Below are 72,089 nucleotides of genomic sequence, written 5' to 3'. Positions count from 1 at the left end.
TACCAAAGTCTGGGCAAATACACATCATCCACACCCACACCTGACCTTTGAGAATCCTTGATTTTGTTCAACTCTTTTTTAAACACTGTTCTCAAATTGGCAATTTTGGATTTAACATATTTAACACCTGCATGTGCATTTACAGCAATGCATAGCTCTGCCGGCTTGATATAGGCCTCATGTTTCTTTTGGCGGTCGGAGTACTCCTTTGATTTGCTTTTCCATAGACATGGCATTTCCTTATACATGTCTATAAATAGTGGAAGGAATTCAGGTGAAGCAAATTTATCAGTCATCACCTCTGAAAGACAAAAAAGTAATGTATAAAAGTTTCATTGAAGTGTTATAGAATAGGACATGATGCAAGCACAAAATACACAACAAAATACACAATAGCTTACCAGCTGTTCTCGACAAATCCTCGCACGAATAATATGGCCAACGATTTTTCTGTTCACGGTCCTCGTTGTAAGCTTCTTTCTTACGATTTTTATCTGGCACAAACACGTACGCTCTTCAGCTGACCGCACTGTTCGTTCGTTCGTTGTTTTGCTACTGAGCATGCGTGGTTGCGTCGCTCCACCCCGTTTTTCAGCAGTGCCGTCCGGTGTGGATGTGGGTGTTCCCTGCTGCAAAGTGCGCCACAACAATTTCCACGATGCAGCACTCGTTCTTACCCAGCAGGAGGGATATAGAGGAGACCAGGAAGGAACACAGAAGTGATCATAAGAGGAGAATTAAGGCAACGCCAATGAGCAGAGGTGAAATGGTAGAGCTAGTGCGTATTTTGGAAAAAAATTACTATGATGTAAAATTCAGCAACTATACTAGGCCCAACTTGAGGAAAGACAAGATCCTGGATAAGGTCATTAATGCTATTTCCCAGAAGCATGGCATTGAACGTTCAAAAGATCAGCTGCGCAAAAGGTGGTCAGATCTAAAACACAGGGAGCAGGACCAACTTTCAAGAATACACAAGATAATCAGAAAACGTAAGAGACATATGTAGAAGGCATGCTTTATGCATCACATGCACTGCATTGGACCATTAATATATGAGATTTTAATGGGTGTATATAATTGTTTTTATTTATTGTATTGTTGTTTGAGCCTTAAAAACAATATATATATATATATATATATATATATATATATATATATATATATATTTTTTTTTTTTTTTTTTAGGTAACATAGCCAAGAGGCAAGCACGCTTCCACAGTAAGATGTCACGTTTGTCAGCATCTGAGGAGTCTACAGCTGTGCTAAATATGAAGGAATTGACAAAAGAAGACATTACTGTTAAGCCCCGTACACACGTAGCGATTGTCAAATATTCGGCCGCCGAACGATCGGCCGATTGTCGGCTTGTTAGTATGATGCTTCCAACAACCGACAGCGACTTTTCGGCCGAACAGAATCGGGTGTGCAGGCATTAAAATTTTTGTTGGCCGACACCAGAACGGCCGATTGTTCGCCAGTCAGTACAGAATTCGGCCGACAAACAGCCGATTAGCAAGACTGGGCATGTTCAGAAAAGAAAAAACACACGGAAAGTTAACCATCACATGACATCACTTCTGCAGTCGGCTGTTGTTGGCCGACAAAATTCATGTACAGTCTTTTGCAGTTTTCAGCCGACAGGACAGCACCGGACAAAAGACGGCCGATCGTTCGGGCGACATTCGGGACGTGTGTACGGGGCTTTAGTTCAACCCGATACAGAGACACATAGAAATGCAGGTGAATAATGTAGAAATATTCTCCTTGAATGTTTTATTAAAATTGATTCTGGTGTCTGGGTGTGGTTGATATGATCCTTTGTGTAATGTTTTCATCTACAACGGTGCACTACTGCCCACAGTGACATCATAGCCATAAAGTTTATGCAGAAAAAGGCATTTTGGTACTGTCCTCTTTCAATATCACAGCTAACCATTCTAATGAGTATACCTGACTGTTTGAGATTTTTGTATATTATTATGTGTTTATAGTCTTGTGCATGCAATGTCATGTATCTTGTTTTTTCTAGGACGGAATAATAAAAATATGCCTACAACTTTGATTGAAAATGAAGAAATGCAGTATTCTACAGATAAATCCATATGTCACTCATCAGTGCACGTTGCACAATTTGTTTCAAGCATTCAAAAAGATTGTGATATTCTGGAGGACAATATGTTTGTCACACATGGAGGGATAGGTAAGTTGAGATGCATTGTGACTTGATAGATGTATTAACCACTTAAGCCCCGGAAGATTTTACCCCCTTCCTGACCAGGGGGTTTTTTGCGATATTTTACTGCGTGACTTTAACGGACAATTGTGCGGTCGTGCGACGCTGTACCTAAATTAATTTGACGTCCTTTTTTTCCCTACAAAGAGAGCTTTCTTTTGGTGGTATTTGATCACCTGTGCAATTTTTTGATCATGCGCTATAAACAAAAAAAGAGCGTCAATTTTGCAAAAATAACAATATTTTCACATTTTTTTATATGAAATTCCCCAAAAAAAAAATGTAAAAATCAAATTTTTTTAACATTTTCGGCCAATTTGTTTTATGCTACATATGTTTGGTAAAAAAAAAAAATCGCAAAAAGCGTATTTTGATTGGTTTTCGCAAAAGTTATCGCGTTTACTAACAAAGGGAAAGATTTTTGTCATTTTTGGTGTTTTTTTTTTTTTAATGAGTAAAGGCGGCGATCTGCGATTTTTTTTGCGGGACTGCGACATTGCGGCGGACAGATCGGACCCTTGACTGACATTTTTTACACTTTTGGGGTTACCAGTGACATTACTGCAGTAATCAGTGCTATACATATGCACGGTTACTGTAAAAATGACACTGGCAGGGAAGGGGTTAACTGTATTGGAGAGGGAGGGGTTAAGTGTGTCCTAGGGGCATGCTTCTAACTGTGATTGAACATGTCTACTAGTGTAAAAACAGAGATCAATGGTTCTACATAGTAGAACCGTCTGATCTCCATTTTTACACAGGGGAGAATGACAGGCGGCTTGTTTACATAAGCCGCCCGCCTTTCTCCCTCTCTACCGACGATCGTAGTGTGAGCGGCGGACATCGGGTCCGCCGGTCACACGCGCGGACTCCTCAGTGAACGAGCCGGTCGCCCGCTATTGGCTCACAAGCCGGTCACAGGCTAGTGACGTATATATACGTCACTTTGCCTGGCCGGGGCTGACCGCCGCAGTATATCTACTTGCAGCGGTCGGCAAGCGGTTAATGCTTGCATTTTTGTATTTAATAATTATTTGATTGCATTGATAGAGTATGTGCTGTGTTGTGTGTCAAGTTTTTTCATTATTTACATTATTTTCAAATAGACACAAAACATATCCCGGATGAGCATAAAAATTTAAACCAGGAAGACAACGACAACAATGACAGATTATGTGCGGATGATGACCTTCCTATTGTACTAGAATTCAATGACGATGTTACAGAACATGAAGCCTACTTCAATGATTCCAGAGATGGGACTGGTTCCGAAGAGACATCAAGAGATGCTGTGTCAAGTACTTGTATGTAGTTTACTTAAACTATTAAAGAATGTACAACATCAAATATATCATATCAAATAAGTAACTAATTAATTTTTCCTTTATTAGGTCAGCTGTTGGATAGTGCTACTGCAGCGAAGATTACTGTTGAGCTGCTGAAATGTTGCGCATCAATGGAGGACATGCAAAGTTCACTCACAGCTATGCAACAAAGACTGAAGGACTGTTGATATGAGCATTTGTGAGGTCAGGCACTGATGTTGGACAAGAAGGCCTGGCTCACAGTCTCCGCTCTAATCACAAAGGTGTTCTATCGGGTTCAGGTTAGGACTCTGTGCAGGCCAGTCAAAGTTCCTCCACCCCAAACTTACTCATCCATGTCTTTATGGACCTTGCTTTATGCACTAACCAAAATCATTTGGTGAAGGGGGGATTGTGGTGTGGGGTTGTTTTTCAGGGGTTAGACTTAACCCCTTAGTTCCAGTGAAGGGAACTTTTAAGGCGTCAGCATACCTAGACATTTTGGAGAATTTCATGCTCTCAACTGGGGCCCCTTCCTATTCCAACATGCCTGCGCACCAGTGCACAAAGCAAGGTCCATAAAAGACATGGATGAGCGAGTTTGGGGTGGAGGAACTTGACTGGCCTCCACAGAGTCCTAACCTCAACCCTATAGAATATCGTTGGGATTAATTAGAGAGGAGACTGTGAGCCTTCTCGTCCTAACATCAGTGCCTGACCTCACAAATGCGCTTCTGGAAGAATGGTCAAACATTCTCATAGACACACTCCTAAACCTTGTTAACAGGCTTCCCAGAAGAGTTGAAGCTGTTATAGCTGCAAAGGGCGGACCAACTCAATATTAAACCCTATGGACTAAGACTGGGATGCCATTAAAGTTCATGTGCGTGTAAAGGCAGGCGTCCCAATACTTTTCACAATATAGTGTACTGTATGTAAATATATTCACAAAAAAGACCTCTAGGCAGAGCCTCTCTATAGTAGGTTCCACTGGAAAAACCAACTGCAAGCCTGCTGTTACTGGTCTCATTCACCACAAAACAACAAATTGCATGGCTTCCAGTAAGGACTGGTGTGGAACAGGTGAAGTTCTTGTGATGTAAATACTTGGAAACAGCTAGGTCACCTGAGAGAATGCTGCAGTCAGGGACATATCCTTCAAGGGTAACTGTAATGATTTAGGGGCACATTTATTTTATTAATTTTTATACATTCTTTTTATCAATTATTTTTTACTGAATCTGTTCAATATATGATACTACATATGATTCTACAGCACTATGGATTTGCTTTCAAATAGTTGTTAACCTACTTATACAACTTTATATCATTCTCAGCGTAGCCTGATTGCTAATGCTCCTGTCTCTGTGTTTTATAAAAAAAAATGCCACCTTTACCTTCTTTCAGAGCAGCTCCCGGCGATCACGTGACCAGCCGGATCTCTCCTCTCCTCGTCTGACAGATGCAGGGGTCGGGGCCGAGATTCCCTTGCTGACATCAAGGCGGGGTGAGGAGGAGAGGAGAGAGCCGGCCAGTCACGTGATCGCCGGGAGCGGCTCTAAAATATATGGTAAAGGCAGCATTTTTATTTATAAAACACAGAGACAGGAGCATTAGTATTCAGGGTACACAGGGGATTATAGAGGACAAGAAAAGTTTTAAATGCAGCAGGTGGGGAGGGGGCTGTCTCTGACACAGAAGCAGACAGGCAAGGAGGGAGAGGGGAGAGGAGGAAAGATAATAACTGCGGATGACGGAGGCATGTACACTGAACCATGGTGTCAGGGCTCAGCAGCCAGGATACACTATGGTCAGTGTACAGGGGGAGGGTAGAAACTGGCAGGATCAGCCAGGTTTTTCAGGCGATACAGGGGAACAAATTACACAGCACAAGCACTGTTCTGCATAACATGCTTTAAAGGAACAGGATTTTTTTAGGGGGGGTGGGAGCAGGTCCCTAGTTTTAACAGGTAGCTGCTCCCACTTTAACCTCCTAGGCCATCTGAACTGACCCCCCCCCCCAAGTCCCTTTCCCCCGCCCGCAACCCTCTGGGGCACAATACAGGTCCCAGGAGCCTGCGGGACCATCCACAAAGTGCAGAGCGAGCAGCTCAGGCATGCTCAGTGGGAAGCCAGCCAGGAGTCCCAGCCAGCTTCCCTTAGTAAACATGCTGGGGACCTGAAAACAAAGCCTGGGTGAGGATGGCGCTGGATACTTGAACAGTTAAAAGTGCGCTTTTTTTATTTTTTTTTTTTATTTGAACCATGCATGGCTGGCCTTAGTCATAGCATAGTTATGACTAAGGCTGTTGGCCTAAAAATGTAAGCAGTTTTCATCTGTTATCACTTTGTAGCAAATAAAGATTTAACATGGAGATTTCGAGTTGCTAGCTTCCTATATCTTATCTGCATTTGATGTACATGATTAAAAGGAGACTGAAAGCCTGAGCCCCAATATCAGCAGGACTCCAGATTTTGATTTATTAGGTCCCTGACTGATGTGGTCACTGCTACCCTTTTTTTTCTAATCAATATGCATCTGTCACTAAACCCAGTTCTTTCCCACCCTGTCTGTAGGGAAACAGTGGCAGGAGGAGCTTCTAGACCTCCACTACTGGTCACGTGTTAAAAAAAAATAAAAACCAGAGGTAGGTACCTGGTAACTCATTTTCTAAGAAGTCTTCCATGGCAGCATCTGAGAAATAGGCTCCTCCCACCTGAAACAGGAAACACATTAGTCCATCATTATAAAAACTTTAGTCATACCTTCTGCCTCAGTAAAACCAAAGCACAGAAGGAACCATCAGTAGCTAATGAATCCTCAAAAACCCTTTTCATATTGTTTAGGACGGGAACGAGTGTTGCCCTGAAAGACTTTCTAGAAAAAAAGTTACCAGGTACCTAACTCTGTTTTCTCTAATCGTCTTCCAGGGAAGCATCTGAGAGGATGTAGCAAGCAATACTTACTAGGGAGGGGATAAAGTTTGGAGCACTTTGCGACCAAACATCTGGTCCTGCCTAGACAGCTGGCCAATGCGGTAATGCTTGGCAAAGGTATTGAAGCTTGACCATGTCGCTGCCCTGCAGATCTGCTCCGGTGATGCCCCGGCTCTATCAGCGGTTGATGATGCTCAAGCCCTGGTCGAATGGGCCGGGACTCCGCTCAGCGGGGCAAAATTTAAAGCCTGGTAGGCTGTCTGAATAGCAAACTTTATCCATCCGGCTATCATATTTTTCGAGGCCTGCTTTCCTTTGTTGATGCCTGCATGGAGAACGAATAGCGAGGTTGTTTTTCGCCAACCTTTAGTTCTCCCAAGGTAAGCTATCAGGATTTTACTAACATCCAGCTTTTTGTAGGTAACCCTTTTCCTGCTGCCCATTAAATTTGGAAGGGAGGGAATAACCACCTTCTGAGTTCTGTGGAAAGTTGAACAGACTTTTGGTAGGAAAGTTGGGTCCCTAATGAGGATCATTTTAATTGTCAGAATTAAACCGTATGGTTCTATCATGGATAGAGCCTAATTCTTCTTGCTGACACAAGTGTCACCAAGAGTACGGTTTTTAATGTAAGGTACTTATCCGAACATTCCTCTAGTGGATCAAAGGGTGCAGAGAGGAATCCTTTCAGTACCGTGGAGAGGTCACATGACGGAGTTTTACTGAATTTTATGGGTCTGGATTTCTTCAGAGAGAAGAAACCTCTTAATAAATATATCTTCCGCAAGCCTGTCGATTTGGGAAGACAGGGCTGCCCCACTTTCACCTTCAGCATGTTATGGGAGATCCCTCTATCCGCTCCCTCTTGTAGGAAATCCAGGATTGCAGGAATAGCTCCCTTGTTGGAGATCCCCCTTTTCTTGTACCAGAAAACAAACTTTTTCCCTTTGGGTATCTCCTTCTAGTAGTAGCCCTTGCAGCTGTGTTAGCAAGACTAACACTGGCACTCACTGCAATAATTTTAAATCACTACTGCAGTGACTGCAGTAGTGATTTAAAATGATTGTCTAGCTTTTTTTTTCTAGCACTTTTGGACTGACTGCAGAGCAACGCAGCACAGTCAGTGCAAAACTGCTAGAAAAAAAAGCTAGACAAAAGCTAGACAGTGGATTGGAGTGGACTCAGTGGACTGGACAGACACTACTACTACACTTCAATACTTCCAGTTAAGTAGAGCAATATTATAGTGCAGAAAGCATAACATTTCAGCATGTTCCCCAGTTAAACTGCTTCTTTTCTTTTCATAAATTGCTGCCACTATACTGAAAACAGGTTCACTTGGTACCGAGTAAGGAGGAGCAGAAAGGTATCTTCTAGCATGAGAAGCAAGTCTTTTGTAGCGTGCCTCAATTTCTTTCCACCACTGAAGAGGATCACTTCTTCTGTCAATTACTGGTTTCTTCAAATAGAGATGAAGTTCATCATCCAGGCTCATTATTGCAGATTCTGAAGAATCCTCTGCATGAGGCCTCAATAAAATGCTGAACATGGCATTTATTTGACCACAATGATTTTTCTCTTCTGTTCGTTGTCTTTTTGGACATATTTCTCCTGCATCCTGCTCTTCCACATCAGAAACCTTCTCTTCTTGACTTTTCTTTTCGTCAGGAACCTTCTGCACCTTCTGTTGAATATCTACTGTCAGCCATTGTTTTGCCTTGGCCAATACATCATCAGAAGAGAAAGGATGGTTCTTGTATCGAGGATCCAAAAGACATGCAAGAACAGCATTTTTATTCTCCTCATGCTTCTCAAAACGTTTGGCGAGGCTGTCCCTCATGGCCTGCCTACATGCTTTAATGCCACGTGTGTTGGGTCCTTCATTCTGTTGAAGAAGCATCTTCAGCACTCTCACACATGGGATGACAGAGGACACAGATGAGTCGTAATGGCCTTTGCAACATGTGTAGCGTTGAGTTCCATCGTGTTGGAACAGCCTGTATCAAGTTGTTTTTGGGAAGGCCAAGGTCTTCCTGAATGCACCTCAGTCGCTGCTTGGCAAGAATAGAATGGTGGAAATGGCCTGTGCACTTCTTCAGCATGCTAATAATGTCAAGAAAAGCTTTCTGGTTTGACAGACCATCATTTACCACAAGTTGGAGGGTGTGTGCCATGCAACTGAGGTCTGACATTTCAGCAAGTCTCATACCTTTAACCATGGTTGCTCCGCTGTCTCGCAGCACAAGCATCACTCGGTCTTTAGTGATTCCCCATTCTTCTAGCATGCCTAGAAACATTTCTCTAATGTATTCCCCAGTGTGGGATCCTTGCATCACTTTTGTATTCAACACCAAATGCCTTCTTGTCCATCCACTGTCAATGAAGTGGCCTGTAAGACTCATTAGTGATTCAGCTTGTCCTGACAAGCAGTCAGTTGTGAATGAGAGTGAGTTGCCAGCATTCTTTGGTTGCAGCATCGCCTTTACTTTCTCAATGACCTTTTGGTTAATCTTTTCCAGCATTTCAGTTCCATGCAATTTGTCACTCTTCGGGGTGTACCTTGGCTCAAGTATGGACATCAACTGCTTAAATTCAGAGTCAGACACTATTGTAAATGACTGGTTATTAGTGACCATCATCTCTGTGATTACTCTGTCCAAAAGTTGTGATCTTCCATCTGATTTTAACCACCTGTTTTTTTCTGAAACATATCTGTTATTGTTGCCTGGAATAGTGATGTTTCACCTTGTGATTCATTTTGTTTTTTCTGTGCTGCATGATACAATTCAACATGATGAACTCTTAGATGGGCCCAAAGATTAGACATATTTTTGTTTTTTGCAGTTTTTGATCCCATGCTTACATTATTTTTGCAAGTATAGGTATAGGTCTGTGGGTGTGTGGGACTGGGTGGCTGGCTGGCACCGGGCAGCTGTGGGTGGGTGGCCATGGCAGCTGTGTAACACAACGTGCACTGTGTCTGTGACTGGTCACTGAACTGTAATTTGATAAGAACTTAGAAGAAATCACTCACTGTTCCGACTGTGAACGCCATGCAGAGACTCCGGCCGGTGTAAAACACACTATGTGCGCACATGTGAGACTCCAAACAAGGCTGAGGGAGGCGGCCTAAGAAGGCCGCAGAAGCTGTCCCAGACTCCCAGTGCACGGAGGCGCGTGGCGCAACATACGCAATGATGTCACGACAATTCCAGTAACCGCCGGGGCCGATTTTGATATATTGGGGAAAGTGCATATCGGCCCCGGATATATCGGAGTTGCCGATAGTCGGTCGATCCCTAGAATAAATGAATGGTTTTTCTGCTTGTTTGCCCGGCAGGCAACATTGATTGCTAGGGCAAAAAAAAAAAAGAAAAATCTGGAACATGCATTGACACATGGCAACAAGCCAATCCTCTCCTGATCCTCTGACTGCTCCCAATTGATCATTCAGGCCTAGGTTGCACCTGGTGCTTTGGATGGCAGAGGTATAGTGAGGAGAAAGGGGTCTGTTATCATTGTGCAAGGCTTCGTCAGACAAAGCATGATACATACAGCTGAGGTGCAGGTGCTGGCTGGTGGAGTCAGGGGAGTGAAAAGCTCCTCGAGACTGACCCGACCTATCGCTTCCCTCAGCTCTGAGCTGAGCCATGCTTCTGCCCGGAGAAGAGGGAGGTGGATGGAGCCAATTTTAGGCATGGAGGAGGAATTTGAAATCCTCCTCCGCTCTGAACGTTGGGATGCCTGGGACCTCGCTCTCCTGCTGTCACGTAATGATGCTGAAATCACTGGTTGCTAGACACCAGGCGATACTAGCAACTAGTGTGGCGGCAGCAGCAGGCCAGGCAGAGGAGGCCCAGCGGTGAGGAGGATCATATTTGACTAGGGGCTAATAGTAATGTACTATGAACACAGGGCTTTTTGGGTGCCCACTCGGGGCTATAGCCCCGGTCAAAATGCCCCCCCACCCCATTCCACTGGTCCTAGGAAAGTATAGGGACCTCATACTGCTTCCTGCCCTAGCTCCATCCCTGCCCCCAGCAGCCCCTGTGCAGGTTGGTGGACACACCTGCATAGTCGTTTCACTAGAATCCTGTAGTCTTTCTTGATAAAGATACGTCCCTCTGTGCTGGCATTTGAAAAAACTCAGTTTTCTTTTTTGAATTTTGCGCCGCCGCCCGGAAGTGACGTCAGTGAAAGTTATCCGCTCTGTCGCCGACTTCCGCCCTCCCCCAAGATGGCTGCGGACCGGAAGTGACACAAAGTCCTGCCGCCATCTCGCTCCTCCACGAGACAGCAGCTGGGGAAATCAAGGCCGACCTAGGCGGGCACTTCAGGGAAAGAAGGCCTGGGAGGTGCCGTGCGGCACCCCCCCCCCCCCACTACTTGCGCACCACCTGCCAAGGCAGTGCTGGGGCTAGCAGGAACCAGCCCAGAAGAACCTCCAGAAGTATCCAGCAGGGGGGGGGATGACACTTCGCCATCTTTACAGCTGAGGGAATAGTTGCATACCCCTCAGTGGGGGTAAAACTTCAGGCGAGGGCTAGCATTGCCCCATTGTGCTACCCCTGACCTTCCTACCCAAGGCTCTGTGAGCTGAATGGGAGGCTGGTCAGGGAGCCTCCTGCAGCATAGAAAGGAGACTGGAAAAATAAACAGGTGTAGCTCCTAGTGGATTCAGAGGAGACACAATCAAACTGAGGCAGAAGGTATGACTGACGTTTTTATAATGGTGGACTATTGTGTTTCCTGTTTCAGGTGGGAGAAGCCTATCTCTCAGATGCTGCCCTGGAAGATGATTAGAGAAAAACCAACTTTGGGTATTCAGAAATAATAATATCAAACTGTTTTAAATTGTAGTACAAATATATATTAGAAATCAAATCTGTATTATTTTTTGGCAAGAACATGGTGTGGATGGATTTTTGCCAGTCACAGGCTGTGTCACACGCCTCTAGCTTGTGTCTTAGAATACTTGGCAGGTGAAGACTCCATCATATAAGATGTAAAATTCCACCTCCATAGTGTATATGCTGTTATTACAACAGAAAGAACGCCTGTGACTCATAAGAAATTCCTCTGAAATGAATACAGCGATCCACATTTCATGGCTTCTTCTGATAAATCCCAACGATGGACAAATAAAGCTCACCATGAGCCAAAGATGATTTCCAATAGTGCATTATTTTTATTTAAAAAATATAAAATCCAAACCAGCAAATAGTAAAAGGCTCACATGGAAAGGCGCTGCTGACCCTGGATCATGTTGCGGCGTGACTTCAGTACTAGAAACTCCATCTCAACGCATTTCATTTATTGAGACGGTATCAAGGGGTCCGCTAGTGTCGACGTCCGTCATATTCATGTAGCCTAGTCTCATTCACCCCATAACAGGTGCATGGTAATGCAAACAGAGGCTGGAATATAGCCCTTTGGCCATATTTGAAAAGACCAAAAGTAGAAATATTAAAAAAAAAAACAAATTCTTTTCTGACATAAAAAAAGATAAAAAGGGGCATGTTAATCAGTTAGGCAGGCCTGCTCCTATTAGCAATAAATAATGTTGACAAATTAAAACTACATAATCGTATCACGATTTGCAAAAAGATCTGTGAGAGAGCATTTAACCACTTACCGACCGCCCGCCGCATTTTTACGTCGGTCCTTTGACGCTAAATATTGGGGTTATGGCAGCAGATAGTTGCCTTAACCCCGGTATTTTTAAAAACGGCGGGCAATCAGCTTTCAGATAAGGTTGGTCCCTCTCAGCAGCGGATTCGCCGCGGGATCACCCTTGCAGTGCGGCGGAACAGGTGTCCGACCTCCTGCCATGTCCTGGCCGTTTTCCCCGCTTACCGGACCTTCCGGCAGTGGGGAAAACGATCCGGTCCCGGATCCTCTGAGACAGGAAGTCGAGTGAGGGCAAGTTGGCCTTCACTCAACTCTATAGTGTTGGAGGAGCGGAGCGACGTCGGTCGTTGCCTAGCAACCAGTTTAAAGGGCCAATTTTTTTTCAACGCTTTTTTTTTTTTGTGTACTTGTGAAGTCTGAGGTCACCCCCAATCTTACAATAAAGAGGTCCTGTCATGCCTATTTCTATTACAATTTCTTGTAATAGAAATTAAAATAAACACTTTTTTTTTTTTAAACTGTGTAAAATTAAAAAATAATAAATAAAATAAATAGGAAAAAAATTAAAGCGCCCTGTCCCCGTTAGCTTGCGCGCAGAAGCGAACGCATACGGAAGTCCCGCCCACATATGTAAACGGTGTTCAAACCACATGTGAGGTATCGCCATGATCGTTAGAGCGAGAGCAATAATCAAGCCCTAGACCTCCTCTGTAACTCTAAAGCTGGATACACACTATACAAGTTTTGTTGTTAGATTTCCTTTAGATTTACCTTCAACTATGTAGTGCAAGGGCCTGCCTGATTACATACAAATTGAAAGTATTTAGGTTTGACCTCATATTATATGGTTTTGGTAAGTCTAAAGGAAAAAATCCAAAGAAAATTGTATAGTGTGTATCCAGCTTAAGCTGGTAACCTGTAGAAATTTTTGAAGTGTCGCCTATGGGGATTTTTAAGTACCAAAGTTTCTCGCCATTCCGCGAGCGTGTGCAATTTTGAAGCATGACATGTTGGTTATCTATTTACTTTGCGTAACATTATCTTTCACATTATGGAAAAAAATTGGGCTAACTTTACTGTTTTCTTATTTTTTTATTAAAAAAGTGAATTTTTTCCAAAAAAAATAAAAAAATTGTGTTTGGAAGACCGTTGCGCAAATACGGTGTGATAAAAAATATTGCAACGATCTCTATTTTATTCTCTAGGGTCTCTGCTAAAAAAAAAAAATATATATATATATATATATATATATATATATATATATATAATGTTTGGGGGTTCTAAGTATTTTTCTAGCAAAAAAAAATGATTTTAGCTTGTTAACACCAAGTGTCAAAAATAGGCCCAGTCTTAAAGTGTTTAAAGCAAGGCATATATAACTCTTAACTGTATAAGAAAAAAAAAAAACAATTAAAAACTACAGGTTCAGGGGACACCTAGGACTAATGAAAATCCATAGACAAACTCCGAAACCTGCATACTGTTAACAACAAGCAGGGATTTGAGGCTGATAGCCAAGCAAAATGAGTCATAAACAGATAGAGGGCAATTTACATTAGGGGGACCCCTACTATCAAAAATGAATGCAAAAAAAGTATGTCTAGCTAGGATTTCCGGATCTTTTACATGATTAGGGGGGGGGGGGGGGGGATGACGAACAGCAGGATCAACCAGGTTTTTTTTTTTTTTTTTTTTGCAGAATACAGAAAACAAATCCCATAGTGATTATGAACAGCATTTCACCATCAACATACACCATTTATTGATAGTTTTTAATGATGTGGGTTTAGTGAGACTTTAACCAATTATACCAAGCAAGTGCTAATAATCATCACTTCATATGTAGGTTGAAACACATTCATTAGGTGAAACAGAAACAGCTGTGTGGAAGGCTTAAAATTGGATGAGGAACAACCAAACTCTGCCACTAAGGTGAGGTTGTGGAAGACAGTTTCATGTCACAGGTCATACATCCATGGCAAGACTGAGCACAGCAACAAGACACAAGGAAGTTATACTGCATCAGTAAGGTCTCTCCCAGGCAAAGATTTCAAAGCAGGCTGGGGTTTCAAGATGTGCTGTTCAAGCTTGTTTGAATGGGCACAAAGAAACCAGCAACGTTTAGCACTGTTGTGCAGTGGTCAGCCAAGGAACCTTAAGGTACAACTAAAAGCAAAACTTTTTTTTGTGTTGAAGAGTGGAGAGGGACTACAACGCCTGCCAGTTTTTATTGCTTTCTGTGCCCCCATTAGGGAGATTCACACTCTCTTTGTCCCGTTTACTATTATCAAAAGTGAAAGTAAAAGAAAATACCATTTTTTTTTCCCAGAAAAGTGAGAGAGGGAAAATCTTCCAATGGGGACACTAGCTCTGGTGACCTGGGGGTTCCCCCAAGGGATTCCCCTAATTTGAAGAGATTTACTCTCACTTTCTGTTATGGCTATGAGACAGGAATGAAGGTCAATTTCCATAATGGTACATAGATGGCAAAAAATAAGCTGACCGTTATCATATTAGTTCTACTTTCATGTAGCAAATGAAAGACACATCATGTTTATTTCCCTTCAACATTGAAAAATCTCCAGCAATGCCATCAGCACAGAACTGGTGGAAACCAGTGGGACCCAGGTACACCTATCTAAGTCTGGCCAGAAGTGGTCTTTATGGAGAAATTGCAGCCAAAAAGCCATACCTCCAACATGGAAACAAGGCTGAGTGACTTAACTATGCACAAAAATAAAAAAAAAACAGAACCCTAAGGAGCAGAAAAATAGCAGAAGGTGCTCTGGACTGATGAGTCTGGCTGCAGTTTTTTCACAGAAGGGCTGGAGAGCGGTACAATGATGAGTGTCTGCAGGTCACAGTGAAGCATGGTGGAGGTTTCTTGCAAGTTTGGGGTTGCATTTCTGCAAATGGAGTTGGGGATTTGGTCAGCATCAATGGGGTCCTTAATGCGGAAAATTACAGGCATGATGGGAGGGAAAGAATAAAGTCCAATATAAGACCGCCGGCCAAGCGGAGTGATTAACTTTCAATGTGGAGGTGTGCTCGGATGATCCCTCTTCAACATTAACATCAGCATCTGCACTACCGTGGAAGTTGGGAGATTTCTGTAATGGCAGATCATGCAGTCCCACTTCCTTAAGAGCTGCAGGCCATCCTCCAAAGAAGAAATGGCAAAGGTGGTATTATCCTTAGTAATTAACAGTTTGGTTGGATACACCCACTTAAAGGCAATACGATGGTTATGCAGGGGTGGCCAGTTTCCTGCGCTGCTGATTTTGCACTGATTGTTGGAGATTATCTCTGTTCCTGGCAACTCTAAGCAGTCCTTCCTTAGTATGGTAATAGTGCAGCCTCACAATGGTGTCTCTAGGGAGATGTGCTGTCAGGTAGTTAGGCTTAGGCAGCCTGTGTATACGGTCGATAAGGAAATCCTCTAAGGGGGCTTCCGGCAGAATTTCTTTAGGGATATATGTAAAATGAGATTTCAGCTCCTGAGGTCTGACACTTTCAGGGATTCCCCTAATTTTAACGTTATGTCTTCTCGACTTATCCTCCAAATCTGCCAGCTTTGTTTTCAACCAGTGAATGTCATCTTTCCTATCATTATGGGCGTCCACTAAGTCATTAAAGGTATTTGCGAACGCTCCCATCTTGCCTTCTATGTGGGACACTCTTGTTGTTCACATCTGTCAGTTCAGACTTAAATTGCTGGGTCAATGCGAGAATATCTGAGTGCAGAGTGCTGCGCAGAGAAACCAGCATGTCCTTAGTGTATTGTCTATCATCAGCTGGTTGGATGTGGGAAAATCTGTCAGTGAGGTCTGGAGCTCCCTAGTGTCATTCAAGGAGGAATTGGGACTGTTCACCTCATATCCCAGAGTATGTGTCTCCTGGATCCTCTGCTTTGTCTTCACTGGACTGGCTGATGCGGATGATGTGTGTGAAGAGCCTCCTTTTCCGTGGGTAGGACTGTACTGGCTGAGGTGAAGTGCCGCAGGGCTCTGTCCAGGGGGACCATCATGTGAGTGCAGAGGAGAGGCGCCATCTTGGCTGCGCACATGCCATGGCTGCAAGAAATCAGCTAGCTTGCCCGGCTGGACCCGGTCCTTTCTCTTCCCCATCTTGTGCTTTGAGGTCTCTCGCAGCTAGTGTGTGCAATTTGGGAGTGAAACGAGGCTCCGTTGTTGTATGCAGTGCTCCCATGGGTCTCAGCGGTTCAGAGCAGCTCACTCAAGCAGCCATCTTTGCCGCTGATTGGCCACACCCCTGCCTTTTTTTTTTTTTTAATTACTACAGAGCAGGCCCAGGGATTGGGAGTCATCTCTCTGCCCCCGCCCCCAAGGCCACTGATAAGGCAGTAGAGCCAGCCCTCCTTTACTGGGCCCCATCAGTTTCAAAGGGGGGCCCAGGCCATCTGCTGTCTGGGCCCCTTTTCCCAGCAGTGCTGCCAGCTTCTCTTCCTCTCTCTCCCTCCCGCTACACTGAAGGGGGATTGGTTCTAGCACATGCGCTCCTTCCATCTGCCGTCTGGGCCCCCTGTGTGCCCCTTTACTTCACATGTGCCAGCTTCTCCTCCTCTCCCTCCGGCTGCACTGAAGGGGGATTGGTTCTAGCACATGTGTTCCGCTCCTTCTATCTGCTGTCTGGGCCCATGTGTGCCCCTTTACCTCACATGTGCCAGCTTCTCCTCCTCTCCCTCCGGCTGCACTGAAGGGGGATTGGTTCCAGCACATGCGCTCCTTCCATCTGGGCCCCCTGTGTGCCCCTTTCCCTCAAAGCACTGTGGGTTTCCCTCCTCTCCTGCTGAAAGATGCTTCCCTGAATGAACAGTGATTGGTACCAATCACTCCTGTGTCCATTCATTACTGAAGCATAGTAAATGGTTTACTGAATGAGCAGTGTTTTTTATTCATTCATCTGTGCAGTTGAGGCTGTAGGGAAAAGGACTGATTTATGTCCTCATTCACTTTCAGCAGGGGGGGGTATCAGAGTATGGGCACCGCATATGTCAGCCTGCCGCAGATTTTGATTGGTTGCAGACAGCAGGGCACTTTTGCACCCCAGGTGGCCAGAAATTCCAGGATTTGATGTATGTGGGCCAAAGGGCCTTTATTACAGGAAAGTGACCCAGGAGAAATCCCCTTCACCCCGAATTCCCCGTCTATTCATCACTGCTAAGGGTTAATTATTGGCGCGCAGACAAGAACTCGGGGACTTTCCAGAACTCCTCCCTGATTATACAAACCAGGGACTTTCCAAGGCGTACTTTTTCCGCTTCGTTTACATTCTCTTATCGCAGCATCACATTTCACCACGCTTCACACGCCAACACTACGACCATACAATAATAATAATAATGGCGAAATAATTCTAATGAACATTTCTATTGCAACAAAAATCCACATCCCCCCTTTCAGTTGAGCTCTCCCGTGCCTCTCCTATTGGCTGACGAACAGATGAGGAATTGTGGGAGCTTCAGCTAGGCGAGCGCCATGTCGCAGTCCTGGTAAGTATGCGAGCGGGAGATACCACCGTGATAGCCGCAGAAGGGAGGGGTAGTCCGCAGCATGAGAAGAGTCTTCGTCTCCTTGACAGAGCGGCATCTGTACCATAAACGGCGGGAGAACTGTGATATAAAAGAGGCAATAGACATTAAACTACGCAGTGGGAGGGGGAACTCCAATATGAATACACGTCACAAGGGGGAGGGGCCAGATTTGTTGATTTTTGAACGTCCATATAAATTTACAGGGCTGGCCATATATATATACAGTATATAAACTCCTCTCACTCCGTCTATTCTTGCTGGACAGTGCAGGCGGCGATGCTGGAGGATTCCATGAGCAGGGGGTGTGGACGGGGACAGACCAAAGGGTAGGTAACCGGGGGGGTGCGCAATCTGATCGGACAGACCATTAATCCAGGGTCCTATACCATCTACTTTAAGATGGCCATATACCACGTGATCTGTATATCTCCACACATCCAATAATCTGTACGATTTTCTTTGAGCTGACTATACATTCAGATTGTATCTCCTCTGAGATGGACATACACAATACAATCTGATTGTACAGTCTCCTGTAAGATGGCCATTTACTGTTCAATCTCCTGTAAGATGGCCATTTACTATACAATCAGGTGTACAATCTTCCAGATAGCCATTTACATTACACTCTGGTTGTACAATCTCCTGTAAGATGGCCATTTACTAAACAAACTGGCTGTACAATCTCATGTAAGATGGCCATGCAGTGTACAATCTCCTGTAAGATGCACATACTCTGGTTGTACAATCTCCTGTAAGATGGCCATTTACTATACAATTGGGTGCACCATTTTTCCAAGGGGCAATTTACTTTACACTCTGGTTGTAGAGTAGAGTGTTGTCTTACAGCCTCCTGTAAGATGGCCATTTTACTATACAGTCTTGTGTAAGATGGCCATACACTATACAATCTGGCTGTGCATACCAGTGATGGGGAACCTTGGCACCCCAGATGTTTTGGAACTACATTTCCCATGATGCTCAACTACACTGCAGAGTGCATGAGCATCATGGTAAATGTAGTTCCAAAACATCTGGGGGTGTCAGGGTTCGCTATCACTGCACTATACAATCTCCTGTAAAATGGCCATTTACTAAACAATCTGGTTGTACAATCTCATTTAAGCTCATCACATATAAATATAGAAGAATGACTGCAGAAAATAAATCCAAGTACTGTAGTCAATTGAGTCTGCCCCACTTTAAATAATCCAAATACAAATAATTTTTTATATATATATATATATATATATATATATATATATATAAAATTTCCTTTGAGTACAGATCTATATTTCTCCCACCAGACATGGTTATATATTTTTCTGTACGGTTTCCTGGCTCCATACTTCTGCTGAGTGTAATCCTAACATCCTGTTACACTCTGTGCCATTTCCTTTTAGTTTTACCAAGAACTGTGTAATAGGAAGGAAAACCTATTCCATCCATTGTCTGCCTCCTGCCAGACGGGGTCTTGTTCTATGTAGCTGATTGTGGATCTAAAGCTGGATACACACTATACAACTTTTCGTTGTTAGATTTCCTTTAGATTTACCTTCAACTATGTAGTGCAAGGGCCTGCCAGATTGCATACACATTGAAAGTGTTTAGGCCTGACCTCATATTATATGGTTTTGGTAAGTCTAAATGAAAAAAATCTAAAGACAATTGTATAGTGTGTATCCAGCTTTAAGCAGATCGAGCAGTCAGATTACATGGTGTATGATCGGTCTAAGGGAGATTGTGCAGTGCCATACACTCTGTACCATTTCATCTCCTCTAGCTTTACCAACACTTTGGGGTTGATTTACTAAGGCTCCATGCACACTAGCTTTTTGTTTTTGCTAAAAAAATGCTGGATAACAACCCCTGGGAATAGCTTTTTGTAAATGAAAGACAAGCTCCAAAACAGGGAATATGTATATCCTAAATGGATATTAAAGCAAAGGTATCCACGTCCCAAAATTCATAGAAAAAATAAGAACAGAGAGGGGCAGGGGGACTTTTAAAGGGGATACCGTCATCAGACCAATAATCAGAGTGTGTGTGTGTGTGTGTATGTGTATATATATATATGTGTATATATATATATATATATATATATATATATATATTAGTAAAAACAGTTTTATTGAAAGAAACCATAATAATATATAAAAATGGCTGTATTGAGAAACATAAGTATTGTATATTGCAAATAATATAGGTAGCATGCATAGAAAACCAAAAGGTAGCCTAGGTTTGATGTGTGTAATGAACATTGATGCCCATACACTAGCCCAACATGTTTCGCGGGTCACCGCTTCTTCAGGGACATATACACAGAATAAGGGACATCACAAATGCTACCAAAACAAAAATGAGAAAGAAAAAACATAATGAATAAAATGAGATATAATCATACAAAACATAGTACATTTTGACATGTATGTAATCATTTGAGATGTAGGGGTCACAAGGAGAGGCACACATTAAGGCCATATCACCCACCTGCAGCTAGACCAAGAGGACAGACCAAGGGTCGTAACTAGAGTAGATTCCCCCCGGGCGGACATGGGAGCGGTCCAAGCCCAAATAGCTTTTTGTAGAAACGTTAGCATTTTTGCACAAAAAAAAAAAAGGGGGGGGGAGCGTGATTCATAGCGTTCAGGAACGTTTCTGATGAAGAAACACTCAAAATAATCTACAAAAAACATTTTTTTTCCTGCTCCTAGACGCTGAAGCTTAAAGTAGTGTGCATGGACACGCAGGATAACACTGTTTAGCTTCTAGGAGCAGGAGGAATGCTAATAACAGCTTCAAGGACATTCAAGGGGAGTGGATACCTGTCAATGAGTAGCCACTCCCACTTTCATGTAAGGGTGCCACTGCGTGACATTTGCGGCCCCTCCTCCTTGGCAGCGGGACCAATCAGAAAGCACAGCGCGACTCGTGCATGCGCAGTAGGAAACAAGCAGTGTTTCACTTCCAGTTTCCTCTAGTAAGGATGCCGGCACTGGGTTTCATTCCCTGTTTCCCTTAGTAAGGATGCCGGCTTCGGGGGCCTACATTGGGAGCTTTCTGGACAGGGGAATGTCCTTTTAGTAATTCAGTATTTGTAGCTGCTGACATTTAATTTTCTTTAATACAGGCTGGAACTCCTCTTTAGCCACTTCTGGACCGGAAGATTTTCCTCCTTAATGACCAGGCCATATTTTGCGATTCGGCACTGCGTTACTATAATGGACAATTGCGCGGTCGTGCGACTCTGTACCCAAATAAATTTGTCCTTTTTTCCCCACAAACAGAGCTTCTTTTGGTGGTATTTGATCACCTCTGCAAGATTTATTTATTTTTTTTTTTTTGCGCTATAAACAAAAAAGGGCGACAATTCTGAAAAAAGCAATATTTTTCACTTTCTGCTATATGACATTCTCAAAAAAAAAAAATTTAAAAATTAAAATATTTTTAACATTTTAGGCCAATTTGTTTTCTGTTACATATTTTTGGTAAAACAATTGCAATAAGCGTATTTTGATTTTTTTTTTTTTGCGCAAAAGTTATTGCATCTACTAACTACGGGAAAGATGTCATATATTTTTTTTTTTTTTTTACTAGTATGGTCAGCAATTTTTTTTTTTTTTTTTTTTTTGCGGGACTGCAACATTGCGGCGGACATATCGGACCCCTAACTGACATTCTTGACAGTTTTGGGGTTACCAGTGACATTACTACAGTAATCAGTGCTATAAATATACACTGTTACTGTAATAATGACACTGGCAGGGAAGGGGTTAACACTGTGGGTGATCAAGGGGTTAAATGTGTACCTAGGGGAGTGTTTCTAACTGTGGGGGGTATGGCTTGTGGAATGACCATAGAGACCTGTGACCCTATTTAGAAGGATCACAGGCACTCTGTGATCATTCCAGGGAGAATGGTCAGCTGTGTTTACAACCGACCATTCTTCTCTCTCAGCAGGGAACAATCGCCGGTGTCAGGCGGCAATCAGAGCCGCCTGACCCATGCATCGGCTTCCCCGCTAACTAGCGGGAGCACACCGGCGCGCGCTCGCCCTCTAGCTACAGGTGCGCAACTGACCTAGCCCTATGTCGGTTTGCCAGGGAGAGCCACACTGCCACAGTAAATAGGCAGCGTGTGGTCGGCAACCGGCTAAAAGACGCTAGTGTGCATGGAGCCTAAAACTAGCGAGTGCAAAATCTGGTGCAGCTGTGCATGGTAGCCAATCCACTTTTGACTTCAGCTTGTTCAATTAAACTTTGACAAAAAAAAAAACCTGGAAGCTGATTGGCTATCATGCAGAGCTGCACTCTCCAGGTTTATTAAATCTCCCCCCCCCCCCCCCCCCCCCAATGTAATGGGAGGACACACCTAAACACATCCAGCAAGCTCCTGTAGTACAGAGCTGTCAGCAGATCTGAAGGAGATTGTACAAAGTGATATTGCCTTTTTTTTTTTCACTTGAACCCCCCTTCTAGATTGTAAGCTCTAACGAGCAGGGCCCTCTGATTCCTCCTGTATTGAATTGTAGTGTAACTGTATTGTCTTCCCTCACATTGTAAAGCGCTGCGCAAACTGTTGGCGCTATATAAATCCTGTATAATAATAACAACGTGTCTGAGCAGCTGGTAACATAAAGTGGTGCATGCATGCTGGGTGTGGGAACATATAAAGTTGTGCATGCATGCTGGGTGTGGGAACATATAAAGTTGTGCATGCATGCTGGGTGTGGTATCTTTTTACTGGTGAATAACCTGGGTGTGTGTATTATATTAGAAAGGAGGGGTTCTTCACAGGAGATCTCTCTCCCATTTGACCTTTAATCTCTTCTACAGGACATAGAGGGTTAAAGGAGGAGTTTAAATACCAGAAAGCACAGAGGGGGGGAGGTGGCGGTGAGAGCTGAGCTGTGCACTGCAGATGTGGGCTGGAAAGATCTGGTACAGTGACTGCATTCCGCCTCGGTCAGTGACACCCTCCTATGTTGTTTTTTTTTACTTTGCTGCTGAAAGTGGTGTATGTATGTTATGTATACAGTGTGTGGAATTTACTAAGCCTGGAGCAGCTGTGCAGAACAATCAAATTCTCTTCTATATATATTTTATTTTCAAAGATTTAGGCTCCGTTCACATGTGAGCGTATGGTATGGATCGTGGGCAGAACCGCCCGCGATCCGGAGATTTATTGCAAATCGCGGGACGCCTAGCGTTGCCTGTTGATTTGCAATAGCCCCCCAAACGCCGAGCGATGTTGCCGCGATTTCCTCCTGCCGAATCGCGGCAACATCGTGCAAACAAAATCGCGGGGCGCAATACGCTCCAAAGAAGCTCTTGTACTTCTTTGCAGCGTATTGCGTCCTGCGATTTTGTTTGCGCGATGTTGCCGCGATTCGGCAGGTGGAAATCACGGCAACATCGCTCGGCGTTTGGGGGGCTATTGCAAATCAACGGGCAACGCTAGGCGTCCCGCGATTTGCAATAAATCTCCGGATTGCAGGCGGAACCGCGGCGGTTCTGCCCGCGATCCATACGCTCACATGTGAACGGAGCCTAACTGAACAAGCTAAATATAGAAGCTGATTGTTTACTGTGAACAGCTGCTGCATTTTTAATAACCCCTCCTCCCCATGTAGAACACTGTGTGTAGTAACTGAACCTTGCGCTACATACGGGATTGCACAAACCAAGGGGCGTCTAACCTCTTCCTGCTGCTGTGAGCCAATCCCAGCAGGTGGGATCAGGACACCCCCTCCCTGCTTCCTAGTGCGAACACCCACCTAGAGGGTGGCAAGAAGGGGTTAAAGATGGGCTGATAGAAAGTAGCATAATACATAATGTGTAATAATACAAATATTTAATTTTGATACAAACAATATTTTTTATTTTTAATCTATAAATAATACTGATCATAATGTTGTTTTTTTTTACAATAATTAATATTTTTGTTTAGGAATTATAATTTTTTAATTATTGATATAATCATAAGGGTTGTGAATTATTCATTTTTAAAATTATATATCGGTGGCCTCCCCACAGCCTGAATGAGAAACTCCCTTTGTAGGCAATCAGTCTTGTTATGCCTAGAATCTTGGATGTAGTGTATGCCCCCACCACCACAGTTACAAGCAACCCCCCCCTCTTCAAGACCTATGCATGCTTAGTGTGCTCTCCCTCCCCCTGATGCAGCAGCTACCTTTTGATCCAATAACGCCTGTTTGTAAGTCTTGGGCCTCATTCACATGGCCAAACTGGTCATGGTGTGGCAAGTATCCTGCAGAAAACTGCAGGTGGGAGCTGAGGTGTGTGCAGACAGCTGCGATCTGTAAGTGTGCACAGAGCGATGACAGGCTGACAGCGGGCACAGCTGGTGTTGAGAAATAATCACACAAGAAGACTGAGGATAGGGATAGATATGAACCCTGGACACAAGCAGCTTCCATCCAGGGGTGATTCTGTCCCTAATCTCAGGTAATCATTTGCAGAGGAAGGGTTAAGAACGTAGATCCAATATGGCCATATTGGATCCATTATGTCACTCTGCAGGGTGGGGAATACCCAGCCCACAGCTCATTGGCCAGCACTGATTTCTGGGTTTGGCTGAACCCAAGCTTATCCCTACTCCTGGAAGCCTCTGGAGATATCAATATTGCATATTCCCCAGACTCATTAGCTTCCTTACAGTGGCCAAAGGAGGAAGGGCCTGGCATCACTACATCAGGGGGCCAACTGGGATAGGACAGCCAGGTCCTGATATAAGGAAGAAAGATCCACTGCCATCAGTGCCATGTAGTGGATTACAACGGAACAATGCTGGGTTTATGAGTAGGTGTGGATCATAGTTGTAGAAAAGACTGTAATATTTGGGGTCTCGAATATTAAGGGAAGTCTGTGTTTCTGTTGGTTTCCTCTGATCTCTGTGGCTGAGGACGGAAATGGTTGCAGCAGCTTGTTTCATGCAGTACACATCCACAGCCAGTATTCTGAGATGAGTGTACATGTTCTAGCTGCATTATGCAGATCTTTGTAACAATATGTTTGTTTTACTCCCATCAGGTTTGTCAGGGAACATAATGTTCAGAAAAATTAAAGCAGAACTGCACTACATCCGAGCACCACTGACTATAAATGTTATTTAATTCACTTTTAATATTCAAAGCAAACTCCCCCATCCATCCATATCTACATGCTTTATTTTGTTGCTTTAGTATTTCTGGCCATGGCATCTTGAGTAAGGGCAGAAGATTTATATTTACTTTTTATATCTAACATGCAAGTATCAGAGGAGGATTTAGGCACGGCATGGATCCAAAAATGGGATACCTAATGTTTCCAAAAATGTATACCATGGTACACCTCCTGATTATCACACAAAGGGCAGAGACTATACTTCCTAATGGGTAAGAGGAACTTGTGAAATATATGCAGGTCAAGCCAATGGTCCCTCCAGCGATAGCCAGAGCGGGCAGCACCTTGCAAAAAGCCGGCCAAAAATTAATCCTCCATGATAGACAAGATGAAAGTCCTCACACTCAAGCGCACTGTCCCCCCCCTCTGCCGTAGCCAGAGGGGGACAATATAACATATCCATCTCCATACTTGATATCTCATTACCTTAAATATCCCCCCACCTCCATCTGGTCTGGGCCATAAGCACACGCTGACCTGCTGCTGTAGTGTAAATACTAAGTTTTGATGTGTATGGAATTTTTTCCTTGTATCCTACAACAAATGTCTCACCACATGACTCCTTGACTAGCTCACATAACGATACTCTCCGGAAGAAGCTCCGTAGCGCGAAACATGTAGAGAACGCTATCATGAATAGAGATTGCTATCATGACTAAAGCCTCGTACACATGTACCGATTGTCGGCCGAACGATCGGCCGTCTTTTGTCCAGTGCTGTCGTGTTGGTTGAAAAGTGCTCAAGACTGCACACGAATTTTGTCGGCCAACAACAACCAACTTCAGAAATGTCATGTGATTAACTTTCCGTGTGTTTTTTTTCTTCTCTGAGCATGCCCAGTCTTGCTCATCTGGCTTTTGTCGGTCGAAATCTGTACTGACTGATGAACAATCGGCCATTCTGGTGTTGGCCAACAAAAATTTTATAGCCTGCACACCAGATTCTGTTCGGCCGAAAAGTCGCAGTCGGTTGTCGGAAGCATCATACTAACAAGCCTACAATCGGCCGATCGGAAGTTGGCCGAATATTTACGGCCGACAATCGGTACGTGTGTACGGGGCTTAAGTGAACCCACCGCCACCGTTGGAATCCATTGTTTAACCAGTTTACTTATCATTTGGTTACTCCGCATATTCAATTGTGTGGTAGGGTGGGTTTTCACACACATTGGTTGTTAGACCATTATTTTAAAGTATGCTTTGTATATGCTTGTATTCTAAATATTTTTTAATATTTTCTAATAAAAATAATTATTTTATGACGTTGTCCCAACTACCCATGCTTTCTCTAGTTTCCCACTTATAATTAGGATAAGGCACAGATATATTTGAGTTTCCACAGTGTCATCCTGTGGTGACATGAATATCCCGATAAGATGCAAATGTAATGTATAGGTCATGTGATCGCTCCATGGATATGATGGTTTAGACATGGAGATATCATTGAACACTATTTACGTTCATTAGCATATTCCATGTTTGTCATTAGCATATTCCATGTTTGTAACAATGACTTGTAAAAAAATCTGAACAAATATGTTGACCGTTTTGGTAACTATCTTATACTGGTACACTAAAAGTCGAATGTTTGTTGATGATTATTAAATATAACTTTGCATAAGTTGTAAAAAAAAAAAACTGTAGATGTGGAGAATGTCTTCTGACTCATCATTTTTTTTTCTCTCTTCTCTTTTTTTAGATTGTGAGACCTCACAGCTCCTCTTATGAGTTTTTTTAAATAATTTTTTTTTCTTTTTTCGTTTTGGCTACTCGCTTATCATGCAAGGCTAATCACCCCAAGAGGGGAAGTCTTTCTCTAGGAGGTAGTTTTTTTGCAGCCATTGTTTTTGTGTAAGGTAAAATGTGCAGCCAGATATCATCTATGGAGTCATCCCGCTCAATGCCTAAAATCTGTACTAAAACACACAATGATGTGTGGATAAATTTAGAATTTTCCCTGCTAAATCTGTATGGAAGTCCTTTACACCAAGCTGATTACATTCCCCCAGGATAGTTTTTAGATGCAGAATCATTTTTACTGCTTTGTGGTTTTGAGTTTTTATTTTAGCCACTTAGATTCAAGCCCCGTGTTACTGTGCCAGCGAGCAATGAGCGGCTGGAGAACACATGCATGCATTCACAACGGCAAAGGCCAGAAGTGTTGGGTGAAGCTGTTGCTGGTATGGCCATTTGTGCCATTACTCTCTGAAAGTGTCATCCTCAATAATGCTTTGCCGAGGTGATGTGATCCTAAATAAAGCTTTTAATTGTAGGGCAATAGAACACCACAAGAATAACAGCAGAAAGGTAGCAATTTGACAACTGAATTGCTCAGTGTCACAAAGTTTTTGTCTTCATGTAGGCATCATGTAACATCATATTTTCTTGGCATTAGACTGAATCTGTGAAACCGTTTTTCAGTAAGGGCTTTAGTACAGGGCTACCTCCTAGAGAGAGACTTCCCCGTCTTTTTTTTTAAGCTCCTATAATGGAAGAATTAAATAACAGTGCCTATTTGGCAAACCTGCTGAAATCATCTGGCCCATCTGTGGGCATGATTACCTTAGAATTTTCATGTGAACTTTACCGCATGTCAACCTTTTCTAAATTCCCCGCCAATACGCCTGTTTCCGAGCGAAGCCTTGCTAAAGCTGGTTTTTACTACACTGGTGTGGATGACAAAGTCCGATGCTTCACCTGTGGCCTAATGCTGGATAACTGGAAAAGGGGAGACAGTGCATTTGAAAAACACAAGAGGCTATATCCAAGCTGCAGCTTCATCCAGAACGCAACTCCCGTCAATCTTGGAGCATCCTTGTATTCTGCTTTCTCCCCTCCAACTTCTCTAAGCAGTCAGTCTTCGTCTTCTGAAGAAGGTGTTATAAGTAATTGCTACACAAGTATTCCTCATGATTCGGTTACATCAAGGGCCGTGGAAGACTTGTCTCACCTTAGGAACAATGACAGCTCTGGCATGTACACAGAAGAAGCCAGGCTTCGCACTTTCACTAACTGGCCTGTCACCTTTCTTAGTCCTAGTGATCTTGCTAAAGCTGGGTTCTACTACATAGGTCCCGGAGATAAAGTTGCCTGCTTCGCCTGTGAAGGGAAGTTGAATAACTGGGAACCTAACGATAATGCCTTAACAGAACACCGCAGACACTTCCCAGATTGTTCTTTTGTGAGCACTAGTGCCAAACTATCATTGAGGTCCAATGTTTCTAACGTCTGCATGCAAACCACATCGTCTCGGCTGAAGACGTTCTTAAATTGGCCCTCCAGGATCCCAGTGACACCCAAAAAACTAGCAGAAGCTGGCTTTTACTATGTTGGTAAGTGTAGTATGTGTACTTTGGTAAAATGGCTTAATAAAAAAAGTTGAAGAATAAATAAAACTTCTTATAGAGCTGGTTAAAATCTATAATCAGAACTGACCCCTTTAGCCCTTGGGTTGAAGAATTTTTTTTATGTTTTTTATATATATATATATATATATAATGTATATATTCTGCCTGCCCCTTTGCTCATGCGCAGAGGTGTCACAGGCCTTAGTCCTGTAGCACATCTCTGCATGCCTTGGGCATCTGTGCCATGGTCCCTGCTCACTCCTTTTGATGCACTTCTTTTGTACAGATCCATGCAAAGCTCTAGATGTGTTGTGCATAATTTTTTTTTTTTATTAAAGTAGAGTTTCACCCATTTTCGTAACTTTAGATCTATGTAATCCCCTTTAAAACGACTTTTACCAATGGAAACTTTTTTTTTTTTTTTTGCTAGTAAATACCTTAATTTCTGCTTTATTCCTCCTCTCCTCACTTCTGGGTCCGATCGGCGATGACGTCATTCGGCGATTCGCAGTGTGTGCTGGGATGTATTCCATTCCAGAAATCTCGCAGTATCACCCAGGAGCTGAGCTGTACTGAGCCGTGCCTGCCCCGCCTCCTCTCAGTGAGTTGTACTGTATGCCTTGTATTCAGGATGTGCTCTGCCCCGCCTCCGCCCCGCCTCCTCTCAGTGAGCTCAGTGAGGATATAATGCTTTCAGTCCTCGCTCACTGGGAGGAGGCGGGGAAGAGAACGGCCTGAATACAATGCATACAGTACAACTCACTGAGAGGAGGCGGGGCAGGTCACGGCCTGAATACACACAGTACAGCTCAGCTCCTGGGTGATACTGCGAGATTTCTGGAATGGAATACATCCCAGCACACACTGCGAATCGCCGAATGACGTCATCGCCGATCGGACCCGGAAGTGAGGAGAGAAGGAATAAAGCAGAAATTAAGGTATTTACTAGCAAAAAAAAAAAAGTTTCCATTGGTGAAAGTCGTTTTAAAGGGGATTACATACATCTATGTAATCCAACCTATTAAAAATGGGTGGAACTCCACTTTAAATCTAGAGATCTGTAAATTGGCCTCTAAAGAAGAGGAGAAATGCAGTTAGGCACAATTCCTCTAGTAGCTAACTTTTTTGAGATATCGGACACATGGAGTGTATTGGTTTTTATGGAGTTCGGTGACTCGTAGGAACTGAGCACTTTGCAGTTGCTCTAGAGCAGTGATGGTGAATCTTGGCACCCCAGATGTTTTGGAACTAAATTTCCCATGATGCTCATGCACTCTGCAGTGTAGTTGAGCTTCATGGGAAATGTAGTTACAAAACCTCTTTGATGCCAAGGTTCGCCATCACTGCTCTAGAAGCTTAATAAATAAGGGGAAGCTCTGCAGACTTCCATCATCCAATCATGTGCAAGCAAAAATGCAGTGTGTTTGGTGGTTGTTGTGTTTTAAATTTTCCTTGCATGTGATTGGGTAGGCTTTACCTCATTTAGTAAGCACTGGAACAACTGCACTTCCAAAGGTTACAGTCTATTGGCCTTTAGTAAATCAACCCTATAGACTTTCATTGTGAGAAGGAGCAGTAAAGTACAACTGTTGGCAACTTTTTACTGCACAGTTATTCAAAAATAAAAATGTGTTTTTTTTTTTTTTCTTTCTTAATTAATCTGCTTGTTTTATTGCAGGACGGAATGATGATGTAAAGTGCTTCTGCTGTGATGGTGGTTTGAGGTGTTGGGAGTCCGGGGATGACCCCTGGGTTGAACATGCAAAATGGTTTCCAAGGTACAATGATATTTTGTGTTTATGTACCATTGAGGCAAAAAGAGAACCGTTGGTTAAACCTGTAACCAAAACTGTAATTTTTTTGTGGAAACTGGAAATGTGTACATTTTTTACATGCTTCTGCCAGTCCATTGTTCAAATCTGCAGGCTCCTTATTCTCTTACCTTTTGCCATTACCACTTGTCCTAATGTTATGTTACTGCTTTCATTTGTCGACAAAGCTGTGATAGGAGCAGCAAGAACAGAACGTTGACTAGGGAAATATCATAATCTGGTCGAAATTTTATATAGAATATTACACCCATCTACCCAGTAGGAAATGTATTAGTTCTCATCAATGATATCCATAGGCAAGTCTCACCAGGCACGCCAAATGCTGATCTCTGGGGCCCATCCACACTCCATAGGAAGGCAGTGCCAGAAAAAGGATATACGCACACTGATAATGCCATACAGTCATATTGATGTTTGGAGGCCCTCACTGATGCGTTTCACTCATACGGGCCTTTGAAGTGGATCCAGAGCTAGCATTGAGATAATGGAAGGTAGGAGGGAAAGCCGCTCAGGTGTATGCTCCAAAACCCGGTGCAGGTCAGATCCGCCGTCCAGGAGTATGAAAAATCCAAAATGTGAGACTGCACTCAGGGTGTTTTTGATTAAATCAATGGTTTCTTTATTCCTCAGAGATGGACAGACAGTGTACAAAACAGACGTGTCAGGTTGACACGTTTCACGACATTGTTAGTCGCTTACTCATAACCACACAGGTTATGAGTAAGCGACTAACAATGTCGTGAAATGCGTCAACCTGACACGTCTGTTTTGTACACTGTCTGTCCATCTCTGAGGAATAAAGAAACCATTGATTTCATCAAAAACACCCTGAGTGCAGTCTCACATTTTGGATTTTCCAGAGCAAGCATTGCCATCTCCAACAACCATGGCCAACAGTGTGAAGTTGCTAACCTCTCCTACACTACTAGTTCCCTGGTGTCATACGGCTCCTTTTGCTTCATTAGCCAGTATGAATCCATATAGGTTACCGGTATACCCGGTTTATGCCCTGCATACTTTTCAAGAAAAAAAAAAGTTAATTGTGCTTGGAATCTAGGAAGCTTACATGATGCTATTCTACATGTGCAAAGTGCTGCTTTTTATTACCAGAGATTTTACTTGTTCTGGTTGGACCCATGGACTAAATATCATCTTAGCTACTTTTAACTTCAAGCCAGGGCTGAGTTGCTGGCATTCAGACACACATGGATGCCTGGATGGGGGATAATGGTGGCACCTGTATTTCTCAGATTTACTTTAGGTCAGGGTTATTACTTGTTGCATGATTTGTGAACACACTACTTTTATTTTTCTTGTATCATTGCTTATATTTCTACTTTTTTCTTTTTAGGTGTGAATATCTATTGCACATTAAAGGTCAGAGTTTTGTCCAAAACATTCAAGAGCGGTATCCACATCTTCTAGATCAGGTAGGTTGCTGAGGAATGTTCTATGTTAATGGAAATCACATTTGTCTTTCTAGTTGGGGAAAAATTGGAACCTCTGTGTTTTTTAAAATAAAAAAAAAAAAAATCTTGTTGAGAGGACAACCGTATCCCTAATAAGGGATAGAAAATGTGTTGTGTCCACATTTGGATATTAAAGTAAATTCTGTCTACACCTATAGACCAGTATAATTTACTTCTGCCTGTAATGGCTAACTTCTTTTTATTTTCTAGTTGCTGTCCAATTCAGAATCTCAAAATAATGAAGCCCAGTATCCACCAAGTAAGTATATTTTAATAGAGAAAAAAAAAAAATGCGTAATTTGTGTAAAGAGTCCCATTGGCAGAGTTCAGGGACTGGCAGACTTAGACCCTCATTAAAGCAGATCATACACCTGGCACATTTTAGGCTTCGGTAAGCCCGGCTTACAATAAATGCGGGTTTGAAATTGTGCGATTTCAAGGTTACCGGTCAGTGCTATTTTCATGTGCGACTTTATGCACAGATGTCAATCCAAAAGTCAGACAAAACCCCCGAAAATAATGCAGGAAGCTTTTTCAAATTGGTCCACCGATTTGAAAGGTTCCATAGGCACTAAGGTGCGACTTGTCGTGAGCTTTTGAACTGTCAAATCGCATGACAAGTCGCACCTGTGTAAATGGGGGCTTAACCAGAGTTTGATTTGAAAAACAAGCAAATGGATTAAAGTGATCTGCCACCAACGTGTTTTATCTTTCTATGGCTTTGAACTGTTGGTGGTGAGGGTCTGCTAGACAGTTGCCTAAATGTTATAAAATAAATTTGACCATTTGAAGATCTTCTTCTCCTAGACACAACTGCAGTTGATTTGCAACTGCTTCTGCTGGTTGTTCTGCATTAGGAACTCCAAACATTTCTGATGTTAGACAGCCAGGAAAGTGGAATTTTTAGAAGTTTGGCTATTTTAGCCCCACCTATCTCTCGTTTAGTACCTCTCTGTGATTGGAATCAGAGTAGAATACTGCAAGCAGGTTTTCAGGTCAAATGACGGTTTGTTTTTTGGTAAAACGTTCGAAGAAAGGAAGTCCAATATGTCCTTATTATTTCAGTTATTCGCTTGGATAAGGAGAGTAACCAGGATGATGAGACTTACATGAACACTGAAGTTGTCCAAGATGTTCTGTCTATGGGCTTCAATCGCAGATTGGTCAAAGAAACCATTTTTAATCGAATGCTGACTACAGGAGAGCATTACAAAGAAACTGCTGACTTGGTGAATGATTTATTGAGTGCCCAGAAAGAGCAGACTGAAGAGGAGAGAGACCGACAGTCAGAGCAAAATTCAGCAGGTAATTAGGATGCAGTTGGCATGTGAATTGTTGTCTATTAAAGCAGTAGTAAAATTGTCCATCTAAATCCCTACAATCAATATAGCAAGTCTACAAAAGCTTTCTGCCTCATAAATTAACCCCCTCGGTTGTTTCTTACTATTTTTCTTTTCATCCTTCCCAGCTGTAGCAGACCCCATGTTATCTCTTGTCTTCCGCCTTCACAATGTGCAGTATCTCACAAAAGCAGCCTTAGGACCCTTTCACACACGGAGTCCGTCAGGCGGACTCCGTTTTTCTCAGCGGGGGATCGATCCGCCGATTCCCCCGCTGAGCAGGAGGATGACAGCTGTGTCTCCGCGCTGTGTGCAGACACACAGCGGTCAGGTCCCCATTCTTCTCTATGGGGGAATCGGATGGGAACGGACTGTCTGTCCTCATCCGATCCGCCAGACGGATGGAAAATAGGGTTTCCATCCGTCTGGTTTTGACGGATCGGATGTCAGCGGACATGTCTCAGCTGACATCCGATGCCCCATAGAGATGCATGGGGCGTCCGTTGAGATCCGCCAAAAAAACTGACAGGCGGATCTGAACGGACTCCGTGTGTCAAAGGGGCCTAAGGGTTGATTACTTCTAATGGAATGAAGACACTGCAACTTTCCACATTAGAACACAGAGCATGCATCAGCTGAATATATTGAACACAGACCCTCCAATTCAGGAATCCGTATTCCAAGCACATAGTGGAACACACGGCTTTTTCTTAAAGCGGAGTTCCACCCTAGAAACATTTTTTTAGATAAAAATACCCACGGAACAGTCAGGGCTAGTGCATCTGAACTGTCCCAGGTTGCACTTACCTTTCAGAAGAAATACTTACCTTTTTGAAAATGTCTTGTCCACCGCTGCCATCTCAGGTGTGGGCAGCTGAAGCCAGAGTGTCCTCTTTGGTGACATCGGGGTCCCAGAATGCCCTGCTTGTCACTTCCGGTGCAGGCATGCCCGGAAGCTGTTCAGCAGGGAATGACGCGCCTGCACCAGAAGTGACAAGCAGGGCCGGTGCAGGTGCATGACTCCTGGGATCAATGACTCTCCTCTCCCAGGAGTCAATGCAAGGAGGAATTGACGGCGCGGGCCACGGCTGCAGAGGGAGGAAGAGGAAGGAAGGTAAGTATATTTTCATTAAAAAGAAGGTAAGTGAAACAAAAAAAAAAATGTAAATAATCCAATTCTTTCAGGTAAATTAAAGCAAGCGGACGGTGAGAAAAAAATTTTCAGGGTGGAACTCCGCTTTAAGAACAGAAACGGGCAGGACTGCTATAAAGTTTAAATCCGTGCAATTTACATTGATCACCCAAAATTCAACCTTTAAATTTAAACTGCAAACTCAGTCTGCGCTAAGTCAGCCCTTTTTATCACATTCAGCATAATGATTTAGAATAGCACAGTGCTTTGCCTGAACACAATAGGGATGATCTGCTAAAACTAGAAAGGGCAAAATCTGGTGCAGCTCTGCATTGAAACCAATCCTTTTCCATTTTTTTTTTTTTTATCAAAGCGTAATTTAACAAGCTGAGGTTAAAAGCACTAGATTTTTCAGTTTTCGTAAATCCACTCCAAAGTATACTAGATGAATGTTGGTTAGCATTTTGGCAGACAACTAGAGTTTCACTGAAATTGACAAAATTGTTTTCTTTTTGTTTTGCAGATGAGATCAATATAATAAAGAGAAGTTGTATTGCCCTGTCGCAGCAAATGACATCTGCTCTCTGCATGAAGATTATAGATGAACTTCTTGTTGCACAAGTTATAAGTTTTGAGGAGTACGAGGTGGTAAAGAGCAAGAAACCCCCTACTCTACAAGCCCAGGATCTACTTGACAAAGTTTTGACCAAGGGAAAAAATATAGCAGAAACTTTCAAGCAGAGCCTTCATGTCCATGACCCAGGGCTTTACAAAGAGTTATTCAGTAAGTGTTTAAGTGGACCAGCCTTTGACACAAAAGGGTGGATTTGCTAAAATTAGAGTGCAAAATTGTGTGTGTGTGTGTGTGTGTGTGTGTGTGTGTGTGTGTGTGTGAGTGTGTGTGAGCTTAATTGAACAAGCTGAAGTTAGAAGCGAATTGGCTACCAGGCATAACTGGACAAGATCTTGCACACTCCAGTTTTAGTAAGTCAACCCCATTACATTACATTAGGTGAATGTGTATAGTGCTACACTGCAGTGGTCCTCGACTCCGGTCCTCGGGACCCACTAACAGGCCAGGTTTGCAAGATGACTAAATTGCATCACAGGTGATCTCATTTGCTGCTCAGTGTTTGCAGTACTCTAGTCTGCATCTCCCCAAGGTAATACTTAAAATCTGGCCTCTTAGTGGGCCCCGAGGACCGGAGTTGAGGACCACTGTGCTACAGCATTTTTTTATGGAGTTGTAGCAGCATAGCAGTAAGTGACTAGCAGGTCGTTTCTGGATCCCTTTCCCAATATGGGGATCGAAGGTCTTTTAGCATTTACCAAATGCAGAAGTAGAAGTGATATCAGACTTGAACATTCACCTTTATCTGTCAATAACACTCTGCTGTGTGTGTGAGAGAGAGATCTGGTGTGGTGTCACATCAGAGGAACTGGTGCTAGCCTTCATTATAGCAACACTGAGCTCACCATCTGCATTATTTTTATTTTTTACAAGTCTGTTAAGACTTTGCTTGATTTTGAATGCTAGTGGATTGTATTGTACCTCACACTGTTATTAGAACTTAAAACATTGGGTATCTGTCAGACATGTTGCAGGATATGTCCACCTGATGGCCACTTATTTGGGCATGAAGGCCAGTAATTTAACACCCTGTAATGACTGGCTTTATCTGTGTGGCCTTTATCCCTGTATATGTTAAATGGAGGTTTCCATGGGGTGTATGACATGTCGGCACAGGTCCACAAATCATTGACCAGGAGTATTGTGCAATTTGGATTTGTAGCCTTTCTGAAATGTGGTGTGTCTGGTTATGGCCTCAGAATGTCACAAACCTAACGAGCCCTGTGAAAGTTTAAGTGCATTGAACATTGTCAGGTTTTTAATACGATCTATGTCCCCATTTGGGAGGTTCACCATCCATTAGTACTGGTGGCCATTTGTCACCAAGAAACAAAATGTTAAAGCTGTCACCAGAACAAGAAGTGAGGGGAAATCTTTCATCGGGGACATCTGTCGAAGAGGAGAAATCCCCTCACTTTGGGAGATTTCCCTTTTGGACCTCTGGGACAGGAAACAGTGATTCTCCCCAATGGTACACAGACAGCAAAAAAATAACCTGACAGGGGTTTTATCTCTTCTCTAGTCTAAAAAAAAGGTAAAATATTGGGTATACATATGCAAAGACAATCTTATCATTTAATCAGTGGGGAACTTTTCTCTACATTTCTTCTAGACTTCTTTGTGCTGTATATTCAGGTCTACCTATTATTATTTATTCGTTTTTTGTATGCTACACTAAAACTCACTTTTTTTTTTTTTCCCATTTTAGTTGAGCAGTCTTTGAAAAATCCAGCATCAGATGACTATTCAGGTAAACATTTTTGGCTCTGCATTGTACATTTTGGAAAACTACTAATATCCAAGTGTATATGCTACAAACTCAAGTGACACATTAACCAAAATAGAAAATTGCTACTACATGAGTGTACAATCTCAAGCTTGTCTATTGGTCTAGAACAGTGAATTCTTTAAATTGTTCAATAATTTGTGGTACTTGGTCATACGGAGTCACACACAGATGACTGGGATAATCAGGATATGACTCATGTTACTATTGAACTTGTTGGGACTTGTTTCTAAAGCTAAAAACCTGTCTTTTTCCCATGGGAGTGTGAAAGAATTCCTATTACTGTAAGGCTTTTATTGCCATTTATGCTCCCGCTGAGAAGATTCTTTGTCTTGGTGACCATTGTCTCTGGGACAGAGGATGATGCGGGAAATTCTTTTACAGTTGTCACTGGAATAGAAGGCGAGGGGAAGTCTTCCAATGGGGGCTTCCAGTGGATAGGAAGTGAAGACTTGCACTAAAAAAGTTAGGATTTTTTGAACTGTTCCATACTTTTTACAAAAGAGAAACTATTCTTGGCAACATTCTTGCCTTAAAGATTATGTGTAATCATAGAGGAAAAAACATTTGCCTTTTAAAATCCCCACTTTTTTTTTTTTTTTTTAAAGAATATTTGTAGTGGCAACTTAGAGGGACTCTGACAGGATAAACACATAGGGGCTGCCATGGCTGACCAGGTTTAGGGTACATGCTCCAATGCTGTTTTCTTTCCATCACAAACCATTTTAAGGGTCTATGCACACTAGCTTAAAAAAAATGCTGCTCCTTGGGAGTTTACTGATTTGCCTCTAGAAGCAACTAATGTTATCCTGTGTGCCCATGCACAATATGTTTAGAGGCATGTTTTTAAGCTTCGCATTCAGAGGCAGAAAAAAAACCCTTCTTCTGCTTTTACAATTTTAAGATCAATTTTCTGGCAGAAAAAAAATGCTAAACACTTAGAATTAGTCGTTTTTTTTTTTTTTTTTTTTTTGTTCTGCATTTTTTAAGCCAGCGTGCATGGACCCTCAGTGTGAAGTGGAACAAGCTTGAGCATTATCCAGGTCACAGCTCACAAAGTAGTAAAAAGAGTATAACTAGTTCTAAATTACACATTCAGTATAACCACAGCTGATATGTTACCAAACGCCTTCGCTAATTTTTTAATTTTATTTATTTTTTTCTTTTTAGATTTGCCAATGGAAGAGCAGTTAAGGAGGTTGCAAGAAGAACGAACCTGTAAAATCTGCATGGACCAAGAAGTTTCCATCGTATTTATTCCATGCGGGCATCTGGTTGTATGCAAGGATTGTGCACCATCTTTACGGAAATGCCCAATATGCAGAGGGATAATTAAAGGCACAGTTCGCACTTTTCTTTCATGAAGTTGGAGGAGAAAAATCCTTATGAGTGAACGTTATGTAAGATTTTATGCAATAAAGTCTGTTCACTCAAATTTTGTGTGGTTGTCTCTTCCAGAGCTTTGTTGCCTAGTGAAATAAGCCTTCCATTGCTGATTGTTTCAATTGCTGGTTGTTTTAATCTGTTTTTTTTTTTTTTTGTACATTGATCTTCTATTCTGTTTGGTTAGCATGAGCAGCATTTGGAGCGGACTCGGAATGATTTTCCTGTTCTCCCCTCCTCCATTACTCCCGACAGGATTGCAAGGCCAAATGAATCATCGCGGATCGGGTGGACATATTGGGTGGGGCTGGGGAAGACCCAGCTGTCATGGTACATGTGGGTACCAATGAGATAGGCAGAGGAAGATGGAGAATCCTAAACGATTTCAGGGACTTAGGAGCTAAGTTGAGGACTAGGACCCCCAAGGTAGTATTTTCCGAAATACTACCTGTTCCTCGAGCCACACCAGAGAGGCAGCGGGAGATTAGGGAAGTTAACAAGTGGCTGAGAAGCTGGTGTAGTAAGGAGGGTTTCGGGTTCCTGGAGAACTGGGCCGACTTCTCAGTCGGCCACCGGCTCTTTTGTAGGGACGGATTGCACCTAAATGGGGAGGGTGCAGCCGTACTGGGTGAGAGGATGGCCACAAAGTTAGAGGGGCTTTTAAACTAGGTGACGGGGGAGGGTACAGATGTAGAATTAGCCAGTGGAAAGCAAGATTCAGAGGGCACAAATGGGGGCATTAGCGGTAGGGTGTTCGGAGCTCCTAAACCCAGGGTGGGTATGGGAAAAAATCAAGAGAGCAGCCTAAAAACATCAAATGAGGATATTTGTAACCGATCACCGATAAACCGATTACGAGGCTTGTATACCAATGCCAGAAGCCTGGCTAACAAGATGGGAGAGCTGGAGCTGCTGATGTTTGAGGAGGACTTAGATTTTGTGGGGATAACTGAGACTTGGTTTGACAGCTCTCATGACTGGATGGTGACCATTCAGGGGTATTCCCTTTATCGCAGAGATAGAGAAGGTAAAAAGGGGGAGGGATATGTCTGTATATTAAGAACCGTATACAGGTAAATATGAGGGATGATATTAATAATGGAGCAATGGACGAGGCAGAATCCCTATGGGTAGAGCTTCAAAGGGAAGGTGGGGAAGGTAATATTGGGCGTATGCTATAGGCCCCCCAACCAGAGAGAGGAGGGGGAGTCGGACCTCATGTTGCAGATAGGATTGGCAGCAAGGATGGGAAATGTCATTATAATGGGAGACTTTAATTATCCAGATATAGACTGGGCAGAAGGAACCGCGCACTCAGCCAAGGCTAGGCAGTTCCTAAATGTTTTGCAGGACAATTTCATGGGTCAGATGGTGAATGCACCGACAAGAAACAATGCGGTACTTGACCTACTGATTACCAACAATACAGACCTGCTCACGGATATAGAAATACGGGACAACTTAGGAAACAGTGACCCTAGGTCAATAAGTTTCAGTATTAATTACAGTAATAGGAAACACAAGGGTAATATAAGGACACTGAATTTCAAAAGAGCCAATTTCCCTAAACTGCGCCCGCTGCTAGAAAATATAAAATGGGATAGAACCCTGGGAACAAAGAACACGGAGGAAAAATGGGAGTGCTTCAAGAGCATACTTAACAAGGGGATTGGCCAGTGCATTCCAAAGGGAAATAAATTTAAAAGAGCAAAACTAAACCCTGGGTGGCTAAACTCCAACATAAAAATGCATATTAGTGCTAAAGAAAAGGCCTTCAAAAAATGCAAGACTGAGGGGTCATTGGCAGCATTTAATCATTACAAAGAGTGTAATAAGAAATGTAAAGATGAAATCAGGGCGGCTAAAATAGAACACGAGAGACATATAGCAGAGGAGAGTAAAAAGAACCCCAAGAAATTCTTTAAGTATATAAACAGTAAGAAAGCGAGGCCAGAACACATTGGCCCCATAAAAGATGACAAAGGAAATATGGCCACTGAGGACAGAGAAAAGGCGGAAGTGTTAAATAATTTCTTCTCTTCAGTCTTCACAAAAGAATCGGGGGGCTACACGAACCTTGCTTGTAAGGCCTAACTAAATAATACACCTCAGGAAGTGCCGCCATGGCTAACAGAAGATAGACTTAGAGCTAAACTAGAGAAACTTAACATAAATAAATCCCCGGGACCGGATGGCTTGCACCCGAGGGTTCTTAAAGAGCTCAGCCAGGTGATTGCCAGACCATTATTCTTGATCTTTAAGGATAGTTTACAGACGGGTATGGTGCCAGCTGATTGGAAAAAAGCCAACATGGTACCAATATTTAAAAAGGGGCCGAGATGTATCCCGGGTAACTATAGGCCGGTCAGCCTAACATCTGTAGTCTGCAAGATTTTGGAGGGGATGTTAAGGGACCACATACAAGACTTTAGTAATGAAAACGGTATTATAAGTAGTAATCAGCATGGATTCATGAAAAATCGTTCTTGCCAAACTAATCTATTAACCTTCTACGATGAAGTGAGCTGCCACCTAGATAAAGGAAAGCCTGTGGATGTGGTGTATCTGGACTTTGCAAAGGCCTTTGACACCGTTCCCCACAAACGCTTACTGTACAAACTAAGGAAGGTAGGTATGGACCATAAGGTGAGTACCTGGATAGAGAACTGGCTCCAGGGGAGAGTCCAGAGGGTCATGATTAATGGGGAGTACTCAGATTGGGCGGGTGTGGAAAGTGGGGTCCCCCAGGGTTCAGTCCTGGGACCAATCCTGTTTAATTTATTCATAAATGATCTAGAGGAGGGGATATCGAGTACAATCTCAGTATTTGCAGATGATACTAAACTAGGCTTGCCAATATCTTCTATGCAGGATGTGGAAACCTTGCAAGCGGACCTGAACAAAATAACGGGGTGGGCAACTACATGGCAGATGAGGTTTAATGTTGAAAAGTGTAAAGTAATGCACTTGGGGGGCCAGAAAGCCAGCTACTCACTAGGGGGGGAACCTCTGGGTGAGTCTAGGATGGAAAAGGACTTGGGGGTACTGGTAGACAACAGGCTTGGCAGTGGCATGCAGTGCCAAGCCGCTGCAAGCAAAGCCAACAGAATACTGGGATGTATAAAAAAGGGGATTCACTCCAGAAATAAAGAGATTATTCTCCCACTCTACAAGACTCTGGTCCGGCCACATCTGGAGTATGCTGTCCAGTTCTGGGCACCGGTCCTCAGGAAGGATGTGCTGGAACTGGAAAGAGTCCAGAGAAGGGCAACAAAAATAATTAGGGGAATGGAGGACATCAGCCATGAGGAAAGACTACAAGCACTGAACCTATTCTCTCTGGAGAAGAGACGATTGAGGGGGGATATGATATCAATGTACAAATATTGTACTGGCGACCCTAGCATAAGGAACAAACCATTCAGAGAAAGGAGATACAATAAGACACGTGGCCACTCGCTAAAACTAGAGGAAAGGCGGTTTAACCTTAAAGTGCGTAAGGGGTTCTTCACTGTAAGAGCGGTAAGGATGTGGAATTCTCTTCCACAAGCAGTCGTATCAGCAGGGAGCATTGATAGTTTCAAAAAACTATTAGATGGGCACCTTAGAGACCACAACATACAGGGGTATACAATGTACGGTTAAAAGCAAACACACACACATCATAGGTTGAACTGGATGGACTGATGTCTTTTTTTTCAACCTCACTAACTATGTAACTATGAATTATCTTTTTCCTTGCTAAATTTAAAGGAAACTTATTGGATGACGCTGCCTTGATACGAGTAAGCTAAAAGGGAGTTCAAGCTTTTTCAGACCCCATTGACTTTGACTTCTTTAAGGCCTGGCTTACGAAGTAGTCAGATTAGAATTGGGATAACAGCCCCAGTACCTGTGCCAATCCTTTGCTTCCCCACTTGGTGGATCTTTGACCTGGAACAAGTGGTGCATATCAGGTGGTAGAATATGAACTTGCATTTGTTTTGTCAGCTATAATTCCTGGTCCAATGAGCTGTGGAAGGGGATTCTCCATCCTGCAGCTGATGTGAATGCCCTTGGCCAAGCCCCTGTTCTTTACTGCTTTCCAGAACCTGTTAGGAAAGGGATATTCAGCTCAAAGTAGAACTATAGGCAAATACGTATTTTTCCATTTAGGACAGCCCTCAATTTGAGGTTTTTTATTTTAATTTCTTTTCAGTTTTAGTGATAATGAGAACAGGACAAATAGAGATGGTGAACCTCCCTAATGGGGGCACAGACAACAATAATCAATGAAGTGTTCTAGTCCAACCTTACTCCACATTCTCCCCCCAAAAAATGTTTTGCCTTTTAGTTATACTTTTTAAGCCTCTTCCACTTTTTTGCAATGAACTTAGATTGGGCTTTATATTCTGTTTCTCCAGTCGCCTGTCCAGGACAGCATAGGAGAGATAGGCTCCACCTCCAGAGGTAGGAAACGCAAAGCATCAGGTGAATAAAAGGGTGGTCACCATCCCACTTCCACCAGGCTTTTGTGTTTCCTCCACCGGAGGAGGAGCAGATGTGGAACTCGGGCTGGTACCTGTATCAGCTGGAGGCCCCCGACAAGGCTAATGGAGCTGGGACCGGCACCTTTTCTCCTTGCAGCCTGGGAAGGGCTGCTCGTCTGCTGCCCGACTCTCTTGATGGAGGAGCCATCTCTCTGCTTGGATGGCTTCTGAAGAGCCGGGCGGGGGTGCGGGCGCAGGCCTTGAGTTCCGCCCTTTGGAGCACAAAAGGAAGGCGGGGCGTTCGGCGCATCACTTCTGTTTCGGGTGTCACAGCGGCGAGGACACCGGAACTCTTGCAGTTTATTTGAAACGCCATTCACTTGCAGCTGATGGTCCTACTCTTGCACGAGCGCAGCGGCGCAATAATACAGGAGGATGAGGGATCCGTGGAACCACCAGTACCAAGCGGCAGTGGTGCCGGCTCAGGTAGGGACCACTGGTGGCTTAAACCTATAGTGCTGGGTGGGGGGGGGGGAGAACCATCAACAGTGGGTTGATGTTTTATCTTCTAGCCCTCTTGGGCTGGAGCCAGGGAATCCCAGCACTATTTTCTTTTTTTTTACTGGCAGCGAGGTGTTGGACCCTTTTCCTTTTTTTTTTTTTTTTTTTTAAATAAGGTGTCTGATAGTCTACCTTCTGTCTCTTTTATTTCCTTCTCTTTGCTTCAGGCTCTGCCCAAAGAAACAGAGAAACCGGGAGGTAGGAAGAGATGTCCAGCCTGTGCATCTAAATTAAAGGAAGGCTGGAATAAACCACTTTGTAAACCTTGTATAGACAAATTGGTTTACAAAAAGAAAACTAGGAAATGTAAGGATTTGATTGCTGGAGTTAAAAAGGAGATGAAGGCAATTAAGTCTGTTGTCGAACCTTTAGACCCCCAAACAGCCAATGGAAGTGCCTCCTGTTTCAGCCCCAGAGGAGGGTAGGGAAACTGGGCAGGAGGATTCGGATTCCCTGGAAGAGCTGAGTGAAGTTGCTTTTTTCCAGGGATGTCCTTGAGTCTGGGACTAGATCGCCTAGGTACAAGCTTTCCCTTGAAGAGGTAGAAGCCCTGTTACGAGTAATTTATGAAACTCTGGATATCAAAGAGGAACAGGTTTCATTGTCTCTGCATGACCAAATGTACCAAACCCTGAAGGAAGGTCAAGCTAGTTTTTTTTCCAGAACATAATGCTTTATCAGACTCCATCAAAAAGAGTGGTTGGAGAAAAATAATTTTTTCCAAAAAGTTTGAAAAGGAGGTTCCCCTTTAATGAAGATCTCTCCTGCGTTTGGAATAAAGTCCTGAAATTGGACACAGCAATGCGCCAAAGCGACGGATCTTGCGTTTTGAGGACACGGGGATCCTTAGAGACCCATGGACAAAAGAAAGGAGGTTCTAATAAAAAGGCCATGCAAAGTAGTCATGACTAATTTAAGACCTGCAATGGCTACAACAGTAGTGGCCCTTAATTTGGAAGTCTGGTTGGATCAACTTCAAGCCCATTTGGAAGAGGAGACCTCTCGGAAGGAAATCCTAGATTCCCTACCAATGCTTAGTAAAGTAGCAGGATATATGGCAGATGCCTCATCGGAATCTGTTAATCTCTCAGCAAAAGCTGCAGCTTTGGTAAACTCTTCCCGCCGGGCCCTGTGGTTTGAAATACTGGTCAGGGATTCAGCCTCAAAGGTAAGACTTTGCAGTATTCCTTTTGATGGAGATCTTCTGTTTGGACCAGACTTAGAAAAAGTTTTGGACCCCCCCCCCCCCCGCTGCTTCCCGGCCCTTTTCCCCGCTTACAGGAGTCGTCGGTAGTGGTGGCAAAAACAATCCGATTTGGATGGACAGGAAGTCGAGTGAGGGCAAGATGGCTCCCACTTCACTCTATGCCCCTGGGGGTCTGGAGCGACCTCAAACGTCACTTCCACCCAACAGTCATAAAAGGACAATTTTTGCTTTTTTACTAGCAAAAGTAAAATCCTGTTTTTTTTTCTTTTTTTTTGCTTTTAAGTGTGAATAACAGATCTGAGGTCTTTTTTACCCCAGATCTCTCTCCAGGACTTGCCATGTCTTTTTCTATTAAAGGGATGTTTACATTCCTTGTAATAGTAACAAAAGTGATCAAAAACATTTTTTTAAATGGACAGTGTAAAATGGAAAATGAGGCTCGGTTCACACTTGTGCGATGCGGGAACGCTGCGAATATGCAGCGTGATCCTGCATCGCATCCGCACATCTGGCAGTTAACACTGCCATATGCGATACGCAGGGGGTGTCAATTAAATGTTAACGACACCCCCAGTTTGATCGCATATCGCAGTGCGATCTGACAGTTCGTACAGAATCGGATCGCACAAGTGTGAACCACTGTGCGATCCGATCCTGATGCGGCTCAAAAAATGCCTCATGTGTGTGTTTGGTGCAGATACAGTGCTAATTCAGCCATACAAAGTGTATGGCTGAACTCGCATCCGCACAGGAGATCGCATGTAATAAAGGAACAGTGCGCTCCGATATTACATGCGATCTCGCAAACCGCACTAGTGTGAACCGGCACTAAAGAAGAAAAAAATAATTGAAAGCGCCCTGTCCCTCCGAGCTTGTGCACAGAAGTGAACGCATACGCAAGTTGCGCCCACATATGTAAACGGTGTTCAAACCACACATATGAGGTATGGCCGCAATCTTTAGAGGGAGAGTGACAATTCTAGCACAAGACCTGCTCTGTAAACTCTGAACAGGTAACCTGTAAACATTTTACATGGAGATTTTTAAGTACCAAAGTTTGACGCCATTCCAGGAGCGTGCGCAATTTAGTAGCATGACATGTTGGGTATCAATTTACTTGGAGTAACATTATTGTTCAAATTATATAAAGCAATTGGGCTAAAATTGTTTTCTTATTTTTTGATTCAAAAATGTACATTCTTTTCCAAAAAAATAGTATTTGTAAGACCGCTGCGCAAATACGGTGTGACAAAGTATTGCAAAGATCTCCATTTTATTCTCTAGGGTCTCTGCTAAAAAAAAAATATATATATATATATATATATTGTTTGGGGGTTCTTAGTAATTTTCTAGCTAAAATACAGATTTCTACTTGTGTAGCAGGTTTTCCAGGTCTGTGGCCTGATGTGGGTCTGCCATCAGTACCGGTTACCCCTCCAGCCCTTGTGAGCTGCGGCCCTGGGTGTGAGCACTGAGACATTGACAACTCCGGCATCTTTGTTTTGTTGTTTTATTGTATTTGAGGGGATGGGAGAAGGGAATGAGTGGGATACTCCTTTAGGCTCAACTAAATACAATTGGGGGACTTTTCCTGCAAAAATGCCTGTTAGCCCTGTCTTGATGCCAGCCAACGCTTCCTGACGCTGTGTAATACTGAAAACTGTGCTGGATCCTCGACTTTAGTCCAGAAGATCCAGGACTGTAGAACTGCTTGACTTGTAACACTACAATAGCTCAAAGTCACTGAATGGCTCCCTCCAGCACTGCACTGGCTGGGAAAGCTCCTTGCAAGTTCCTGTACTGCTGCAACTCTCAACTGGCACACTTCACGCTGTACACTAGCACTTCAGGGCCCAATCTGCAGACGCCCCCTTTACACTTTTGGCTCTTCAGGGTACACTGACTATGTACCCCCTTTACACTTCAGGGTCCTCAACCTAGGTTCCCCCTTTCACCACTAGCTGGCACTGGATCCCCGAACCTCTTCTGGAGTGGTCCCCTCTAACTTCAGGCAGACCCCCAGGGGCAATCCTCAGTACTCCGACCTGTCTAGGCTTTCCTGGGACTGGACCCCTCTCGCTCTCCGCTGGTTCTTGGTACACCGGATCCCCTCAGCTTAGCTCAGCACTCTCTGGATCTTCAGGTAGCACCCTGAGATCCTCCTCCTCAGCCAGGAGAAGAGACAGCCGTTCTCTCCCTCCTGGGACTCTACTCCCGCCAAAGACATCGTGTCATGTGCCACCCCCAAACTTATACCCACTCCCAGAATCCTTTGCAGCACAATCTGCCTTCTGGGGTAGTTATAAGCCTGGATGTGTCCCCTGATTGGGTTTCCTCCACTGCCCTATGAGAAGCCTCTCACAGGAGCCAGTGGGGAGACTCCCCCTTCAGCAGGCACACCTGGAAACAATGAAACCCTGACTAATAAATCACAGCCCTTCTGTTAGGCAGACAAGGCCCACTATTCCTTTACCTAGCACCTACCTGTAGAGTGCTACACTTGTAAACAACAAATGTCAGAAATAGGCGTGATCCTTAACCACTTGCCGACCGCCAGCAGTACATATACTGCAGCAGGTTGGTTCTGTCAGGAGAAACCACGTAACTGTACGTTGTTTCGCGGGACCGCTAGTGGAGGCGTTACATGCCGATTGGCTACAGGGGGAGCCAATCAGCGGGTCCAGTGGCCGCGATTGCCGCTGGTCATCCGCGATTGCTTCCCGTGGAGACAGAACGGCGGTCTGCCGTTGTAAACATGGCAGCCTACTCTTCTGTCAGTAATGAACACAGGGATCCTGTGTTCCTCTTATTTAGGAACACAGGTCTCTGTGTTCATTCAGTGAATACAACCCCCCACACAGTTAGAAAGCACCCCCCAGGGACACATTTAATCCTTTGATCGCCCCTGGTGTTAACCGCCTTCCCTTCCAGTGTCATTAGTGCATTTTTTTTAGCACTGATTACTGTAGTAATGTCACTGGTCCCCTCAAAAGTGTCAGTTAGGCCTCTGATCTGTCTGCCGCAATCCCGCTAAAAATCGCTGATCGCCACCATTACTAGTAAAAAATAAATAAATAAATAAATAAAAATGACATAAATCTATCCCTTAGTTGGTAGACGCGATAACGTGTGCGTAAACCAATCAATATACACTTATTGGGATTTTTTTTTACCAAAAATATGTAGCAGATTACATATTGGCCTAAAATGATGAAAGATTTTGATAATTTTTTTTATTGGGAATGTTTTATAGCAGAAAGTAAAAAATATTGTGTTTTTTTTTTTTTCAGAATTGTCGCTCTTTTTTTTTTTGTTTATAGCGCAAAAAATAAAAATCGCAGAGGTGATCAAATACCACCAAAAGAAAACTCTATTTATGGGGAAAAAAGGACATCAATTTTATGTGGTAACAGCGTTGCACAACCATGCAATTGTCAGTTAAAGTAACGCAGTGCCGTATCGCAAAAAATTGGCCTGGTCATTATGGGGAAAAACCTTCCTGGCCAGAAGTGGTTAAAGTGATTGTTAAGTCGTCTCTTTTGTTATTTAAAAAAAAAAATGTTATACTTCCCTCCTCTGTGCAGTGATTTTGCACAGGGCAGTCTGGATCCTCCTCTTCTGGGGTCCCTCTTTGCTGCTCCTGGCTCCTCCCTCCTATCGAGTGCCCCCACAGCAAGCAGCTTGCTACTGGGGCACCCGACCCGCAGCACCCGTGTATACGTTCAACCCCTCCCCTTTCTCTCCTGATTGGCTCACTGGCTTTTTTTTTTTTTAGTCCCCCACTACAACAAACTGTGCAGTAGAATTTCCCGCATTTGGGGTCAGCACACCCGGAGTGCAATGAATACGTCTCGCCCTGGGAGAAACACCTTCATGACAGCCACAGGAGCCAATGGTGCAGCGGCTGTGTCTCAGCCAATCAGGAGGGAGAGTCCCGGACGGCTGAGGGATGCGTGGACAGCGCTGGGGCTCAGGTAAGTATTAGGGGGTGATAGATGAAGTCCAAATAGGAAAGACCGCTCCAGGTGGGCTGGGTATCGGGTGCTGGTCGGATCCGTCAATCCAAGATCATATGAGGCAAAAAGAGATGACCGCACTCCGATGTAAATCAAAAATTGGAGTAAATTTATTCCACATCAAACAATAGGCAACTGGAACAACACACTGTGAATGCAGGACACAAAGGCAGGCGCGTTTCACGACTTAGAGATGTCGCTTACTCATTGCCAAGCCAAGTGCTGGGGAGGCTGCTACACACAGAAGGATGCATTAAGATAAAAAAAAAAAACCTTCCTGCCTTTACAACTCCTTTAAAGCGGTTGTATCCCCTGTGTAAAAAACAAAAACAAAAAACCCTGCAGGACAATGGCATAATGTGCTAGTATGCATTGCATACTAGCACATTATGAAATACTTACCTTAGAACGAAGCCCCCACATGGTCGCCCGGACACCGGTGAGGGAGCTGATGTAAAATATCAATAAAATCGGCGCTCAATCAATCCCAATAAAAGTAATAAATAACAAGAATAGATAAACCCATAAATGCAAGGAAACAAATAACATCAAATAGATATATAAAAATAGTGATGTGGTAAAGTGCAGATAAATAAACCACAATAATTGCAACAATAAATGAGCAGTAGTAGCAAAGTCACTATAAGGAAGAAAGTGACAGTGAACTATAGGTGCAGAGTGATGGTAACTGATCAGATCCAAAAAATGAAGAAACAATGCGGTCCGATCAAGAATAAGTGATGATAATACACAGTAAAAAACAGATAAAACTGTATAAAAAGTGAACTGTGACTGGAAATGATAGTGAATGATAAAAAGAATAAAAATAAAAGGTACCCCAAAAAACAAAAAGACAGGGGTCTATAAAACCATATAAAGATGAAAAACACTTTATAAGAAGCAAATAATCATAAACAGTTCATGAGTTCATGGAGATTCAAAAAATTTCATAAAGAAAGTGCTGATGTGAAAAAAATGCCGGATGTGCGGTAAACTGTGGACATTCAATAGGTGCGGGAAACTGCTTTCAATACGGTGGTGAGCATGTATCCCTAAATGAGCTCACCTCCAAGACACTCTTAATGAGTGTTTGTACCAATAGGTAGCAGGGTCTCCAATATGGAAGTAACTTGTCCAGTGGTGGTCCCTTTAAGGCAGGCTCTTATGGTCCTTTAGGTAGCTGACATCAGACATCAAGGGAGAAAATATCCTAGGTGGGGTTTGAAGCTCAAATCACAGATAAAAGGGGGTACTTCATAGTGTAGTAAGTTTTAAAATGACATTTATTATAAAAGCATAAGGTAATCAACTCACATTTTGTTCAGCATTAAACAGCATAAAATAGCATAGGTAGCGTGGCAAGCGGTATGGCAGTGTAATCCAGAGACTTCTGGTCTCGGTCGCGGACCGGAAGTCACGTCAGACGGCTTCTCCCGACGCGTTGCGTAACAGCGCAGCATGACTTTATCAAGGGATCTGACATGTTCCCTCGGCGTCTCTTCCGGGTTTGGTGGCTCCGGCGCTGTGAGTGGCCGGAGCCGCGATGACGTCACTCCCGCACATGCACGGGAGTTCACTTTCTGGCAAGGAGCTCTGAAGGTCCGGCAAGATACGCTGGACTTTCAGAGCACATGGTGTCAGCGGCTGCATGCAGGATTAATATCTCCTAAACCTACAGGTAAGCCTTATTATAGGCCTTATTATAGGTTTATCTGTAAGTAAAAATTTAAAAGCAGAGTATACCGCTTTAAGTGGTTAAAAAAGTTTGGATCACTGACCCAATTCACAGACATGTCACACATGTGCAAGTCATAGGGCTCTTTCACACGGGCGGTCCGATCAGATCCGCCTGTCAGTTTTTTAGGCGGATCTGATCGGATCCTCCATGCAGCTCTATGGGGCAGCGGATGTCAGCGGAGACACCTCCACTGACACCCGCTGCCATCCGTATCCGATCCTGTCCGTGAAATCTGGACGGATGGAAACCCTATTTTTCCATCCGTTCAGTAATCGGATCAAGTGAGAGCGGACAGGCGGTACGCTCTCATCCGATCCCCCATAGAGGGCAGCGGGGGCTGAGACAACTCCCTCTCTGCACTGCAAGCGGAGACGGAGCTGAGAAGGCCTTAACCTTCAAGTCTCAAGCAAGTCCCAAGTTACTGTGGCGAAAAGCAAGCAAGTCAAGTCGAGTCCCTGCTAGAAGTCAAGCAAGTCAAGTCGAGTCCCTGCTAGAAGTCAAGCAAGTCAAGTCATTTATTTTGGTCAAGTCACAAATGAAGTCAAAATACTGATCTACCCCAATTTTCACCTTTAAATCAGTTAACAGTCAGTGGTCAGGAAAGGTTTTGTTTTATTTTTAACATTAACAAAACTGCTTAGTGCTTTTTTCTTGGCATATTAAAGAAACACTTTAAATGCCCAAACAGCTCAAAATCCTTCGTCCGGTCATGTTTTAACACCACAGTCACTAAAAACATGTTAAGTATTTCCATTGTTAAACAGCCAGTGTCCTAAAAATCAGAACACACTGAGGAGTTTGAAGTGACTGTGGTGTCAGAAACATAACAGGCACATTAATTTTTGCTTCTATTCATGAGAAAATGCAAATATTTAATAACTTAACCACTTGCCGACCGCTCAAGTTGCTGCTGCTGCAGCAGAGTGGCTCGGCTGGGTCCAGCGACGTAGACCTACGTCGCTAGATTACTCCCCCTCTCTGCGTCGCGTGCTGCCGGAGGCTCGCTCCCACTGTATTCAGACACAGCGAGAGTCGGGACAGGGGAGGAGAGGTGGTGATCACCGCCGCTCTTCCCCGATCGTCGGGGAAAGACTGAGGAAATCTCCTCTGTGACAGGCAGGGACAGATCACAGGATTCAGCATAGCTGATTCTGCGATCTGTGTCTGTGTCACACAATCCCCTCCCCCCACACACGTCAGTAAGCAAGAGGCACACATTTAACCCCTTGATCACCCACAGGGTTAACCCCTTCCCTGCCAGTGTCATTATTACAGTAACAGTGCATATTTTTAGCACTGATTACTGTAGTAATGTCACTGGTCTCCCCAAAAGTGTCAAAAATGTCAGCTAGGGGTCCGATTTGTCTGCCGCAATGTCGCAGTCCCGCAAAAAAAAAAATCGCAGATCGCCGCCATTACTAGTAAAAAAAAAATAAAGAATAAAAATGACAAATCTTTCCCGTAGTTAGTAAACGCAATAACTTTTGCGCAAACCAATCAAAATACGCTTATTGTGATTTTTTTTCCAAAAATATGTAGCAGAGAACAAATTGGCCTAAAATGTTAAAAAATTTTGATTTATAATTTTTTTTGGGGGGGGGGGAATGTTACATATCAGCATGTGAAAAATATTGTTTTTTTTTTCAAAATTGTTGCTCTTTTTTTCAAAAATTAAAAATCGCACAGGTGATCAAATACCACCAAAAAAGAGCTCTATTTGTGGGGAAAAAAAGGACATAAATTTAATTTGGGTACAGCGTCGCACGACCGCGCAATTGTCCGTTAAAGTAACGCAGTGCCATATCGCCAAATATGGCCTGGTCAGGAATGGGATAAAATCTTCCGGTCTTAAAGTGGTTAAAAATACACTCCCGGAGTGAGCTGTAGCTAAATGTAGCTAAATACATTTTGGCCTAAATATATGACAAAAATTGAATATATTGGATATTTTTTAACTGTCAAAGTAGAAAATGTCAATTTCTTTATTTATATAGCAAAAAATGAAAAGTGCATCAAATCCACCAAAAGAAAGCTCCGTTTGTGGGGAAAAAAACACATCAATTTTGTTTGGGTACGGCGTTGCATGACCGCGCAATTGTCAGTTAAAGTCGCGCAGCGCCAAGTTGAAAAAAGTGGCCTGGGCGTTAAGCAGGAAAATCCTCCGATCCTAAAGTGGTTAAAAAGTAAAGTCATCTCGAGTCATATGTCTTAAGTCAAAGTCAAGACCAGTCTTTTATTACGTAATTTTAGTCAAGCAAGTCCTCAAACTGGTGACTTAAGTCAAGTCATGTGACTCCAGTCCCCCACCTCTGTCAATTCAAGTCTGATCTTGCGTTTTCTTGCCTAATCTGCAAAGTCTAGTCACTGTGAAAGCAGCGTGTCAGAGGTCAACGTGTAACTTACTCTGAACAAAATTACATTCTGTTGAAATCCTGTTGCAATATATTTACTTTCTGTCTCCAGTTCACAACCCTTAGGCTCCGTTCACATGTAGGCGTTTTGGGGCGTTTTTGGGGAGTTTTTCTGCTCTAGGATCAGCTCTCAAAACGCCCAACAAGACAAATCCTATTCATTTCAATGGCCCCTGTTCACATCTGAGCGTTTTGACGCTGTCAGCAAAACGCCCAATGCTCAAAAAAGTACATGAGCTTCTTTTTGGGCAGATTACAGGCGTTTTCCATTGGTCTCTATTCAATCTAAAAACGCCTGCACAAAAAACGCCTGTAAAAACGCCTGTAAATCGCGGTAAAAATCGCGGTAAAAAAAACACGCGAAAACGCTACGCTCAGGTGTAAATGTAGCCTTATATACCTGAAGGCATTTGTCCTGGTGAAATTTGTCACTTGGATGTGATACAGACAGCAATAATACCTTTACAGAGGTTCTAATCCCTACAAAAAAAATTCATAAATAAATAAAAAATGTGGCTGATGATGGAAGACATGGGTTATCTACATGCCCTGTGGATGGAAGACATGGGTTATCTACATGCCCTGTGGATGGAAGACATGGGTTATCAATATATTGCACACAGTGACTTGCAAATTGTTAAGGTCATATGAGTAAAGTCTGTGACACGTGTGCGCCTTGTGATAAACCGAGTGTGTTCTATAATAACCATGTGTCATACTGTTGGAAAGACGTGCAGTATGACATTGCATTTGGGTGTAATATTAACACTGCAGATTTTTAAAGCCATCAGGTGATTGGTCCCATTAGTGCCCACTTATAAACATAAATCATACCTCCCAGATTTTTGAGATGAGAACGAGGGACACCTATAATTAGCAAAAGTATGTAGGCATAGGACACACCCCCTGCCACGCCCCCCTTAAAGGAGAATTATACAACAACAAAAAAAGATTAGTTAAACCAACAAGTGCTTTTTTTTACCACTACGATTCCTTTATATTGGATTTTGACTTTTACAAATGCAGCAATTTAGAAATTGGATGAAAGGTTCAGCACTGGGAAACTTTTAAAGATAAAAGATACAACTATAAAGATCAGACCAAAATGAGGGACAAATGAGGAAAAAGGGACTTTGCTCCAAATCAGGGACAGTCCTTCGAAATCAGGGAAAGTTTGGAGCTATGATAAATGTCAGTTTCGAATTAGACATTTTAAAGGTTATGTTAAAGGGTTATTCACCGGGCTGTCCTTAAAGCGGAGTTCCGGCCACCAAAAAAAAATTTCAATGAAAATCCCCCCGGAACAGTCAGGGCTAGTGCATTCCACAATGGATAGCCTCTGATCTGTCCCGGGTCGCACTTACCTTTTAGAAGAAATACTTACCTTGAAAATTTCTTCTCCAGCACTGCCATCTCAGGTGTGGGCAGCTGAAGCCAGCGCGTCCTCTTCCGTGTCCTCTTCGGTCCCACGATGCACTGCACTGGCCCCGCCGTCACTTCCAGGGCTGCAGCGTCATCCCTGCACAGCTTCATATTTCTTCTGTAAAGGTGAACTTACACTTTAACCACTTGCCGACCACCTCCTTTAGCTTTAGTCTCGGTTCACACTATAGTAATGTCAGACATCGTATGTAATTCGGAGCGCACTGCTCTGAAAATCACATGCAATGTCTGTGCAATGCCAATTCAGCCATACAGATTGTATGGCTGAATTGGCATCGGATTCGGACACAACACGCACAGGACCCTTTTTTGGGTCCACAGCAGAATCGGATCGCATGGTGGTTCAGACTTATCTTGTCCGATTCATGTCCAAACTGACAGTTCACACTGCGATATGTGAACTGATCTGGGGGTGTCGTTAACTTTGTATTGACACCCCCAACGATTCACATATGGCAGTGTGAACTGCTTGCCATTAGAATGCGATGCGGGAACCCGCAGTAGTTTCGCATGGTTCCCGCATCACAAATGTGTGAAGTGGCACTTACTGCTACAGGGCGGCTCGGCTGTGCAGAATCATGTAAATATATGTAATTTGCATTTCCGGGTAGTGGGCGTGCGCGCCGGCTCACCCTGTCTTTGCTGTCATTCGCTACTGCACCAGTCGATCAGCAGGTCCCAGCCAATGACTTATGTCTGGAACCTGCTGAGCGAATGACAGAAGAGTGCCATGTGTTGAGCTTTTCACAAAGTGCATCGACGTGCCATTTGTTTTCTCACTGCAAAGCAGGGAGTAAAAACTGACACATTGCTTAGTAAAACACATTACACACATTACACACATTACAAACACTAAACATTGTTAGACACACAGGTAACCCCCTTAACCACTTTACGATCGCCCGCCGCACATGTACTGCATTAGGCAGCCGCTACCAGGCAAATCGCCGAACATGCAGGGACAGCGGGGACTCCGATGCAGTGGGCAGGTGGCTCCGATTGCTGTCTGACACCTGTGATCGTTCCCCGCTGAGAGAGAAGAACAGTTGGCTGTTGTAAACACAGCTGACCGTCCTCCCTGGAATGATCACAGAGCCCATGTGATCCTTCTGTATAGGATCACATGTCTCTATGTTCATTTCACAAGCCACGCCCCCCCACAGTTAGAATCACTCCCCTAGGCTCACATTTAACCCCTTGATCACCCATAATGTTAACCCCTTCCCTGCCAGTGTCATTATTACAGTAACAGTGCATATTTTTAGCACTGATTACTGTAGTAATGTCACTGGTCCCCCCAAAGTGTCAAAAATGTCAGTAAGGGGTCTGATCTGTCCACCGCAATGTCCCAGTCCCGCAAAAAATCGCAGATTGCTGCCATACTAGTAAAAAAAAAAACAATAAAAATGACATAAATCTTTCCCGTAGTTAGTAGACGCAATATCTTTTGCACAAACCAATCAAAATACGCTTATTGCGATTTTTTTTACCAAAAATATTTCTAAATTTTTTTTTTGAGAAGGTCATATAGCAGAATGTGAAAAATATTGTTTTCTTTTCAAAATTGTCGCTCTTTTTTTGTTTATAGCACAAAAAATAAAAATCGCACAGGTGATCAAATACCACCAAAAGAAATCTCTATTTGTGGGAAAAAAAGGACGTCAATCTTATTTGGGTGCAGTGTCACACGACCGGGCAATTGTCCGTTAAAATAACGCAGTGCCGAATCGCAAAATAGGGCCTGGTCTTACAGTGATTAATTGCCTCTAAATGTTAACCCTTTCCCAGTCAGTGTCATTAGTACAGTGTCACTGTATATTATTAGCACTGATCACTGTATTAATGTCACTGCCAGTACCAGTTTCCCCCCTAGCGCCAGTTAGTGTCAGATTTCCCACCGCACGATCGCAATCCCAATATAAGTCGCTGATCACCGCCATTACTAGTATAAAAAAAATTATAGAAATTTCCAGTATATATACCATCAATTGTAGACACTATAATATTCACCCAAACCAATCAATATACACTTATTGTGATATTTTTTTTATTTTTTTATCCAAAGACATGTAGCAGAATAAATTTTGGCCTAAATTTATGAAAAAAAAAATATTTTTAAAAAAAATTCTATTGGATAGGTTTTATGTCAGAAATTATTTTTTTCTTTTTTTTTAAAAGTTTCAGTCTTTTTTCGTTTATATTGCAAAAAAAAAAAAAAAAAAACCCAGTGGTGAATAAATACAACCAATTGTTTGGGTACAATATTGCATCACTGCTCTATTGCCAGTAAAGTAATGCAGTGATAAATAGCAAAAAAAACGGGGGTTAAATCTTCTGGAGCTGAAGCATTTAAAGGCTTTCTTGTTCCTTGTGGCTCCAGGAAATGAGTGCTTGGGTTTCCCTTCAAAGCAATTTGGAAACCCTGTAGTATGTCACCATAGATTGCAGAATTTACGGTATTAGACAGGTAAAACCTCCCCTTTTCTGTTCAGAACAAAACTACAGACATGAATATGTAGTCGCTGATAGAGGGACATGCAGTGAAATAACATGGTTCATGTTTCACAGAAATAATGTAGCACACTAAGAGGAATGGGCAGCACAATTGCTTAGTGGTTAACCAGGCTGGCAGGCAGGTTTACAGTCAAAGGCAAGGATTTACAGGCAGTCATGGCTCCTATGGGGGGCAGCATTGGGTGGGTACTGTATGTGCTGGGGTGCGTTTCCTGGCCCTACAGACAGGCACGCTAACTAGACCAATATCTATTTAATTTACACAGAATCAGCAGCATGCCTGTTGGGTCTTTTTTGTTTTCGATTACTCTACTACACCTACTAGTAAATTATTTCCCATGTGGAAATATATATATTTTTGTTTTTTTTTACCAAAAACAGTGGTTGATCTGGTCAGTGATGTTGGACTGCTATTACTGTATTATATACCGGCGTATAAGATGACCCCCCTAATTTTCAAGTTAAAACATAGGTTTTGGGCTATACTCGCCGTATAAGACTACCCCCCTTCCGAGGCAAGGCAACACCATTGAACACCCTATTAACCACTTACCGACCGCCTCACGACTATTTACTGCGGAAGTCAGCCGCTTACAGGCAAAGTGACGTAGACCTACGTCGCTTGACAAAGAGCCTGTAGGGGCCGAGCGCGCGCCGGCGGCGGCGCGCTCCCGCACCCGCTCGTTCCCTGCCTAGCCAGCGTATGTGACCTGCGGCTCCGATGCCCAACGGCCACTCGCGATCTCCTGCAGGAGAGGGAGAAAGACAGAGGGCTGATGTAAACACAGCCGTCTGTCATTCTCCCTGGAGTAAGCACAGAGGCTATGCGATCCTGCTATATAGGATCGCATGTCTCGGTGGTTACTTCACCAGCCACGCCCCCTAACAGTTAGAATAACGCCCCTAGGGACACACTTAACCCACTGATCACCAATAAAGTTAACCCCTTCCCTGCCAGTGTCATTTTTACAGTAACAGTGCATATTTATAGCACTGATTACTGTAGTAATGTCACTGGTACTCCCAAAAGTGTCAAAAATGTCAGTCAGGGGTCCGATCTGTCCGCTGCAATGTCGCAGTCCAGCAAATAAAAAAAAAAATGCAGATCGCCGCCATTACTAGTTAAAAAAAAAACAATAAAAATGACATAAAATCTTTCCCGTAGTTAGTAAATGCAATAACTTTTGCGCAAACCAATCAAAATAAGCTTATTGCAATTTTTTTTTACCAAAAATATGTAGCAGAAAACAAATTGGCCTAAATTGTTAAAAAATTTTGATTTTTAAATTTTTTTTTTCTTTGAGAATTTCATTAAAAAAATGTGAAAAATATTGTTATTTTTTTCTAAATTGTCGCTCTTCTTTTGTTTATAGCACAAAAAATAAAAATCGCACAGGTGACCAAATACCACCAAAAGAAAGCTCTGTTTGTGGATAAAAAAGGACGTCAATTTCATTTGGGTACAGTGTCGCACGACCGCGCAATTGTCAGTTAAAGTCAGGCAGTATTCGGCCCCCTTGAACTTTGCGACCTTTTGCCACATTTCAGGCTTCAAACAAAGATATAAAACTGTAATTTTTTGTGAAGAATCAACAAGTGGGACACAATCATGAAGTGGAACGAAATTTATTGGATATTTCAAACTTTTTTAACAAATAAAAAACTGAAAAATTGGGCGTGCAAAATTAATTAGCCCCTTTACTTTCAGTGCAGCAAACTCTCTCCAGAAGTTCAGTGAGGATCTCTGAATGATCCAATGTTGTCCTAAATGACTAATGATGATAAATAGAATCCACCTGTGTGTAATCAAGTGTCCGTATAAATGCACCTGCACTGTGATAGTCTCAGAGGTCAGTTTAAAGCGCAGAGAGCATCATGAAGAACAAAGAACACACCAGGCAGGTCCGAGATACTGTTGTGGAGAAGTTTAAAGCTAGATTTGGATACAAAAAGATTTCCCAAGCTTTAAAAATCCCAAGGAGCACTGTGCAAGCGATAATATTGAAATGGAAGGAGTATCAGACCACTGCAAATCTACGAAAACCTGGCCGTCCCTCTAAACTTTCAGCTCATACAAGGAGAAGACTGATCAGAGATGCAGCCAAGAGGCCCATGATCACTCTGGATGAACTGCAGAGATCTATAGCTGAGGTGGGAGACTCTGTCCATAGCACAACAATCAGTCGTATACTGCACAAATCTGGCCTTTATGGAAGAGTGCCAAGAAGAAAGCCATTTCTTAAAGATATCCATAAAAAGTGTTGTTTAAAGTTTGCCACAAGCCACCAGGGAGACACACCAAACATGTGGAAGGAGGTGCTCTGGTCAGATCAAACTTTTTGGCAACAATGCAAAATGTTATGTTTGGCGTAAAAGCAACATTGTGGTTTGGGCCTGCTTTTCTTCAGCAGGGACAGGGAAGATGGTTAAAATTGATGGGAAGATGGATGGAGCCAAATACAGGACCATTCTGGAAGAAAACCTGATGGAGTCTGCAAAAGACCTGAGACTGGGGCTGAGATTTGTCTTCCAACAAGACAATGATCCAAAACATAAAGTAAAATCTACAATGGAATGGTTCACAAATAAACATATCCAGGTGTTAGAATGGCCAAGTCAAAGTCCAGACCTGAATCCAATCGAGAATCTGTGGAAAGAACTGAAAACTGGTGCTCACAAACGCTCTTCATCCAACCTCACTGAGCTCGAGCTGTTTTGCAAGGAGGAATGGGCAAAAATTTCAGTCTCTCGATGTGCAAAACTGATAGAGACATACCCCAAGCGACTTACAGCTGTAATCGCAGCAAAAGGTGGCGCTACAAAGTATTAACTTAAGGGGGCTGAATAATTTTGCACGCCCAATTTTTCAGTTTTTTATTTGTTAAAAAAGTTTGAAATATCCAATAAATTTCGTTCCACTTCATGATTGTGTCCCACTTGTTGTGGATTCTTCACAAAAAAATACAGTTTTATATCTTTATGTTTGAAGCCTGAAATGTGGCAAAAGGTTGCAAAGTTCAAGGGGGCCGAATACTTTCGCAAGGCACTGTATCTCTAAGGTACCGTAAGTAAGTATTACTGGTAGAGGTAGTCTCTCAAGGCACTGGCTGTCTGTGCGGGAATACTGTACTGGTACACCGAAGCTTCGGCTACATACAGAATACTGCGCTGAGCCAATCACGGTGAGCGATGTATTCTATTATTGAATGCAAAGCCTGCTCGGATTGGTGGAGTCAGAGAGACGGGCTGATGTTACTCTCTCTGACTCTGACTAGGGCACATTCAGCCAGCGCTTTGAGAGATTACACCTACTTACCTTGGAGATTTTTATATTCTGCGTATAAGACATATAAGACGAGGTTAAAAAGTCGTCTTATACACCAGAAAATACGGAATTTTGAACACAACTGTATACAGAAAAAAGAAGAACCACACATAGTGTGAAATCCTCAAAACAAATTTAATGTGAAAAAATATTGCACTTACATAAATCGCCGGAATAAAAGCAATAAACAGCAAACATTGGCTGGCACTGGAACGGAAGACCAGATGGCGCGTGCTGATGTCACTGCATAGGCCACGCCCTGATATTGAAGTACCTTGGAGTCTGGGCTATCGAGAGTTTGACAGCTGCTTAAAGGAGCCTTATGATTGTACATATGCTTGCTATGACCGTTCTTAACCAGAGGCTTTTTGTAAACTGCTCTGGGGCTTTTACTGTATACACAAGTGGTGGATGTGTACAGTGGTCCTTTTTTTGGGAGACACATTCTGTTCTAACTGTACTTGAATTCCTTTTACATGTTGGAGCACCACTTATGTATCTGATAAACTTAAAGCACTTTATATACTATTATCTTATGTTTGCGTATTATGTTGATACTTTTTTTGGAATAGTGAACGTCACAAATTTTAAATATTAGTGGATTTGTTTTCACTTTAGATTGGGATACAGCGCTGCCTTCACGTTTTTTGTGTGCTATGTCTGTTATACCTAGAAGTAGGATAGCTGCTTATTTATCCCTCCTTTTTTGTGGTGAGCATGTTTTTTTCTTTCTTTTTTTTTAAAGTTATGTTACAGATGTAGTTTTAGACTGGAGACATAATAAACAAGACAGTAAGAGACTAAGGACATGTTACATGAGACTGTTAGAGATCAATGTCATTACAGCTCATTCACATTTTATTGCTCCCATGTTCACTGATTAGGTCTGCAAGAGGCACACAGCAAATACCAAAGGGGTGAAGGGGCCCCTGATGATGTCATTTATGGGAAACGTGTAGGGCGGAGCCAGAGCACATGCTAGCATGCATGTTTGAATCACCACAACCACCTTTGTTTCAGGCATTGGGAAGTTGTTAGCAATAATTAAAGCAGCGTTCCACCCCCCCCCCCCCCTTCACAAATTAAAAGTCAGCAGCTACACATACTGTAGTTGCTGACTTTTAATATTAGGACATCCGGCGGTGTGGGGACTGCAGCCGATGTTTCCATCGGCTGTCGGGTGCTGCCGCCACCATTGCCGATGAGGGTCCCTACTGTGCATGTGCAAAGCGCGCTGCGCATTCGGATTGGCTCATCGGCGGGTGGGGGTAGGAGAAGGGGACCTAACTTCGACGTGGCGCCGTTTCCCTGAAGTGGGGAAGGGTACCTGTCAAAAACAGGTATCCGTCCCCCCCCCCCCCCCTGAAAGGTGCCAAATGTGGACCTAGAGGGGGGGAGGAAGCAAATGAGTGGAAGTTCCACATTTGGGTGGAACTCCACTTTAAGCACTTATCTCCTTTTAACTGTAAGTATATAGACCAAATAAATCTTTTGTACCCTATTGATCTTCACTATGGAGAGTCTTTCCTTTCTTTCATAATGCCTGTTTACTGAACCTAACTACTTATGTGTGGGGGGCATTCCATTCTGGTAAGCCTCCAGCTTGTTGGACTGGGGTGGTGTGCTGTACTGGTTTGCTTTGATCTGAACGCTTTTGAGACCCACACTCTGCTATTCTTTGGGAAGATCACCTTTTCCCCTGGCTCGTCATTACTTCATATGATGTTTATTTGTTTATCATTTGAAAAATTATTTGCAAAAATTTGGTGGAAGTGGATCACTTTTGCATGTTTTATATATGGGCATAATTGCTTATTATTATTATACTTTTTATTTGTAGACATAAAATTATAGAATAATTTTCAGTGCTGCACTTTTCGTATATTAGTTTGGTTTAGTGTGGATCTGGGTATAGTGTGATCTGCTGTATATTATTTTCAATTTGGGCCCGAACACTTTTTTTTCTCTCCTTTTTTAAATACCGAAGGGTTGCCGGTTAACATCAGGGCTCTAGAGAGGCAGCAGTGTTCAGGAATAGTGCTGGTTGTGAGTCTTCTGATTTCCAGCCATGGGTGCTACTGCTTATCCATTCTCGGTGAGAGAAGAGGAGGAGGATATAGAAACACTACTGAGTAGCCACCTGTAACAAGACGTCATACTGTATATGGAATGTGATAATGGAGATATGTGAATGTTAAAATCATGTTGTAATCAAGTGAGTGACGAGAAAACTATGTGCAAAGAGCAAGTTATTTGTGGAGCTATGCCAGGACTTTGAGTCCTGTCTAAGAAGGGACTTTCATAAAAGACTTCCAAAAAAGAGATAAAGGAATTTCCTATCATTCGCAATGACCTTGTGTTGCCTGCCTTTAAAAAATAAATAAAAAATAAGCCAAGGATATCAGGATTGGAGAAGCTGATAAAGTTTGAACACATGTCTAGACAAAATATAAAGTAATGGAGGAGTCTCAGAACCCATCTCTGAAAAGCCTTCACGCCAACAGCTGCTTCTCCATCCACAGTCCACAGAAGATCTAACGGAACTATAGAATATACAGACTTCCTAAATCAAACACCGTCCTGTCTCAACTGCCAGGGATGTTTTGGTGACAGTTTATTATTTTAATATTAACCGCTTGCCGACCGCCGCACGACTATATACTGCGGCGGTCAGCCCCTCACAGGCAGAGTGACGTATCGGTACGTCACTAGCCTGGGAGGGTCCGGGGGGGCGAGCGCGCGCCGGCGGCGGCGCGCTCCCGCGCGGTCACGGACCCCCCCGCGCGTGTGACCGGCGGACCCGATGTCCGCCGGCCACTCTGCGATCGGCGGGGGAGAGGGAGAAAGTCAGGCAGCTTGTGTAAACAAGCTGCCTGTCATTCTCCTCGGTGTAAAGACACTGATCAGTGTTGATCAGTGTCCTTACAGCTCAAGCCACAGCCAATCACAGTAGAAAGCACGCCCCTAGGGACACACACAGCCCCTCCCTCCCAAATAAAGTTAACCCCTTCACTACCAGTGTATTTTTACAGTAACAGTGCATATGTATAGCACTGATTACTGTAGAAATGTCACTGGTAACCCCAAAAGTGTCAAAAATGTCAGTCAAGGGTCCGATCTGTCCGCCCCAATGTCGCAGTACCGCAAAAAAAAATCGCAGATCGCCGCCATTATGCGTTAAAAAAAAAAAAAAAAAAAAAAAAAATGACAAAAATCTTTCCCTTTGTTAGTAAACGCGATAACTTTTGCGCAAACCAATCAAAATACGCTTTTTGCGACTCTTAACTGATAGTCATCCCCCAAGGGATCAACAAGTTTTTTTTTTTTTTTTTCCCAGATGTCTCATATGGATAAAGTGGAGGCATGTGATACACACAGTCACTGTTGATGATCTACTCATAATTCTCATGACCGCTCACAAGCCACAACTGCCTAGTCAATATGATCTAGCTTGGATCTTATCTTATATATAGTGTATATCTAAGTGTTGTCATGAAGCTGGGAACTTATCCTTCTAGCAATGCTGAACCTCAGACAGGATATAAAAAGATTTAAATTAATTCATTGAATAAATAAATTTTTAAATGCAACTAGTGTAAGGTCAGGCATACACGGTCTGAATCTCGGTCGCTTCAGCAGGAACCCGGCCAAGATTCGCACCATTAACCACTTAAGCCCCGGAAGATTTTACCTCCTTCCTGACCAGGGGGTATTTTGCGATTCGGCACTGCGTGACTTTAACGGACAATTGCGCGGTCGTGCGACGCTGCACCTAAACAAATTTGACATCCTTTTTTTCCCACAAACAGAGCTTTCTTTTGGTGGTATTTGATCACCTGTGCGATTTTTTTTTTTTTTTTAAATATGAAGTTTATTAAGATACATAAACAAAGGGGATAACAGCATGTCACACATGAAACAACCATAGTGCACAAACTTCTCGCAATGCATAGCGGTATGTCAGAGGAGGCAGTATCATGAGAGAAAACAATTGCATAATGGAAACCTTCGTAGGCAGGGAAAAGACTACAGAGGAGAACACATCTGCAGTGCGTCCCACTACGGTGGGTCAATCAACCTAAACCATAGGTAACATTCAATACAGTGAATAGTAAGGCATTTAGAAGTCAACAAGGTACATGTCAACAGCACCGTATGGGGAGAAAACAAGCCATAGATGGAGTACATTCGGCTTCACCTGATGAGTAGAGAAACTATAATGAAAGGTAGGAAAGCCGTACAGTATGGCGGCGAGAAGCCAGAAAGAGATACAGGGAAAAGAGAGAACAAGGGGAGAAGGAAAAAGAGGGAAGTGGGGGGGGGGGGGGGGGGAGGAACAGACAGGGAGGGGGCGGGGGAAAGCGGGCGCCACACCTGGACCGGTCCCCCAGGCAAGGACGACAATTCGGCGGAACCTCAAGGGCACATCAGAGCCTTTCCCCTATCAGAGATGAGAAACACATTCCAGTACCCCCAAGTCTTCTCATATCTGTCTCGCTTATGAAGCGCCGTAAGGGCCAGGTCCTCCATCTTGTTGATGTCTTCCAGTCTGCGCATACAGTCCCCTATGGAGGGGGACCGTGTAGCCTTCCAATAGAGTGGAATGCATGACCTCGCCGCCGACAGTACATGGGGCACAATTGACTTTTTATATTTCCGCATGGGGATGCTGGAGAGTTGCAGGATGTAGAAAGCTGGGGTGTCAGGTATGGTATGGTCCGTGAGGTCCCGTAGGAGAGAGCCCACTGCCACCCAAAAGTTCCGTAATTTGGGGCAAGACCAGAAAATGTGCAACAAAGTGCCGCATTCCTCCTGGCACCGCCAGCACAGGTTAGATGTACCCGGGAACATTTTACTCAGCAGAGACGGAACCCTATACCACCGCGTCAGCACCTTATAATTAGATTCCTGCAACTTCGTACAGGTTGGGGTCTTCAGAGCCCTGGTGTAAAGATTAGCGCGTTGAGCCGACGAGAGCGTCAGTTGGAGGTCCCGTTCCCATTTGGAGATATACGCAAGCGTAAAGTCTTCCGGAGGAGTAACCAGTATGGCGTAGGTTTGCGATAAAGTGTGGGGGAGAGTCCCTTCACCAGAGCATAGAATTTCATATGGCGTAAGTTCCCGGCAGAAAAGGTCAGGCGAGGGCAAAGAGTGCAGGAAATGGCGTAGTTGAGCCGCCTGCCAGAAAGTCAGAGCATATGGACCAGAGGAGTCCGTTAGGCGAGTAATTGACGACCAGCCGTCTGCCTGTAGAAAATGGGTGGCCGCGCCCTGATCCCGAGCCAAAAGAGAAAGGAATTGCCTTTCCACGATCCCTGGTTGAAAGGCTGGGTTACCCAGCACTGGGAATAGAGGGGAGGTGGGGGAGGACACCGACGGGTTGGAAAGGAGGGAGGCCGTTACCGCTAAAGTAACCCCAATAGTCGGGTGAGATTTCAGGGATTGCGGGCAGGAATCCCGACACCACGGAGCGCCGCCCAGCGGAATCGGTGATTGGGCCTGCTCCAACTGCACCCACAGTTTATTGTCCCCATGACGCCGCCAATCTAGCAGACGGCTAAGATGAACTGCTTGGTAGTATTTAGTCACATCGGGGAGAGCAATGCCTCCGCATCGCTTGGGAAGGGACAGGAGGGAGCGAGCTATACGCGGTGAGCCAGAGCGCCAGATGTATTGTACGAACAAGGAGTGGAGCTGTCGAAAGAAAGGCGACGGCAGTCTTATTGGCAGGGCCTGAAGAAGGTATAAAACCTTGCGGAGAATTGACATCTTAACCAAATTACAGCGTCCGAACCAGGAGTGAATACCCTTGGACCACACCGCCAGGAGCTGGCGGATGGTAACCAACAATGGGGAAAAATTGAGGGCGTACAGGGCGGAGAGGTCCGGGGCAATACGGGTGCCCAGATATGTCAGTGCCCCGGAGGTCCAGCGGAAGGGCAAGGACGAAGTCACCTGTGACAGGAGAGCCGGCGGCATCGCCACTCCCATCGCCTCAGACTTGCCCAGATTGATCTTCAAGTTGGAACATGAACCGTAGAGGTCCAGTTCCCGGAGGAGATTGGGGGCAGAGATCACCGGGTTAGAGAGGGAGAACATCATATCGTCCGCGTAGGCCGATACCCTGCAGAGAAAGGGCTCCAGGGAGAGCGCGTAGAGCAGAGGGGAGAGCGGACAACCCTGACGGGTGCCGTTCGCGATAATGAATGACTCCGACAAGATCCCATTACACTTCACCTGGGCGGTGGGGTTCGAATAGATGTGGCCAATCCAGGACAACATAGAGGAGCCAAGTCCAATCGACTGCAGTGTGGCTGTCATAAACCGCCAGCTGACACGGTCGAAGGCTTTCTCCGCATCCGTGTTCAGAAGGACACAAGGCTTCTTTAATGTTTGAGCTACGTGGATGAGATTAAGCACTTTGGACGTGTTGTCACGCGCTTCACGGGTGGAGATGAATCCCACCTGATCCAGATGCACGAGGCGTGGCATAAGAGGGCCCAGGCGAGACGCTATGATCTTGGAGAAGACCTTCAAGTCAATGTTCAGCAAAGAGATCGGGCGATAGCTACTACAAAGAGCCGGGTCCTTCCCTTCCTTCAGGATCAAGGAGATATGTGCCCTCAACGAGTCGGTCAGAAAGGCCGATTTGTTAGATCCGAGGAGGTTCAGCCACTCCAGCCAACGGGGTCCCAGGATCTGGAAAAAAGTAGAATAATAGGGGAGGGTGAAGCCATCCGGACCTGGGGCTTTGCCAACTTTAAAGGAACCCAAGGCCCCCTGCAATTCCAGCAGAGAGATCGGAGCCTCCAGTTGCTCCCTCTCCTCCACCGAAAGACTGGGCAAACACGCCGAGGACACATAGTCCTCAATATGCGCCGAGGAGACCGTTTGGGGTGGAAGGTTGTATAGGTCAGAATAAAACGCCCGGAACTCCTCAGCAATCAATCTGGGCAGAGCTACCTTGCTCCCTCCCGTGGAGCGAACGTGGGGAATATAACTCGCCATACGTTGAGTGCGGACGGAGGTCGCCAACAAGTGACAACATTTATCTCCAGACGAATAGAAGGCTTGACGCGACCGTTGAAGGTCCGTCTTGGCCTTCGCGAAGAGAAGGTCTTTCACCTTCTGTCGTAGGGAGAAAAGTTCCCTCTTGTCATCCCTGGTTAAGGAACGTTTATGCCTAGCTTCTAGCACATGGATATCCGCCAGCAGCTTGTTCAAGAGTTGTAGGCGGGCTTTCTTGATACGGGAGCCATGTTTGATGAATAGGCCTCGAATCACGGTCTTGTGGGCCTCCCACACCATACCCGGGTCACAGCCCTCCGTGGTGTTTTCTCTGAAATAATTAGTTAGTTCCTGAAGGATTTCAGCCTGAACCTCTGGATTTTGCAGAAGAGAATCGCTAAGGCGCCACACCCTGGACCCCCCACCCTCACCATCCACCAGACCATACAGCATGGTGACCGGGGCATGATCCGAGAAGGTGATCGAACCAATCCCTGTGTCCCGCACTGCGTGCAACTGGCGGTGGGGCACCAAAAAGAAGTCAATACGCGAGTAGGTTTTGTGGGGTGAAGAGAAAAAGGTGTAGTCGCGCTCACTACCGTGTTGCAGGCGCCAGGCATCCACTAGCTGGGCATTGTGGAGTGCTTGCAAGAAGCGCTTCCGCACGCCATGGGGAATTGAGGAGGTCCCGGAGGAGGTATCCATCGACGGGACCAAGGGAATATTGAAGTCCCCCCCTAGAATCAGTTGACCCACTTGGAAGTCGGCAAGCTTATCTAGGACGTCAGATAGGAAACCATCCTGGCCTTCGTTAGGGGTGTAGATACAGGCGAACGTCAGGCGGTGGGAGCAGACCGTCCCCTTGAGAAACAAGAAGCGCCCGCCCGGGTCTAGCAGCGAGGCCTCGCACTTCCACGGGATCCTGGCCGACAGCAAGATGGAGACACCTTTGGATTTCGCCACGGCATTAGTAGCGTGATACGAGAACGGGTAGAACCTGTTCTTAAGGAGCGGAAGGCGGTCATCCCTGAAATGGGTCTCCTGAATGAAGGCGACATCAGCATGGGAGCGGCGCAATTCATTCAGGAGTACTTTCCGCTTCTCCGGTACATTGAGCCCTTTAGCATTCAGGGAATACAACCTGAGGGTGTCCATGGCCCAGCACCGCGCCCCACCCACCCACCTAGGGAGGTAGGTAAAGAAGGGGAAGGGGAGGTAGGGAGGGAGGATGGAAGAAGGGGGGGGGGAAGGGTGGAAGAAGGGGAGGGGAAAGGTGGGAAAGAGAAAGGGGGGAAAGGACGCTCCCTCAAGGAGGGAAGAAGACGGGGTGAAGAAGAACAGTAGGCAAAGACAGGGATAGACGGGTAGTACCCGAGGAAGCTAATAGAGCAGAAATGCTGCACTAGCACCAGGGCGACCAGCACCCTTAGTGCCAACCTACTGGGGGTCGAGGGTGGAGACGACTCAACCAAAACCCGCTCAGGTCCGGCCGTCCGGCCCACCTAGCTAAAAGGGAGAGACAACATAATGATAATGAGGGGAAGCAACAGAAAATCAGCTCGGAGGCTGTAGGACGAGAACAGGGGTATGCGAGGTAGAAGTCACCACCCCAGTCCGCCGCACCCCGCACGCAAGCCGGAAGATCCGGCAGCAAGCCAGGCGCGGCAAACCGCGGCGCCGAGATGGACCAAGCAGAGCACCCCATTAGGTACTTCAGAACTAGTGCAATGTAAAGTAACCCCGGCAAACGCCAAGGTAGACAGATGTAAGGCAGGCAAGAGTAAGTAACATACAAAACCCTATGGTGTAGCATGCCCCGGTGAGACCGCACGGCAGAGCCATGCCGTCCCTCCAGGGGAATCGCACCACTGGGGTCACATAACCCGGTATAATATAACAATCAATTCGCCCCAGGGTGACAATGCAGGGGATGCCCCCCTACGAGCGAAGCGCTCCAAGGATGCAGCGGCCACCAACATCCAGATCCCGAAAAAGACCATGTAGCAAACAGGCGATGTGTCGCCACCCTGCGCAACCTTGTATGCGAACACCATCTCGCTAGGAAGACGGTGCTCGTCCCCGGATCCCCCCTCCCGACCAGGCGGCCCGTTATCATTGGGCCGCATCACTGCAAGTCACCCCCAGGAGAACAATCCCATGCACCCCACCCACCCCTCCACCCCGGTCCCACATACAAATACAGTGTCCCCAAACCTTCCCAGAGGTATACTGAAGAGCGTAGCCAGGAGGACCACCCCATAGCTCTAAGTCCTAGCATAGGAGAGAAACAACAGTAACATAAAGTATAGTTAATCAGCAAGTATTCTCGTAGGTGGCCTGGGGGGGAGAAGGGGGGCGGTCCAGGAGTCAGCAGGACCACCACTCCGGCGAGTGGCAAGCACCAGGCCAGGGGGTGCAGAAGGGTGTCCCATCAAGTCGAGTTGCCAATCCAGGTCAGAGAGCAATGTCTGTAAGTCCATCCGGGGGAATATCCACAAGCACTGGACGGCAGGGGGCTATTCATAGTCCACAGTCCGGGGGAGATAGCCAGGAGGAGCAAATGTCAGATGAAGGGCACAACCAGCAGGGTTCTCGGTAGCCAAAGCACACCAGCGGTCTTATTGCTCCCTGGGGGTTTCCGCAGAACGCGGCCTGGAGCCACGGCGAGACCTCTGCGGGCGGGGGGAGTTGAAGGGACCCCCACTCGGAGCAGATCTGCGATCCGACGGACGGGGAAGCAAAACCAGCCAATCCGGAACCTGGACAGGATCCGCCTCGAGGAAAGCAAACAATGCGGGGAGCTCTGTCCTGGATCTCAAAGTGAAGGACGAGTTAGCCTTCCTGAAGGTGACAGAAAGGGGGTAGCCCCATCTGTAGGTGGCCCCCGATCTCCTAGCCAAGTCCAGCAGTGGGCGCAGCAACGCTCTACGATAGAGAGTAGCCCGGGACAGGTCAGGCAGCAATTTCAGGGGTGCTCCATCAAAGTCCAGGGTGCCCGCGTCCCAAGCTTTCCTTATAATTATTTCCCTGTGGGAGAACCTGTGCAGGCGACACACCACATCCCTGGGTCTGTCGGGGTCAGGGGAGCGCAGACCCAGCGCCCTGTGGACACGGTCGAACTCCAGGTTGGCAGGCAGAGACTCCCCAAGAAGTTGGGCAAAGATGGCGGAGACGGTGTCCCGCAGGTCCTCAGGGCCAGTCGTCTCAGGAAGTCCTTTGAGCCGCACATTGTTCCTTCTGCTGCGGTCTTCAATGTCCTCCATGTGCAGCTGCATTGCCATGGTGGACGTGGCATGGCTCTGCTGCACCACCTCCAGAGCACCCACCCTTCGTTCCATGGCTGCAAGGGCAGTCTCACCAGCAGTCACACGTCCCGAGACCTGCTGCACTTCGGTACGGACCTCCTGGATAGCCCTCTGGTGAGCAGTCTCGAGGCGGCCCACTATGGCCTCGATGTCTGCTTTGCTTGGCAGAGCCCGCAGCAGGGCACGGAGTTCGTCATCCACCCCCCCTCGCTGTGTGAACGAGGAGGGTTCCGGCTCACTCGGGCGGAGGGCAGCTGGGGTGGTGGAAAGCGCGTCCGAGGCAGCTGAGGATGCCGGCGGTGCGTCCCCCGGGACATGAGGTGAGGAGCTGGGCGCCGCCATATTGGCCGCTGCGGCGGGAGTTTGAGAGGGGGAGAAAAAAGTACTAATAGCTCCTCTCACCGGCGTTCTGCGGGGGGTAGACGATTGTCCAGTTGTTCCCCTAGTCCTCCGGCGTCTCGCAGACCGCATCCCCTCCGTCGGCAGACAACGCGAGCCAGGTTAGGCACGGACAGGCACGGAGCTCACAGCAAGAACAGCTTCAGCCGGCCATGTCCAGACCACGCCCCCCCTGTGCGATTTTTTGATCATGCGCTATAAACAAAAAAAGACCAAAAAGCAGGTCCCCTGGAGCTTGGGACTTTAATTGGCAATGACCAGGACTTGAGTAATACGTTTTTCAAAAATGTATTGTACAAAAATACATAAAATGTCAACCACAAATACATATAGAGGTAAACATGAACATTTAAAAAACAAACAAGTGGCCTAAGGTTACGTCTCAGAAGCTAGGAGTGACTGAGATGTCCGAGGAGGGACCAGACGCATTTCGGTCAGTCGCCTTTCTCAGTGGTCCAGCGGAAGCAACTCTCAGACACATAGAGACATCCTAGATGAGACGAAAAAGAGAGAGGGAGGCCACAGGGATTGTTAAAAGGCAAACAGATATAGATCTGTCTTTCCAAAAGACTGCTGCATTCCTACTTCCTTGATCATATACTTTGATAGGTGTGTGCTATTGTTCCATCACAAGTTGGAAAACCGATATTAAGCAGTAATTAGGGAAGCAGGGTGAGAATAATAATAGCAGCGGAGGTGGCCGCACCCATCCACAGAGTTCCTTCAAGGATCCTAAAAAATTAGCCAGCAAGCGGAGGACGTAATCTCACATAGTTACCACTTGTAGATTCCCAGTAAGGGTAGATTCAATGTAGGTATTGGGAGAGTAATAAGGGGTCCCTGTAAGCAGACTCCCTGGGTATCCGTGGGTAAGTGGATAATGGCGGAAAAAAGTGAAAAATGGCAAATTTTTTGGGATCCTTGCGGGAACTCTGTGGATGGGTGCGGCCACCTGCTATTATTATTCTCACCCTGCTTCCCTAATTACTGCTTAATATCGGTTTTCCAACTTGTGATGGAACAATAGCACACACCTATCAAAGTATATGATCAAGGAAGTAGGAATGCAGCAGTCTTTTGGAAAGACAGATCTATATCTGTTTGCCTTTTAACAATCCCTGTGGCCTCCCTCTCTCTTTTTCGTCTCATCTAGGATGTCTCTATGTGTCTGAGAGTTGCTTCCGCTGGACCACTGAGAAAGGCGACTGACCGAAACTCGTCTGGTCCCTCCTAGGACATCTCAGTCACTCCTAGCTTCTGAGACGTAACCTTAGGCCACTTGTTTGTTTTTTAAATGTTCATGTTTACCTCTATATGTATTTGTGGTTGACATTTTATGTATTTTTGTACAATACATTTTTGAAAAACGTATTACTCAAGTCCTGGTCATTGCCAATTAAAGTCCCAAGCTCCAGGGGATCTGCTTTTTGGTCTATATTTAGGGATGCTGGCAATTTCCAGGAGTACCATTGATTCCGAACTACCTTTTTCCATAAACAAAAAAAGAGCGACAATTTTGCAAAAATAACAATATTTTTCACATATTTTTATATGAAATTCCCCCCCAAAAAATTTAAAAATCAAAATTTAACATTTTAGGCCAATTTTTTTTTTATCATATGTTTGGTAAAAAAAAAAAAAAATCGCAAAAAGCGTATTTTGATTGGTTTGTGCAAAAGTTATTGCGTTTACTAACTAAGGGAAAGATTTTTGTCATTTTTATTGTTTTTTTTTTTAACGAGTAATGGCGATGATCTGCGATTTTTTTTGCGGGACTGCAACATTGCGGCGGACAGATCGGACCCTTGACTGACATTTTTGACACTTTGGGGGTACCAGTGACATTACTACAGTAATCAGTGCTATACATATGCACTGTTACTGTAAAAATGACACTGGCAGTGAAGGGGTTAACTTTATTTGAGAAG

At 44.3% G+C, this 72,089-nt stretch overlaps 1 protein-coding gene across 1 annotated transcript; it reads left to right on the top strand.

Annotated features, from left to right (window-relative positions):
- The first annotated feature begins 17,932 nt into the window (after positions 1-17,932).
- On the top strand, positions 17,933-37,758 carry BIRC2 (baculoviral IAP repeat containing 2). Its single transcript, XM_082248470.1, has 9 exons — positions 17,933-17,988; positions 26,545-28,177; positions 29,871-29,970; positions 31,376-31,454; positions 31,704-31,752; positions 32,559-32,798; positions 34,489-34,749; positions 36,305-36,346; positions 37,553-37,758. The coding sequence occupies exons 2-9, from the start codon at positions 27,334-27,336 to the stop codon at positions 37,744-37,746; spliced, it is 1,809 nt and encodes a 602-aa protein (XP_082104596.1). The 5' UTR covers positions 17,933-17,988; positions 26,545-27,333; the 3' UTR covers positions 37,747-37,758.
- Positions 37,759-72,089: the final 34,331 nt, after the last annotated feature.

Source organism: Pelophylax lessonae, assembly GCF_965119305.1.
Source record: "Pelophylax lessonae genome assembly, chromosome: 2".
NCBI lineage: Eukaryota > Metazoa > Chordata > Amphibia > Anura > Ranidae > Pelophylax > Pelophylax lessonae.
Note: the sequence above shows the minus strand (reverse complement) of the source record. Positions and strands in the feature narration are given on the sequence as shown.

Bases quoted from the DNA above. Each gene is read 5' to 3' on its own strand.
- BIRC2 (XM_082248470.1), top strand. From the start codon at position 27,334: ATGGAAGAATTAAATAACAGTGCCTATTTGGCAAACCTGCTGAAATCA. The intron at 29,971-31,375 runs GTACAATGATAT...TTTTCTTTTTAG, and splicing joins CATGCAAAATGGTTTCCAAG to GTGTGAATATCTATTGCACA. The intron at 31,753-32,558 runs GTAAGTATATTT...TTATTATTTCAG, and splicing joins TGAAGCCCAGTATCCACCAA to TTATTCGCTTGGATAAGGAG.